We start from the raw sequence: 72,089 nt of genomic DNA on the forward strand, positions 1-72,089 counted from the left end.
CCACCTCTTACTCCATTACCTCTTCATCATGGAGACACTAAACAGACAGTGCATTGTTTTGTTTTTCTGAAATACGTACAATACCTCAGGCACACTACTTGCATTGTCCTCACACTATTTAAAATATTTGCCTTATGTGTGCATCACAAAAATGCATAATGTTGCAAAACTGTTGTGCACATTCTGCACATTAAAATTACTGTACTAAAAACGAATGCTTGTAATAAACAGGTATGCACACCATATAAAATCACTGGAGCAATGATTTCATTTTGCTGTCGTCTAGTGCTGCGCTGTATATTAAGGCAGGAAGGAGAAGGCACACAAATAGGACATACAATATTTATTTAGAAACACAAAAAAATGATAAGTTAATTATCAGGTAGTCCACAAATATTGTGGGAATGGTATCAATACAGTCATACAGGGAGAAAAAAACATACATGAAAAACCATTTAGGAACAGGCGATCCTAAGACATTTTGATTAGAAAATGGTGCAAAACTGAAAATATAAAGAAATGTAAAGATGGGCTACTGGTTTTACCTCTCAGTGTAAAGCGGTCCTTCTACTTGTCTTCAGAGGAAACATAAATTGACACTTAACACAAGTTTTTTTCAGTTTTTATTTTTTTAAATAACTGGATAGTAAAAAATGGGATGATGCCTACCCTGAATTTGCATATTTTCTTTAGCCTGTGTGTCCCTCGCGCCCTCTCCTTCACACAAAGTAATCAGGGAGCAAAGGGCCCAACTGCAGAGAATCAGAATGTTCCAGAAAACAAATAGGAATAAAATCCATGTAGATCTGCCCCAAAGCAATGTCTCTTCTTTAATGTACATTTGCTACAAAAAGATGGTATACATTTGAACATATCATGCAAAGTGGCAAGTCTGCTTACAAACATGTCTAACAGTAGTCTCGTTTTGTGTAGCTCATCAGCGACTTTGATCTGCCCTCCCCCTCAAACACAAAAAAACACCTAAACACCCCCAAATAATACAAAATAATATACCATGATTTAAAAATACCTAAGTCTGCACATCTTTGCAGAATAGTTTTTTTTTTTTTCAGTCCATGTTATTATCCTCACCCTTTCAATCCTTAAACAAATAAAGAAATCCTATTACATATTTAATCAACAGAGAAGACCAGAGGTGATGCATTTGTTGAAAACCTGGTTTGATATAAAGAGTCCTGCGTTATCAACTGTTGAAATTCCCTGATTGGCTGAAAAAAAGTCAGGTGACTGCTAAGTTAAGCAGTTTCCTATCATCCGATGTGGTGGAAAATGTCCGGGTTGGTTCTGTTGGCTTGAGTGTGTAAACGTGTGTCAGATATCTACACATTCACACTTGCGTTGTGATGAACATCTGAAATGAGAAAGGGCAATGACAGCTCGCCACTCTTCATGCAGTGCAAACACTGGTACCACGGGCCTCAGTTCAGCACAGACACCAGATCCAGAGGAGAAAGAAGTAAAGAATGGAAACAGATGCTGCCATACACGTCCATGTTTCAGACAAATGCTTGAGATAATCCTTGGGCATGACATCACAAAAGTCCTTTTTTTCTTTTTTTTTTCTTTTTTAAATGTCCAACGTTATGTCTATTTATTGAGGAAAAAGAAACCTAATAAACATGGCTGATGCTTTCTGATTTAGTTAAATGTGTGCGCTTTTTTTATTATTAACCGTATATTGGTTTCGCCCTCCTTAATTGTCCACATTGCTTGGTTTTCTTGGTTATGGAGCCAATTCCCCTCTTCAAGCCTCCGCTAGTGAAAGAGAGGACCATATATTCACCCCCCCTCCCCCGCCCCTGCCCCCCTCCCCGTTAGTATGGGCCCCTTCCTTCCGTCCGCCGGGCCCTCATCTCTCGGCCTCCATGGCTACACTGGCCTTCTGTTCGGCGGAGGCTTGCTGGGTGACTGCGGAGGGCCACCCGGGCGGGGGGGCCTGCGTGGGGGTGTGCCCCTGTGTCCACAGTCCCTGCTGGCTGGGGGCCGGAGGGGTCATGCCCCAGCTGACCTGCGGGGGCGGAGACGTGGCCATGGAGGCCATGGGGCTGCTGCTGTTGAAGCTCTCCGAGGCCTTCAGGCGGGAGAACATGGTGAGGGCGTCGGGGAAGTTCGGGGGCGTCGCGGGCGTGTTGGCTGGAGTGCACATCTGCGGCGGGGGAAACAGAGAGAGATGTGGGCAAAGTGTACACACAGGTAGTGTTGAAAACCACGTACTTAGCATGCTACTTGTACTAAATTTTCAAGGAAAATCAGCCAGAAATTTAGCCGTTTTCAAGACAACAATAGTCTTCTCACTGCTGCCAGAGGCTTCCATGATGACATCTGTTTGAGTATTGCTGGAGCTTCCCTGTCCAGACCTGGGTCAAGTATGGCATTGTTTTCTGTGCTCGATTGATCTCGCCTGGTCAAATGAGCCAACCAAACTAGTTTCAACTTTTTGAGAGTATTTCATAGGTTTCAGTACACCAGACAAACTCAGTAGAGCATAGGAATCGAATGAATCCAACAGTTACGTATCAAACCCAGGTCAGTCCATGTCCATACCGAGCACACAGCCGAAAGTGCTGCACACGCCTGACTGCACCTGGCCCATGGACACAGCTATGCGTGTGCTGTTCTCCTCCCTGAATCTGTCACCGGTTTGTGCAGATTCAGATGGCAGTTGGTGAACCCGCTGGCCCGCTCTTTCAGAGCATCTCTATAAAAGGAAACGGAGAGGCGCCATGATGGTCTCCCCTCCTCCCCTGTCCCCAAAGACCCTGCCGACATTCCTTCCCTTCCCCCAGAGTTCCTTCTGTTTATTTAGATTCATCCATTCAATGGCTCCACTTCCTGCGGCCCAGCCGTAGCCTGGCATCACACCCTCCCGCGCTGTCCCAGCACAACCCAACATGACCCCCATTGTCCTCCTGCTGAAAGCCCCTCGGCTAGGAGCACGGACAATAGCCCCCCTAAGGGCACCAGTAACTCTGGGCCTCCCCCTGTGCGGAGAAACGCAGCCAAAATCAACACAACTCCGGCAGGTCTGAGCACAGTTCCCCATACGCCCGCCGTCTCTCCATGTTCAGACAACACACAAGCATCTATGTTCTGTCCCAAAACCCCTTAGCTTGGGGGCTGGACTGTGATTAGAGTCAGAAGGCTGATCTATGGTAGGTCTTTGCAGGGCGGTTAATGTGTTCGTAAGCAAATTTTTGCCCAACCAGAATGATTACAAGTCTTCAGGCAAATTCCTACTTGTGTGAACCAGGATGGAGACGTCTACAAAATGCTAGGCATCCTGTACTACATATGGATGGAGTAATTGAATTATGAACATAATACCTGTACGGTTACTAGCTTTTACTTGAATGGCCATCTATTGCACAGAACAATGAACAGTTTCAGGAAAATTGTACATTTAAGTGTACGTATCAGTGTCTAATTCTACTCAAAAATTCTTAATATGGAGACTGTGACAACTGACCTTTTAATTTGAAAACCAAGTGGGTTCTCTGGAACAATGAGAACACTTGTGTAAAGGTTCATTAAAACCCATGCACATGCAGCTGAGTTGAGACTGGGAACAGGTTTAAATAAATGAGAACTCTTTGTGATTCTGACCTCTGGGGCTTGCGATCTGCAAAATGACTCTGGGGGACCAGCCACAACAATATCGGAGTCATATTTAATCAAACTCCAAGTAATAACAGTAATAACTGTCTGACTCTGCATTTGACTGGAGACAACTTTAGTGCAGTCTCGAGCACAAAGCCCTATACTGACTGCACATGAAAGGGATAGGTGTAATACGAATAAAATCACATAAAATGCAGGACTAGTATAGCTGCCATTTGAGGGAAAGAAAGTGCTTGCTCAGAGCTCTCACTTCCCCAGGTAATAAATGCCCCACTAAATGCCACCCTGGGCTGATCTGATTTCCCAGCCACTGAGGGCTCTCGCACACCCCCTGCCCAGGTATGTGGAACATTCTGCGATCATCTTACCGCCAAACCCGGACGCGGCACACCCGCTCCCGCCCCGCAGAACCGCCCGTCAGAACAACCTTGACAGCGGCTGCGGCTCGCATCGATCCTCAGTAAGAGTATCCCCGCCAATCCGGAACCAGCCCCAGTTTGTTCAAAATCAATGCTGAAGCCCATTCGCTGCCGCGTGCCCCCTTTAATCTACACGGCGCTTCGTTCAGGCTGAGGGAGGAGGAGAGGGGATGGGTGAACGGGATATGCAGACTGCAGTGAGCTGAGGCTGTGATAGGAGTCAGTGAGGGCTACACCAGAGGACAGGCTGTTCTGACAATGCTGTATGTTAAATCAGCAGCGCTGCTGTCCATGAACGAGCGTGCTGAGACTGTTGTGTGATGTCAAGGTTCAAAGCGAGGTATGGGTGAGCCGAAAGGACGCCTATCAAGAGCGTACAATTGCCTTCAGAGCCAAGGGCAATGTTCTGTATCTCCTATATCTAATAAAAATACTTTTTTTATTTTGTTATATCTTTAATCATTTCTATGCATTTAAAAAAAGAAAATTAATGGAAGATATTACAAATATATTTTGGATTCTTCTTTTCAAATTCTTGAAGCTTTACAGCTGGTAATTATTTTATGTTCACAGTCAAAATACATTATCACCTTCCATGAAGCAGCAGTGTATATATGGGGTCAGCAAAAAATCATTAATTCAGGGCAAAGATGGAATATCATAGATACAAGATATTTTGCATTCACTAGTATTATCATCATGGTAATTTTGGTGATTTCCAGTACTATGTTACATTTTGATAACAGAGCACTGATTTAATATTGCGTTAATTGCTGTTTCACTTATTCAATTATTCACAATACAAATATCTTTACATTGTTGCACAGAATATAATTTAGTATCATTAAGTTATTATTATTCCTGGAGTGTTTGCCACCAGTTCATATTTGCAGTGCCTTGCTCATTTTGATTAAATTACTACAACAACACACAAGTATTTATGAAACATGAGGCCACATGAGCAATAATTTCAGATTCACACTATATGCATAGTATAGTATGATACATTTCAGACTTTGTCAGCATTGCAATAAAAAATTCATAAAATGGTATTAATCTTTTATAATGTGCTAGAGTAGTATAATGACTATGATACTCTGTCTATAATGTTTTGATACTCTGAACAACAGCCTTGCCTCAGTCAGCAGTCTGTGTGAAGGAAGCACCATTTCAGCCTGCCTGCTCCTGAACCCTAAATGTCCGATATGATATATGCAGACCTATACACCTTTACAGGAACAATGGCTGTTTACTGTTGCTGTTTTGGCCAGTTTTATAACTGACATTTCCTTGGCATGGCTGCAGTAACAGGAAAGCACTGCATTCTTTTCATCAGTTTAAGAAGAGTTGCCATTTTAAAAAGCTGCTTGAGCAGTCATGAGTTCATCCTCTGCTCTAGCTCTTCAGAGGATGTGTGTGTGTGCGGGGGGGGGGGGGGGAAGGTCTCTCTTAGTGGTGGGCATTAGATTTAGGATCCGTCCCAGCTGCAACGCCCTGCACCTCAGATGAGTCAGTACAGTACACACAAACACACAGCAGACCTTGTACTCTGCTGCGCGGTTGCTATGGAAACACTTTGTTTGTGAGGAAGGATCTGGTAATGAGGAATGAAGTCAAGGGATGCTTATAAAAGGCAGCCCTTCTGCAGCTTGCTCTGTGTCTTGTTTACTTTTGTTTGCTTTATCGTATTCACAGGCAAGAGTCTGACCCTGTCCAGCGGTTCTAAACATCATGTGCGCCTTGCCACACACTGTGGTCAACTGCAGTCCTACCCTAAAGCACTCTCAGACTAGTGTATCCAACCAGAATTTTCCAATACAAGACAAATGGCCTATTATTTATTGTGTGGCCCACTGCATTCTCAGAGAATTCTCCTGTTTAGAGCTGAATTGGGATCTGAGAACATATGCTTTTGCAGTAACGTAAACAGGAGATTTATACGTCCACTGCAAATAAACTGAAGGCTTTTTTTTCGTTCAAATAATAACACTACACAATGATGCGAAAGTGCTGTTTTAACTTGGAAGATGTCATACTCAACCGCCGATTCTTCAAGTACTTCACACATTGTCAGACAAAGTGAAAGAGCATACACAGATCTTCCTGAAGAAAAGGTATCTATTAAATGCACTATTTCTGTCTCCTGTGTGATGTCGATTACATTATCATATTAAAGGCTACATTATATAAAAGCACATTATATAAAAAGTGTCATATTTTGTTCGACACAAAAGCAACATCTTTGGCTAGATCCCACCTCATCCCATCACCTGTCAGGGTGTGTTCTGAGTCAGACAGGGTGCGTCTGGGGAGAGGGTGCAGTCTGCCTCTACGCAGAAGGCGGAAGATAACATCCAGATAGCCAGAGGCCTTATTCTTCCTGACTAGGCTCATTAGAAAGGATACATATTACACCCTGATAGAGGCTCCATCTCACCAAGCAGCCTCCGTCTACTGACTCTTAAACCACCTCAGGTGGAACGAAGTCCTGAAAACAGGCCAGGATGAAGTCTAACATTACCGTTACAATGCGGCGTGCGGCCTGCAGGTGTCCCGGGGATATGGTCCCGCTGATTAGCCGGGTTCTCAGCCTCACACAAGCCTCCATTGTGCCCTCTCCTAATTCGCGGCTTCACTCTCCCCAGAGCCTGTAGTCATGTGAGGACACGGCATGGCTGGATGCACCGGTGCCACCGCGCTCTTCAAAGAGTGACCTTCCCCTGTCTCTCCCTCACACGCTCGCTCTCCTTCAGACCGGCTCTGAGCCACTGCAGGTGTTCAAGGTAAAAATAACGGATGAAGCAGCCAGCCCTAAGTCCGACTAATGAGTTGGTGTCGACAGTTTTGATTAGGATCAGTTTGAACACGTATCTAAGATGTGCTTACGCCCTCCTGGTAATTCTCTGTCTACCTCCCAAATGCCCGCATGCATGTTAGAATATACCAATCCCAACTGTCTCACATCCCAACATACATACACATTATATGAACAATATTTCCCTCCAGGCAGCCCTCCATTACATATCAGGACATGTCAGAACATGTCCCTGTAACATTGCATCTCTGTAGTTGTCTGTACAACATAACAATTTACTTTATCTTTCAATCATTATACTTATCATTTCAAGCAAAACAATAATAAAGTTATCGGTGAACACCATAAATCATAGCTGAAATAATTTCTTAGATGATACACCTCTCTGTAGGCAAATTTATTTAAGTGCTAATTTGATTCACCTTATAATTGCAGATGTCTTCCTGACCCCTCCCTGCCATACTGTTTCTGGTTTTGAACAAAGGAATATGCTTTTCAGACAGCTTGAAAATAAACTAGTGCTGCAAGAACAGTGGGAAACTAAGCTGCTCATGACAGACGTACGGGACCTCACTCAATATTTCATTTCATGTCACACTCCTCATTAACAAATACATTTTGTGAATTTATAATATTTTTATATGACTTATATGATGACTATTTTGATTGCTTGCGTGAGTGCTGTGCTATTTTTACTCTTGGAGAAGCACCTCATCCCAGGTTTGTTAAGCACCTTCATCTCCTACTCCAATAGTGTGAAATCAGAAAAGTTTAAAGGCATTCTCAGGATTTTCACCCTGAAAATATTATAAAACAAACATGCTCAGTCATTACTATGATACATTGTACAGGCAACCTGTGTCTGTGTTCACTTCTGCCCAATACCTTGCTTGTCTACCTGTATGTCTTATTCTAAAAACTGATCGGGATGTTTTAGGCGTGGCGAAAAGCATGTGTCCAATAGAAGCAGGAGCACAAGAGGAGACGTGCATGGACGGCATTGCACAACATTGCTGAACATTGGTGTGTTAGCTGGGTTTGGGAGATTTAGTTTTTGTGACTAACCGTTAAGCATGTCGCTGGCCAGGATTCAGTAACATTAGGTAGCTGCCATTATTCGCTAACTATATTCAGTTTTGTACGTATCCTTCGGTATCCTTGCAAGTGACTGCTTGACTGGTATGAATGAGCTATTGAGAAAGAGACGCAATTGCAGTCACTTAGCTACTTACTAAATACAAACACGAGTAACTTCAGCTGAATAGCTAGCTAAATGGCTTGTGTGGAAAGCGACTACTAAATTAAGTAAATGTTCTACAAATCATATTAGACTGCGTTTCCTTAGTTCATTGCTAGGTTATCGCAGTTATCACATGGTAGTCTGCAATATGGTGTTACAAAGCTACTGACAGCTAGCCACAAAATATCTAGCTAGTTGTTATATAGGTGGGTGAGCTTCCTCGTCTTTGGGGTTTAGGCAGGGTTGAAAATGTGGATGTAGGCAGGGTTGAAAATGGGGGTGTAGACGTTTTTACTTTTTGATTAAACACAAAACGGAAGCAAGGAAAGAAATCCTGCATATTACGCTTTTAATTTTTAACATACCTCAATTTAATGCCATCTGAGTTTTTGATAAAATAAAATTTAAAATAAAGAAACAATATGCACACTGCGCCACTTTGGTGGCCAAGTAACAGTGGAGTTTGAGAAGCCCTTTAGAATGAAGTGCCTGCCAAATACTCCATTACTTAACAAGTCTGAATCCACTTTCCTATCTTTTTACTCTGTTACAGGGAGCTGTTTTAATACTCTGTGACTTATATTACTGGATTGTTTTCCTGACTGACCAAGCAATATGTCGCTTAGATTCCAAATAATTGTTGATCTTCTTCTCTCAACCAATACAGTCAAAATAACTGTGATTGTTATTAAAATAAAAGGGACTTCATTGTACATATTTCTTTTTAACCACACAGGTTGCTACACATATAATTTGAAAACTTTGATGTAGCCTTGACATTCTGCAACTACTGTAGACAAATCACTTTGGTAAACTACACTGCGGTATTTTGGAATGAATTGCCATGTCAAATTTACTGTAGCCTAAATTAATTGTGATATTAGAATGGTGTGGGTGTGTGTGTGTGTGTGTGTGTGTGTTCAGGCGCGTTTGCGGGAGCAATATACACTCACTGAGCACTTTATTAGGAACACCTGTACACCTACTTATTCATATGATTATCTAATCAGCCAATCGTGTGGCAGCAGAAGGTCTAAAAAATAAGTGTAATAAATACACTCAGTGAGCACTTTATTAGGTATGTATTACACTTATTTGTTATACTTATTAATTCTTCTGTTGCTGTAGCTATATTAAATATTTGCATTAACAAGCTGGTGCACAGGTCTACCTAATAAAGTGCTCACTGAGTGTAATTTCAGAGCACTTTGTTTCGGCTTGGCTTGGGTGTGGTGTGTGTGTGTGTGTCCGTGCATTTGTGTGTGCATGTGTGTGTTTGTGTTGATGTAATGTCATTTTGAGCATTTGGTTTTGGCTTGGGTCTGTGGCAGTTTACACAGAGGATCTTGGCAGAGTGCTCACCGGCATTCTCTCACTATATTTAGGCTCACTTAGCCTTTCACATCTCCATCTTTTTTCATCATACTCTCTCAATTTCCAAATCAGTGTCTTCCTCTTGTCATTTTTAAATAGCATCCCATGTCAGCACTCACAGACTGAGACATCAAATTAGACGTCTCGGTCTCCTTAATGTACCTCATAAACCCAAAACATTTTTGTAGGTTTTTCTTTCTATGCTATTTACATAGCCGACAAAGTAACATAAAAGTCCCGCTGGATTTTACAAACAATTTCTGGAAGTATTTATGGGTTTTTGCAAAAGCTTTTAACCTCCTGAGACCCTGTGTCCTCAAACAAGGACATTAATGTTTGGCCTTGCTAATATACTTGCTCTATACAGTATTTATTTTAACATAAGGGACATTAAATTAATATTAAATAAAATACATATTTTAAAATATTGTCACTGCAACATGTTTTTGCCATCCAAGACATTTGTAATATGTCAAAAAGAATTCTATTACTTTTTTTTAAAGCTTTTTTTCTCCAGAGTCTAGAGAGGCTAAGGAAGCTTTTCCCCCATCGTTATGGCGGAATACATGATAGATAACAGTTTGTTTTCAAATGCAACCTGTCAATGACCGATCTGGACCTTCACTGTCTCTGTTTCATGTTTCAATGAAAAGTCAGCCAAAATGAATGTCGGTATACATATTCATGGGTAGTCCTACTGCAGAATTCCACAGGGACTCTATAATTAATACAATAACGTGGTTTGTAATAGTATAATTAATGGTCTCCTGCAGCAAAGTACTTACTGTACTTCTTCCATAATAAAGCAGGATGGCCAGAAAAATCACATGATCCACTGGCTAAGTCTGGAGCCCCATAACAGACAGGCAGTGAAGGAGTGGGGGAGGTGGAGAGAGAGGAGAGATAGATGAGGTGAAAGAGGGAAAGAGGGAGGTGGAACAAAGGAACGAAGAAAAAGATGTAAAGTAACAGGACGGTGCTGAGAGCACATGGATAAATTCAGGAAAGACTTCAAAGACTATGAGAAGGCCAGCATTACGAAGACTTCTAGAGGGCACCATAAGGATGTGCAAACAGGAGAAAGCAGAGACAGGCCACAGCATAGCACTCGCCTTTTCCTGTAAACTCTGCACTTGTCATTACATAAAGAGATAAATGCACATTCAATACCTACAGGCTGCAGGTAAATGATCACCCAGTTAACAGTTTGATCATTAACCTGTCTTAGTCTGGCTGTTGACACACTGCAGGGATGTTTTCCAGTGAATATGGATGGCGGTAATTGTCCAGACTGTCAGCCCGCTTGTTTTTCAGGAAAACAAATGGAACAAATGTGCTCATGTGGAAGAAAAACAATGAGAAAAGAATAACGTTCAGTTATAGGGAGGGCGCCAGGACTGGACCGGGATGGCAGCTGATAACTTCAATAGACAAAGCGTGTAAATTCTTCAGAGCAGCTTCGCGCAAAATAAGAATCTGCCAGGGTTTTCACGGGTATAGTCCCCTGAAGGGAAAGAGTCTCACAGAGAACGGACAGCCCATGTCCTGGTTAACAGAGAGGGGCCCCCTTGGTGGCTTAATCAGCTGACCCTGTAATCTGTGGTACCCCGTGGAAGTCATGTTCCAGCTCAGCGAGGTGTCACCCCATACAGAAGCCGGGCTCTGGGTGGCGCTGCGGCAGCCTCCGCTGAGGCTCGTAAACGCGGCCGCTCTCCGCACTCCACCGCCGCTCGCTCTCTCCGTCCCCTCTGCCAGACCGCCCCAGCCGCCAGACGCTCGGCCTTCTGGGAAGCCTTGTTCCTAGAAACCAGTCGGGCCGAGGCCAAGCCACTCGAGCTGTGGAGGACCGCCTGGCCTGGCAGCGCTGCGTAAAAAAAGAGCCCTGCTGAAAAAAAACAACTCAAGCTAGGTTTTGAAACAGCTGGAAGCTAGCTGGTCGACCGGTTCAGACCGGCTCCGGACGCAACATGCTTTGACCGGCTCAAGCTATGTTTTGAAACAGCTCGAAGTTGGATTTTACTCCGGGGAGCACAGGCCAGGGTGCTGCGGTATGCAGAAACACACACGTTACATTTGTATGGAGCGCATACAGGCGCTTGTGCCACTGCGTCTGTGACACACTCCACACGTCTAACGCTAAAGGACTGCACTGTGGCCGCCCGCAGTCACCAGAGACCCGCTCGCAAGGCCACTCTGCCGCTGATGAAAGGGAATATTTATGAACCGTTTCACATCTCAGCAGGTTAAGAAAAACATTTTGAACAGCGTAACAGCAAATCTAGCTGTTCATCTGCCGTGGGAAAACTGTTCATCTGCTGTGGGAAATTCACTGGATGAATAAAACAAGAGAGAATGCTGCAGGAGCAAAATAAATAGACTTAACAAACGCTGTTTATGCTATAAATGGTGGGTCTTGGGATGCATACTTAAATGGGACAAAACAGATAGATCATTCATAAGGGCTGGTGCATTTTTGTGTTATAGATGATCCTGGCATGGTGCCAAATTAGCATGTTAGTCCAACATCCCCCCAAATGGAATGGATTATAAAACACAATTTCCTCTAGTCATCCATCAGAAGAATTCTACAGCCTTGACAAAGTAACAAAGCCTCCCCTAGCACAACACCCCTCCCTCAGCCACCCAGATTAAATATAAAGAAGACCTCTCTCCACTTCAATGAAAAACGTCCGTGGGACAGACAGGGAGAAATACAATCCATTGCTGCTTGTTAGACACACAACCGTTTTTTTAAATGTACCTACATTCAAGGACTTCATTCAAAGCAAGCTACAGGGCAGTTACAGAAACCTGACCCGGGTTTTGAAGTGTTTTTTTTGCAGCAAACAGTCAACTCATGCTTGTGTGGCTGAGACTCAAAACACAAACGACCCTTGACCCTGCGTGTCAGTACTTGAAGATGCCACGCCCATAAACAAACCTCATAACTTGGATTTTCCAGAAACAAAAACCCCACTCATTCGCGCTGCTGGGAAAGAAGCTTTTCAGCGGCTTTGATCTGGGATTCAGGGGAAGGAGGGGGAAACATTATTTTTATTCCTTTCACTGACTGGAAACCAATCACGATTGGCACCAGTGTTCAGTTGTACACCTCCTTTCCTTGTATTATTCCAATTCCCTTCAATTGTGTTGCATGTGGCAGTCTAACAACACTTTTTTATTGAGCCTAATGTTCACTAACTTCAGAACAGACCGACTCTTGCCAGCACAGACAGTGGTCATGTCTTATTTCGAGCTGAACTGGAGTGGAGAAAGGAGAGGATTAGCAGCCTCAAATCAGGCCACATGTTTATAGATTTCATGCGGCCACATATGAAAGCCGCGTAGCTCCGTTAGCATTACGGCAGCAGCAGAGAGGGGGATGGACAGAGCTCTCACTTCTCCTTTTTTTCGCTGATGGACTGGGCCTGGCGGTGTCACTTCACGAACGCTGCGGTGGAGGTGAAAGAACATCCGTTCTCCCTTTCCGGTCGCGAGGCCCGGGAGCCTCCTCTCTGCTCCAGAGACGGGGCCTCTCAGCACAAAGCCGCCAGCGCACAACGCAGCCCACAGAACTGACGTCTTCTGTTCCCCGCTGCTGGAACAGGCCCCGCTCGCACTGCGTGCCCCCAGTGAACCCGCGGTTACTGTGGTATACGTTTCATAGTCACGCCCTCCAGAGCAACATTCTTCCACCGAATGTAAAATGGATACTCCACAGACCCAGCCCAAAAGCCCTTCTGTTTAGGTTGCGGCAACACCAACACTCAAATAAGCCATGGGACTGTACACTACCAGCAGTAAAATAATCAGTACACTACCGTTACTGATTGAAGTCAAATAAACTAAAAAAAAAAAAGCACTTCTTCCCCCATCGTATTATAAGATGAAATCGTGCTTCTGTACAGCTGCACACTGATTAATCCACCTACGCCACTTTTCATGGTCCTTGTACAATGTTGTTTCACATTGTTAGCACATTGTCCCGTTTCCAACACACAGCATGGATACTTGATAAACAGATGAGAATATAAACAGCTACAGAAAGCCAATACTGCCTGAGGTTAGTCATGTTTTGGTCCTGAAGGAACACGCTCTATTTTCCACGCAGGTTCCCAACAAATGATGACCCGTGCCTTTGTCTTTCACAGAGAGAAATCCCAAACAGAACGGCCTGAGGGGAGTTTGACATGGCACTCTCCCTCAGAAACAGCCAGAGGTCTGGGAGGGTGGAAGGTGAGCCCTCAGCCTGAACACACTCAGGCCCTTTGTCAGACACCCAGCTCCACTCCCAAACGGCCCTGCCCAGCCCTGCGCCACAGAAAGGAACCATTTTAGCGAGTATGAGCCGCATTTCCTGTTGGACTGCGTAGCAGTGCTTATGTTTATGTGGGCCTACACGTGAGCGTACATGTCCAGAAGTGGGGTGGAGGCACCAAGGGGGAGAGTGTGGTGGGTGGGTGGGGGTGCATGCAATACAGCATGAGATCAGAATCATAGCTCCAACATTAGTGAGCCAGGGGTCAGTCCTTTCTGCAGTCAGCCAATGGGGCTAAACTCCCTGCAAGTGTGTTTCGTAAGACAGTATTACAAAGTGGTGCTATACGACAATACTGTCACTTTCAACAGAGATGTTCAATTGCACAATCAACCATGCAATCAGACATGGCACAGGCCTTAACAGAGGAAACTCCATAAGAGCAATAGTCTCTGAAGTCATGTGTCAAGGCCTGTGTGTTTCTGAGGATTCACTGTTAAAGTACACTTTTGCAGGTTCTCTGTTGTTGGAGAGTGTATCTTCGAGTAGACTTAGCTTGACCATGTGAATTGGGTGGTGTGCTTTCACGGTAAACTGCTAATGTGACCACTAAAAAATAGCCCCACCTTGTTATTGGTTAAGCCTCTTATGCAAGTGTGCTGGAGGAGTCTGCTCTGTATTCCTGCAGTCCCTCAATGACCCTATTTCCTCATTTCCATAAGAATCCAGTTGTGATGATCCAGGGATCTGGGGACTCAAATAAAGCCATAGCAGGCATTCAGCAAGCTTGCTTATGCTCTATAATGAGTCACCCTCTGGAGAAGCAGACTACATGTTGTGAAACAATCTCGCCTGCTACATAGTCATGTCTGTTTAAGAGCACGGAAGGTTCTACGCTCTTCTGGCCTTGAAGCTCCTTCGGGGGAAAATGAAGCAATTTGAAGTGTAAGCGAACTCCCCCATTTTACAACACAATCCAAAGCTGCAGGAGCTAATCCACAGGGACAGGCTATGAGATGTAGGTGACGGGAGCAGCTGGCCAGACTGGAGGGGAGTTTGGGTTTGTGTGCACGTGCGCTTGTGTGTCCGTTTATTGAAAAGCGCAAGAACTGCTGAATCCCTGCTGCAAAACTAACAAAAACAACACTGTACTCTATTTGAAGGAGAACATCACTGACGTCCTTTTTTATCACCTAACTGGGGAAAATGGCCTAACTAATGTAAATTGTAATGTGCACAAAGACAAGCAAGCTACAAGCTAGTATGGACCATACTTTGAGCTGGGGTGATCAGCAGCAGAAGTGCCGTCCAGACTAGGACACAATGTCCTATTTGAAATGCTCAAAGGATAACTATGTGCACCTTTAACCATTCACTAGTCCATATCACAAAAGGAGTATTTGGCAGCCAAACCCTGCATTACTTCAAAAGCATCTGTAGCCCCATGGCTGTCAATCATAATTATTGTATCAGCTGGGGCAAAGTGGATTACGCCTCACAAGCCAAGCAACTGAAATTAGCTGGAGAGCAACTATGCAGAAACAGGAATTGGGCTCCAGTATAAAGGGGTACATTCAGCAATACTAAGCAAACTGCCCCAAATTCAAAACTTAAATGGTGGATCAGGATGAGCCCAGGGAGATATCCTAAGCACCAGAAGCATATTTGAAAGCAGTCTGCGATACTGCTGACCCCAGAGAAACCTACAGAATTTAAGGGGGTTCATGAATACTATGGTTTGGAAACCTGACACACTGGATTTTCAGTGTCTTTAGCATTGTAAATACCAAGACAAAGTTCAATAAATCCATATCTATGTGACATATCCAGTGCATGAGAGTATTGTTGTTCCTACACTGCATTAAATAGGTCAAATGATCACTTAAAACACTGTTCAATTGTTCATCACTTAAGAACAGTATATTCCAACAGCAAGTTACATACAATTTATAAAAACGTGAAAAAGTCATTATTTTGCACAGTAAATGTGTAGGTTAATGCAATAAAATGAAGCTGAACTACTGTTACCTGCTTCTCTCATTGAAAAACTTCTCTAGCATTAGTTTGCTAGCAAGCATGCATTTGACCTATTTGCACTAATACAGTGGATAAAGATAACTGATCTACATATAATATAATCTACAATTGCAATCTCCATGCGTACTGTGTTTTGAAGATAAAGCTACTCCCAGCAAAAGTTTCAAATGGAGAGGTGCAGCACATTTTCTACAAACTGACTAAATAACTACTCCAACCTGTCTCTCAAAATAATAAATGCTGCCCAACCCTTAAACTCACCTAGAGTGCTTCACTACTTAGTTCCTCCTGTATGTACACTCAGTATGTACCACTTTATTAGGTATTTATTTGACTTAATTTTTTAGACTTATTGGTCTTCTGCTGCTGTAGTCTCTGTAGGCTCTAGAGACTGTTGTGTGAGAAAATCCCAGTAGAGCAGTTTCTGAGATACTCAAGCCACCTGTCTGGCACCAACAATAATTCCATGGTCAAGTCACTTAGATCACATTTTTCCCTATTCTGAAGCAACTGAACCTCTTGACCATATCTGCATGTCTTTATGTTGCTGCACATGATTGATTGATTCATTGATTATTTAGAAACATTTGCATTAACAAGCTGGCGCACAGGTCTAGCTAATAAAGTGGCCACAGAGTGTATGTTCCTCAGTCAGTGACTGTCCATCTGGCTCTCCTCAAAACTGTCCCATTCCCTAATAGTTTTCATTTGATTACAGAGAAACAGAACTGAAAATGCATTAACCCACTCATTAACTTCTTCAAATAGAAAATGTTAGCTATTACTAACAACAAGTTACAATGACGTCCGTTGGACAATGGCTGTATTGTGGTCATACACCTTCACAATGACATTTAGAAAAATGAAACAAATTCTGCAGATTACACACACGTGGTAGGCCAAGGACTCACACAACCCAAATATCTGAATAACCAGGCAAGGGCTGTCTAAACGTATAACAGGACACAGTCGATAAATTATTATGCACAGTGGGCCACAGAATTATTGGCACCCTTAATAAAAATTTAGATTTTAGATAATAATCTGTGTGAAAACAATATACTTTTATTTCAATACATTTACTATCTTGTTTCAATATTTTTTTTATTAAGTATTCTCATTTTGCCATAACCAAAATTATTGGCACCCCTAACAATTATTGTAAATACAATCAAAGTGAAATTGCCAATACAGTTTTACTTAATGTAGTTAATATCAGACTAATAAAGGAACTATATTGTGTCATTCCATCACTTTCTGTTTCACTAGAGTATAAACATGAGGTAACAAGCATGCAAAATCCCTTTGCCATCCATCAGCATGGGAAAATCCAAATAACTGTCAATTCAGAAGAGACAGATGGTAACGGACTGTCTGTAAATGGGTACAAAAAACCCCACAAACGGTTAAACATACCACTTAGCACTGTCAGGGCAAATAATAAATAAAAAAATTTAAACATATGGAATGGTTGCAAACATGCCAGAAAGAGGATGCAAGTGCACGTTGTCACCACGGATGGTGAGGAAGATGTTGAGGGAGGCCATAAAGAACCCAAGGATCACAGTTGAATTGCAGAGATTGGTTGGCAGGGGCACTATTTAAGATCAATGGCACAATGAATTCAACAAACAATACCAGGCAATTTTTGCAGAACATCTGGTTGTTTCTGTTAGGAACCTGAGACTAGGTCATAGGTAGATTGTCCAGCATTACAGTTACTCCAAACATCAAAATCCAGACATAATTAGTCAAGTGAAAACAACATTCAAGTTCTGCAATGGCCATCTCAGTCTCCAGACTTAAATTCCATCAAAAACATGTGATTGGAACTGAAGAGGGGGACCCTAAGGCAAACCCAAGGATTTCAACAATTCTGAAAGGTTCTGTATGGAGGAATGGTCAAAAATCCCCCCAAATATGTTCTATAAATTATAGGAAAATCTGTGTTTGCACTAAGTACCAAACCAAGGGTGCCAATAATTGTAAAAACCAGTTTTTTATTTTAAAAATGTAAGACTCATTCATAGAATCATTAATAAAGTGCACTACTTTCCATATGTTGGAAAAGAAAGCTTATGTCAATAACTATTATTTTTTAGTTTACAGAATTTTGTGCATATGTATCAAGGGTGTCAATCATCCTGGAGCCTATTGTCTATATATTCGAATTTGACACACAAAAATTAAATTAAATACGTCAGTTATGATACGGCGATTTTTATTCAACCTCTTATCTAAATCTACGATGAGCATATACAAATACATAATAACAAATCATTATGGCGACAAAATGCAGGCGCTGGAGTTTAACATGAGCGTCTGCCCGTGCGGCGGTTACAAACCACGGTGTCCAAGGGTCGGATATACAAAAGCAAAACTGCTGTTAATTATGCTCACTGTTTTCCAGGAAACACCCTCCCCCACATTTGTGAGACACATTTTCAATGCCGCAATTTTAAAAAAAAAAGTTTTCTGCAGCACACCGACATGCTTTCATTTCAGATTCGACCGCACGAAATGCTACATTTTACGATGTTAACGGGAAGAACACCACCAGCTATAAACGTGGCTGCCTGTGTTTATTTTTGTCAGCCTCGCGTCTTCCCAACATGGCGGACATGTGGATAATAATAATAATAATAATAATAATAATAATATGTAATTATTAGTATTATTAGAACTATTGGTAATAATAATAATGCTAATAATAATGATGATAATAATAATAAATAATAATAAAACAACAACAACAACAATACGAACATTCTACGTTCATGTAAAATGTATACTCACCATTTGATGGTGGTGACTGTATGGAATATTGGTTTCTTGAAAAAAGGCACTGAGCGCAGTCTACAACAAAAAGCAAAAGAGTGGCTTAGCCGTAGTGGTTACAAGCAATACGCCAACGTGGTTTTAAATTGTAGAAAGCAAACATTGAACTACACTGAATACAATTACTGATCATATTATTAACCATGTGGCTAACAATAACTTAACTATGCTGTTCTGTTTTCATACAAAAGCTATTTCGATCAATAAATAATTGATAACTAGTTCAATGTAATGCAATATTTAGTCAAGTATAACATTGGCAAGCTACATGAATGCAACCATTGAGCGGTCATCTTTATTGCATAATAGCATTAACCTATAGTAGCAAGCTACTGCTGTAAGAGTCAAGAAAAGGGATTAGTATATAGTATTTAGTTAACGTAGCTTGCTTAGAAGCTACAGTATCACATTGGACGTAGCGATTCAATCGTAGCCAGATATAACAAATGTACAGACTGTAAATCCAATAAATTGCAACGCAACAAAGGTAGGCTACATACAGATACATACATTGTATTGTATCGGAAATAGGCAAAAAAATATATATATATGGGCGTCTGTCTTAGCTAAGCTAGTAGCACAATATTACACATAAACACTAACGTTAGCTATTTAGCCCAAGTCCCTGAATGTTACCTCGAATTGCCAATGTGCCGCTTGCAAAAGCTGTTTCGCCTGATCCGCCGCACATCCAGCTGTCAGGACAAACTGGTTTATCATCACTTGGTGCTTAAGTTCATCCATATTCGCCGGAGCTTATTGTCTAAGTGTGTATCTTAGTGTTCAGCCAGGAATTCAGTCCTTGTGGATATTTCTTGTCTCTTTCTCTTTCAGTCATCCACCATTACAGCCGGCTGAGCAAACACAAATATTTACTGTATGAGCAGTGCCAGTGTACCGAGCGCCTCCTGATTGACAAGTAATGGCAGCCAATGGGAGGGACTGAGGGAAAGTGGGACTTGTATGCTGTGAAATCCTCCTGTACATCGGGTGAAACCTGATTGAGCACTTTGTTCTACGCAAGAGACCATAAACAAAATGTAAATGGAAAATATATGGAAAATACAATTTTGAATATTACTTTTGACCATTTTAAATTATGATATATGTAGCTATAGAGCGAATAATATGTGAGGGTTATAGGCTAATTCGACTTTACGCCACATCCTTTTGGTTATTTTATGAACTACAAGTACCGACAGCACGCACTTTGTTTGTATAATTCTTGAAGGGTTAAATTTGTGAATGACGGCCGCTCCTGTCCAATTCCCACGCGTTCTGTGTCACTATCTTACCAAATAAGGTAAACAAATCTTCCAGCACCAATAAAATCATTCGGAACCAGTTATAAAATAGTCTTCATCGTGTATATATGAAAAGATAATGCAACTAATAATTTCCATACGAATGTTTTACACGTTTCTGAGTAAATTGTTTCTTAAGAAGGCATTTCTAAAAAAGAAAAACTGAGACCACTGTACAGAGTCTTACGGAAAGCACCACGCCATACTTGTGATAAGTACATACATACATAAGCACCGGTATAATAACAGTTTACAGGCTCTAATACAGAACATATTACATAGCTTAATTTAATGTTCCTTTCTTTTTATCATTGAGGGACGTGTATGCATGGTATGACATTGCCTGTTCATTATAATTTATTATAATTATACATTTTCATCCATTGCCTTGTTTTTTTATTTGTTTTTTATTACAATTTTAAAACTGTGATTATCCGAATTGCTGAGGCCTAATTAGCCTTAGTGCCCATCTTTTATGCACAATCTTTATTTTTATGACAGAAATATGATGTGAAAGATCAACATTGTTGGGTGGTGGTGGGCTGAATTCCTAGCTACGTCCCTGATACCATGAATAAATAATGAATAAACAGTCTTCTCGTACAATTACGATCGCGTTACAACTTTGAGCATGTTAGCTTCTTAAAATAAGCTATTTTTTATTTTTTCATCTTACCACAACAGCAACATCTTTTGGGTCCAGCAAATTTGATCTGTTTGCAGAAACAAAAGATTTGTTTACATTTCTACAGTTAGTTGTTAATTGGCGTTGTGGTTTACAAAGTTGCAAACTAAAATTAGAAGATAAAATACACTCCCTGTTTGGTGTAGACTGGTTTACAACATTTTTTGTGCACATAGTTTGCGTCTCGAGGCACTTGTAAAAGACTATATTTGCTGGAACTACACATCCCATAGTCCCCTTTTCGTTAGATTCGGGGCTGGCAAATCACGTATGTCGCGCGACACCCTGTTGCTGTTGCTGCCGGGGCAGAAAAAAAACAACAGTCTTCTGTTTGTTTTTTTATTTGTTTGTTTGTCATCTATGTTTTATGATTGTACATTTCTTGTAATTACGTAGGACATCAAAGGTCACAGCGTGGCAACAGAAAAACGCTGCTTTTGGAAGTCAGAAATAAAATAAAGAAAACAGACCTAAGAAAAAGGTACAGCTAGTTAGCCAGCTAACGTTAGCTAGCTGGCTAGCTAGAGATTGATTCCAAATATTTAAAACGACGTCGTCGTTAAAACAATCGTTTTCAGTAACTAGATAGATAGCTTGCAGTCTAGTCAGATTTGTATTGATCCTACGGATTATGTGTTTCTTTTGAAATAGGTTAAAGTTTTGTAACGGTGTTTTTATTATTTAATTTAACGTTATATTTAAAGGGTTTGCGCTTAAAAAAATGGGCTCAATACTCAGCCGGAGAATTGCTGGGGTTGAGGATATTGATATCCAAGCCAATTCAGCGTACAGATACCCTCCTAAATCCGGTAAGTTCTTTATTTAACTGTTCATTATCAGAATGTAGTTTGTGTGCAATTTAGCTAACGGTTAGCTATTATTCCCAAGTGCGCACTGTACGTTCGCTACGTAGCTAGATCAATGTAGCTAGCCCTAGCTAGCTTTCGAATGTTTGTTAACTGACCAGGCTACTAGCTAGTTAAAATAATAAAACAGTCAGCCAACTTCAGACGTTATTCTATTTAGCAATACGTGCTTAACGTTTGCTTCATGGTTAACTAGATAACGTTAGCTAACTTGGCGAATTAAGTTAGCTAAAGACGGTAGCTAGCCACCAAGCTAGCAACTAGAAAAAACAACAACATCAACGTGCGAAGTGGGCAAGCTAAACGATAGCTACACTTCATAACTCATTTATATCAAGTCTTCTACCATATTTTGGTGATGTTTGGGGTTGTACTTTCTATTATTTCTATCTTTCTATTGTTGTTGGCTAATAGAGACCGTGGTTACCTTTGTTACGCCTTACAATAGTAGGTAGTCGTCTTCACATTTCAATCGCAATTTGTAAGACTGGAAGGACATTAAATTGACTGGGTAGAAACATTTTGCCCATGGTGTGCTATTTACTAATGGAATGGTGGTAGCAAGGTTAGCTGCATCAGACGTATCTTGATACCTCCCCGACAATATAATTTGGATTAAAGTCGAGTTCGAACCAATGGTATCATTCTAAGTTAGATGTTTTGTGCAGAGTGATGCCTCATAATATTTCAGTTGCTGCACATCGCAACACCGCGTGTGCTTTGTGAACTGGGCATGACCGTGGAATTCAGTGACTGTGGCAAGAGCACAGCGACAGGGGTGGTTTCTGTCCGGTAACTGGTGATGGATTTCTCACCTGGGGGTAATTGCTGAGCAATGGTGGGACTGAATGGAAAAATACCAGTTTTGTACTAGTCTTGACCGGTAAGGCTGAGCTCCAAGTTGAATTATGCAAGTCTTGTAAAGGGCTCAATACAGGAGACTGACTTTCTTTTATTTTCTTTCTTTCTTTCAAATGGGTAGACTCTGTAGATTTGACTGAAGCAGAGTGAGGTGCACAGCCCTTCAGGGGTATGGTTGTGTGCAGCTTTTTCCTTAGTGGTCGGAAAATACATTTTTGTCATTTGGCAAAATAGAGACATTATAAAACACTTTCCAAGTTAGGACATAGATTTCGACCTCAGTTATGACGTCTTGGCCAGTGGAAGATTTAAGAATGTGAATTCCCATGCCGTGGAGATAGATTTGGTCCACGTCTTGAGATAATCATTGTTTCCAGACAAGCCACTGAAAAATCCCAGCAACTTGTCATTACTCAGGTTTTCATGGTTCAGCGGGTTGCATGATTAGGGGCACATTTTCTGCACAGTTCACTTCTAACAAAATAACGATCCCGGTCGATGTTCCACATGGTTTTGCCTCTCCTCGTGTTGAAAACCTGTTCTTCTTACATATCAAATTCATCATGCAAGTGGCTTATGGTACAAAATATTTACAGGTGGTCAGTATACTATAAATCTGCAAACAGAGGTTCATGGGAACTTGGTGATTTGAAATTACTGCCATTGTGATGACTTTTTGGAATGAGCCTCTGTTCCACGCTCTACAGATAATAAAAATGACTAATAATATTAGAATATCTTCTGTAGGGAGTGGGTTTCCATAATTAAATGTTCAGGTACGATACATATTTCATACCTGAAGATTCCATAATTACCAGGGATGCACTGTATGGAAACACTTTGCCCAATGTCAACAACATATTTGACTGACCATGACCATGCTGGCTGATGTCTAGCTGTTTTACTGCGCAGCAACAGTTTTCACATTCATGGAGGAAGTAGATGGCCACAGATGTCAACATATGAAAGAAACATTTTATTTGTATAGCAAAATATTTCCGCTTGCTTACTTTTTATTAAACAGTATTCAAGTATTAGCCTACTGAGTCTCTGTAGAGCTTGGTAAAAATGTCAATATAAAAAACATTATAAGCGGTTCAGATGACTATGATTAGACTACTCTTTTTGCTTCATTTACAGCATCAACACTTCATGGAATGTGTTGCTTCTGGCACTTGTGGGTACATGTAGCACTTGGGCTCCAGTAGAATTTGATTACTCTTATAGTTATTCTGTAATGAGTTGAATTGACACGTCTTTGCCCATTATTAGCGAATATTTGATGTAGTTATTTCCTACAGCTTGTTGAGCTTGAATGTAGCTATATGTTGAAAAGATTCATAACATATTAAACATTAGAGAGAAAAGGATATGTTCTGTCGATTGAGGATTGTACTGAATGGATGCATGTACTGTGAAGAGAGAGCGTGAGGAATGTGACTCCAGTCCAATTGGACTATATCTTGGATCTGGTGACTTATCATCTTTTATGTATAGATTGCTCACTGTGATTGTAACTAGAAAAAGGAATACATGGAGTTGGAAACCATTGCTTTAGTGTTTTTTAACAGGACTGATTTTCACATTGTCCCACTAACCACTCAAATGTAAGTTCAAGAAGATATATAAATACACTTAAAGCACAAATGAATGTAAACATCAACTGCAAATAAACAGAGTTGTAGTTTATTTCCTTGATTGTCACACAGAGTAGGTTCTTTTGATAATTCGGCCCTAGCTACGAGTTGTCACATTCCTGCACATTGCTCTAATTCCCAGAAATGTCTTTATCGACCGACACTGCAGCATTTCAACAGGGAAGGGCCCTTTTCTTTGTGTTTGTATGCAAAGTCTTGTGGATTTGTGCACCGTTTTGTCTTTGATCTTTGGCTATGAAACATCTGTCTGCACAGTGTTGTCACGGTGATGTTGCAGATGAAAGAAAGCAAAAGTTAGCTCCAGCGGCTTTGTTCTGCGTGATGTGTGACTAATGTACAAGAGCTTTGATATCACTACTTTAATAACTTAACAGATGTCCGATATGAGATGAAGCTTCTTTGAAGCAGGAAAAATGGCCTCAACATTACCTAAAAGTGGCATAATATATTAAAGATACTGGGGATATCAACAACAAAAAAAAAAAAAATCCCCAAAACAAAATACTAAGGTACGCCGTCTGCAAGTAGAACAAATTGTACAAAGCCTTTATTAAAGTGGTCACATAATTAAAACAACAATGACCAACATTTATCAGAGTACTTGTATATGTCGGCTGTGCTTTGCGTGCTCGTTGTAACTGTGACCCTGACGTTCTTGCTTGCTACGCGTTTGTCGTTGATTTTTTTTATTATGTTGCCACTAATGAATGCATTTTGCTGTTTTTCTATATGCAGACAGAGTGCGTCGGTTCTTTGTTTTTTTGGATCCATGCCTGTATTCCCTTACATGTTTTTACATTTCTGGCAATAGATATCCAGTATGTTTTAGTATTGTTGTACCCGCCTACCAAAGAACACCTGTTCCTCTGCCCACCACTAGTTCAGATCCAAGTAGGGCTTCATTCCATTTCTCTTTTCAAAGTGCCATAATATACTCTGGTGTATTTTGGAAAATAAGCTTTGATACAGTTACAGTAACACAATGAATAATGAACAGTCTACAATGGTTCTATCATTTATTATTTCTTTATTTTACATATTGCAGTAAAACTAAGACTCGTTTTCGGCTTCATCTGTGTGTTGTAAGATGGCCTCAGTTCAGGCCTGAGATCAATAAACAATCTCCATTCTTTCCATCTGGATCTTGATAAGAGCTGGACAGTGCATTGACTGATGACATAATATAATTTGTTTTTACGCATGTCAAGAATAAGAGTCCCTGGAGGTCAGTCAGAACCTTCACGGTCTAGTATTGCTTTTCAGCCCGGCAGCCGTGAACACGTTATTCAACCGTTAGAGCAGCCATAGTCCCAATTGTGCTTTTTTAAGTCTCACCAGATTAATGACCAAAGTAACTAGGGTACCGAAATTGAAAAGCATTCTAGGTGTATTTAGTCCAAACCTATTAGTATCAGTAAAAGCTGTCATTACTGAAATGTCAAATCTGAAATTTTAGATTCTAAAATGGATGTGAGCCTAACCAAGGCAGTGAGGAGCTGTTTGGTGTGTTTTTAGTCTGGTGTATGATGTCTGCCCGTTCGATGCGTCACCAGACACAGTCTGCTACTCGATCACAGCACTGCTGGCTCCGTCCCTGAACAACTCTCCGATTCTAACCAGGCCACCTCTCCTTTTTCTTCAAGGAAACTATTTTGCCAGTCACTTTTTCATGGGAGGGGAAAAGTTTGACACTCCACACCCCGAGGGATACTTGTTTGGAGAAAACATGGATCTGAACTTCCTTGGGAACAGGCCTGTGCAGGTAAGACAAGGAAGTGCAACCAGGATTATCTACCAGTGAAGAGGAAATGGCTGATATGGCTCAACATACACACACACTTTGCTGGCTGAGAAAAAATAAAGGTCATAATTGTGTCTTGTGAAGTTCACAGCCCTTCTGTGTAGCGTGTGGTGCTGGCTGGTGTGTGGCTGCGAACTCCAGGCCCCTGCAAACTGATACAGGCTTCAGCTGTCTGGGGCTCTGTTTGAAATGCAGTTTCCGGTACACATTCCTTTCGAGGTCAAAGATTGCAAATGTTTTCATCGGCCGTTTTCTTAGAAGGGTGGTGTTAGAAACGCTGCGCTCTGATTCGCAGTGCCCCTCTAAAGCTGCCATTTATTCTTAAAGATATATTCACATGAAAGCACAACCCAAATCTCCATTGAGCATTCCATAAAGTCCTTTTCTTTTGTTCCTCTCAAAGCAGGTCAGCATGCTTTTTATTCCCATTGACCAATGAATTGTGATGAAACCTATACAAAGGCGTGAGGTCACCAATGACACGGATAAAGTGAGCCCTGTCTTTGAAAGCCGCATGTCCTAGCTGCAGGCAGATAGCTTGTTTCTTTGTTGAAGAGCCTGACTGCAGTGTGTGTTCCACCGTACCCCTTCAGTTCCCTTACGTGACGCCCGCTCCACACGAGGCCGTGAAGACCCTGAGGAGTCTGGTCAACATCAGGAAGGACTCCCTGCGCCTCGTCAGGTACCGCCGCAAGGCCTCGCACACTCAACACACATCTCGCCCGGAGGTCCTCTAATAGTGTATATATTCCGTCTGCCATCCACTGCCGTCTGTGAGCCTCATTGCCACACTCCTGAATAAGCCCATCCACAGTAGTCACTTCTTTCTGTCTGAATGTCACGGTTCTTTAGAAAGCAGGAAAAGGCGCTCTCACGGCCTTAGACCGAACAACCTTGCAGAGGACACAGAGTGAAATGGCTGTATTATGCCGTGTTTGAGGAATGAATGCTGGTTGTGTGCTTGGGTGCTTTCTCACAGATATAAGGATGATGCTGACAGCCCTACAGAGGAAGGAGGGAAGCCCAGAGTGCTGTACAGTGTGGAGTTCACCTTCGATGCCGACGCCCGTGTGGCCATCACCATATACTGCCAAGCCTTTGAGGAATTCACCAATGGAATGGCACTGTAAGACTTCTGAGACATCTATAATGATAATAATAATAATTTACTTGCATTTATATAGCACTTCTCATACTTGAGCACTTTACAGTGATGAGGGGGAAACTTGTCTCAACCACCACCAGTGTGTTGCACCCACCTGGGTGATGCAGCGGCAGCCATTTTGCGCCAGAATGCTCACCACATATCAGCTGAGGTGGAGAGGAAGAGAGCACTTATGTAGCCAATTAAATCAGGGGATGATTAGGTGGCAAGTTGAGAGAGCCAGGTTTGGAATATATAGCCAGGACACCAGGGAACCCCCTACTCTTTGCAAAGTGTCATGGGATGTTTAATGACCGCAGTGAGTCAGGACCTCGGTTTAACGTCTCATCTGTAATGCATCTGCGTGGAGCTCTACGGTCTAGGGGGGCTGAAAGGATCCTGACACAAATGAATTTAGTAGTATGTGCCACCACACAATGTTTGTCTGTGGTTATTTATGCCTACGCACATAGATTGATGGAGAGGTGTACACATAAATGCATAAAATTTTGCAGGTCATCAGCCTGGTTGGCATATTCATAAAACTGCATCACAATGAAAGTAACAAAATTAAATAATGCCATATTTTGCGGTAAAAATGAATTAAATAAAATGAGAAGGAAAAGGCGAATCGCACGGCTCTTCCTGGTGGCATTATTTGAAGCCGGAGGCGCCTCACTCAGACACTCCGCCCAGCAGGGCCCTTAGCAACTGTTAATCTCCATGGATACCCTCTGTGGAGGAGCCGCGCATAAGCAGTTGTGTGATTTGGGCAGAGAGAGGCAGGTACTTGTGCGAGAGCTTTGTTCCATTTTACTGTTTTTTTTTGCCGGCATAATTCAGAAAGGTGTTTGTCATGAGGAACTTTGGCAGTAAGTATGTACATTTAGTCATCAAACATGCTGTACACATAAGGATTGGAGCCTTTTCCTGTTGGTTGTCTTTGACCCATGTACCAGAGGTCAACCTCTCTGAAATGTGTTGCTTTTGTTGCCCTTCATTACGTTTCAATTCCATTACATTAGTCATGCCTGACCATTTTCAAATATGGCAACAACTCCCAGTGGACATTCCCGTTGGTCATTCTGCAGTGCCCTCCTGACTGTTAGTGGCTGTGATTTGATGTCCTCCACATTCTGCTCTTTTCTGGGTATTGTGTGAAAGTGATTTTCCTCTCTCGAAGGTACAACCCCAAGAATCCCACGATGGTATCAGAGACGGTGCACTACAAGAGAGGAGTGAGCCAGCAGTTCTCTCTCCCGTCCTTCAAAATCGATTTCTCCGAGTGGAAGGAGGAGGAGGTGAGCACTCCTGTGAGGTTTTTAGGCCAGCAGACAAGATGGCTGCTACCTCAAAAGCACATTCTCTTTCTTTCTGTGTGATGTTTATCTGCATCCCTCTCGGTCTCTCTCTGAATGTCTGTCGTAGAAACCTGTAGTGTAGAAGGGGGCACGCTGGGGCACATTTCCTCCCAGAAAGCTGTGTGAGATGTCAGGGTAGAGCACACACGCAGCTGGCCTGGAGTTCTCAAACCCAGAGTGGGAAATGCCAGACTCCTTTGTGGTCTCAGTGTTGTGTAACATTGAGGGGGGAAATGAATTTGCCGTGTCTCCTTTTTCCTTGCCTTTCCCTATGAATGGAATATGATCCCACAAGACCCTTCACTGGATTAGATGCAAGGCAGAGCACAGCAGTATTGATTTTAAGATGGAGATGATTGCTTTCAAAGTGTGTGGTTAATACACAACATTTTATTGCTTTTTAAATATTACACCTGCTTTAGCCTGTCTTTTATATGGAATGTATAAATATGCCATGGTCCCTGGGTATCAAGCTACAAGCTACACGCTATGAATGGTGTTCAGGGAAGGAGCTTGTGATTGTATTCTCTGGTCACTTCCCCATCATTAAGTACCTGTTGCATGGTAACTCATCCAAATTGACCACCATGAAGCCACATAACTGAAGCATGCAATTGACAGAAATCATGAGAATTTAGGTAATAAGCTACATTTACTGAAGGGGTCCAAAGTGGCCTGAACACTGCTTACTTAGGGGGCGACAGATGTGTACCGCATTCTAGAATATTTCATTTGAATCAAGTACTATCTAAAAGCATATATGTAAACACATGAACTGTTTCCCCCCCTCTGCAGCTGAACTTTGATCTCGACAGAGGAGTCTTCCCCATGGTGATCCAGGCTGTGGTGGATGAAGGGGATGGTAGGTCTCTCAGAACATCTGAGATTTGTACTCGCCCTGTAATTACTGTAGCTGTCTGAATTAATCCAGAACGTTCAGATTTGCTCTGCACCATGGGCAGACACATTTCTCCTGTCTTCTTATACAACACAAGCAGTGACCCACTTCATTGTACAATTAGCCTTCTTCATTAACAAAACTGCCTCCTTTTACAGAAGTCACGGGGCATGCTCATGTACTACTGGCGGCCTTTGAAAGAGTGAGTATGGCCTTCCGTGCCGCATATAACCCAGGACATAAATTCAGCTCTGTTGGTCTAAAATGGCTGCAAGACCAGCAACCGCATATACAAATATTTTATGCCCTCATCCATTATTACCACTTGCCTTATGTTGACTTGTATTTTAATGTTTGTTTGTAAATGTATTATTAAATATAAATGAAGTTTACACTTGCTTTACTGGACTATGAAGTAGCTAGCTTATTGTCAGAGTAAATTGGAGAGAAAATGTAGAATTGGTGCTATTGCTGACCATCTGTGGAGCCCAGTGATGTTATTTTGTGGACTCTTCAGGGCTGTTCAGTCCTGAGATTATTGAGAGTTTCCTCCCATCGTGAAAGCCATTAGGTCCTGTGGAAAAGGCGTTGCCTTTAATCAGCTCGGAGGAACCCTCAATAACCATCATCTCTTTTCTGTTATTTGACAAAATATAAGGGATGTACAGGCCTGGTTTAGTGGCTCTTTGGCCACAGGGAAACAGAATGTGAGACAGAGATGTAATTTGTAATTGTGGGAAACTAAACGTTGTCCTCCTCCTTATATTTGCAGCATGTGGATGGCAGTTTCTCTGTGAAGCCTTTAAAGCAGAAGCAGATAGTAAGTAAATACATGTCTGTCTGTATACTTCAATTAAAGTGCCGTTTAAAAAAAACCCAGCTCACTTGCATGTAATGCGGCCATTGTGCTCATACTGAAACAGCCAAGTTTTCCATTAAGTGTTTGTCCTGCTGCCTCCAGCTCTGCGTATAACCTCAGTTAAACATCAACCCCGATTTGCTGTGGTTTATGCCCTAAAGATAGGAAAGAAATGGTTGAGTGGAAAGACTCGCCATGGGGTCTTGCCAAAAAGACAAAGTAATGTAAGTAGATACTGACTCAGAAGACATTCCATGTGATGTGATGTCATTCTCACAATGACTCCATTATCCTTACGCCGAGAATGTGCCGTCTTTTCTCTCTCGCCGATCAGTTAAAATGTCTTGGTCATAGTGCCAGTCTGAAAATGGAAGCCTTTCGTCAGTGCACCGAGTTTGTTTTCACTCATTATCATACCAAACTTAGAGGTGGTCTGTAAAAAAAACAGCTGTCGCTCATGGATAATTATAGGCTCTGGAAATGCACAAAAACACAGGCTCGGCTCACATCGGCTCAGAGACTGGAGGCAGAGTGACTCAGAAAGCAAACTCATGAGTGGAAGCATCAGCTAGGAAATGTTCAATCTCCACGGTCATGGTGTGATTGCTGGCTCATTACTACTGTGAGTCCGACACAGCCAGCTGCCATTTCCCTCATTTTAGCGCGCGCGGCTAGTCTGAGCGTCGCCTCCAAAATGCTGTGAACGCCAGTGGATCATTTCTGACCCATTTTGAAAAGGAATAGCTGATGTTTTATTCAAAGAATAACTGTGCTGCAAATGATAAAACACAAGTGCCGTAGTATATTGTTTGTAATGTAATATACAGGATATCTATTAGGACAGCTGGTCTGTTCCTTTAGCTCTGTATTTCAGCACATTGGATTTGAAATGAAATGATGAAATTGAGGTTAAAGTGCAGACCGTCACCTTTAATTTGAGGGTATTTACTTCCATGTCGGCTGATGCATGTAGGACTCGCATCCCTTTTCATACATAGCACCCCCCTTTTATGTGTCCAAAAGTAATTGGACGATTGGCTTCTCTGCTGCTTTTGAATTGTCAGGTGTATTCAATCGCTTCCTTTGTGCAGACATACGAAAGCTTTCAGTGTCTAGTCTTGATTCTAGGCTTTTGATTGCCTTTGGAGTCTGGTATTGTCATTTGTAATCATGAGGATCAGGGTTGTGCCTATGACAGTCAAGGAAGCCAGTATGAGGCTGAGAAAAAGCTGCACTGATTGTATGAAACGAAACATTAAATATATTTTCCGGACATATGGCATGAAATTGATCAGTGTTGCATTATACAGTGTTATATTAGCATCAAAGTGCAGCCTTCAGCCGTCTGTTTCATGTCAACACCTGAGCTGGCATAGCATCCCTTTTGATGCCTGATCTCACAGGCGAGCGTCTCTGTGTGTCCTGCAGCTCCCGTTAGCCTGGCGCTAAGCTAAAGCGCTGCTGATTTACGTGGGTTTTCTTCTAATCGGCCCTCTGTGTGAAACCGGGGTCCAGTGGCGTCTACAATTAGCGAGGTGCTGCCTGGTGCCAGCATTTCTTTGGACGAGAACGCAATTGTATTTTTCTCAGGGTAGTCAAGAAAAACAAAGGCATATTTTTGGCACCATCCTCCCAAACAAAGTGGCAGCTGTTGCTTTCTAAGGTTTCAGTGGAAAGAATGTCCAGTCTTGGGTTATAAATGTGAACCAGATGGCTGTGAAGCATTTGTCATCGGCTGAGACGGGTTTCTCACCTAAGTGACCTGCCTATGAACGAGCCCTCTGTTGCCGTGCAGTCTCCTGCTTCACCTCCATTGATTTTTCGCTCAGGTGGACCGTGTGAGCTACCTGCTCCAGGAGATCTACGGGATTGAAAACAAGAACAACCAAGAAACAAAGGTAGAGCTTTGCATAATAATAGGCTACAACTGTTTAATCGTCTTTTTAAAAACGTTTTATTTTCCCTTTAGTTTAATTGCCCCACGCAACAGCATGAAGTGGATAACAGTATCTGTGGGATCAATTGTCTGTCTATGGAATTCTCTCAGTGGTCTGCAACCCAGGGTCTGCTGGCTTTTGTTTAAGATTAGCACTCAGTTCTAACCCAGACTCCGATAACCAGGTGAGGTCGCTTAACTGTGTAATCAACTGCTCTAATTGATTAAAACCAGCAGACCCTGTGACCCTGTGGGCCCTCCAGGACCAGAGTTGGAGACCCCAGGTCTAAATCATGCTTTTAAGATAGATTATATGTGCACCGTTTGAGGTATGTCGAGTTAAACACGCTGCGCTCGTTTGATTCGCAGCCGTCGGACGATGAGAACAGCGACAACAGCAACGAGTGCGTGGTGTGCCTCTCCGACCTGCGAGACACCCTCATTCTGCCATGCCGGCACCTGTGCCTGTGCAACTCCTGCGCAGACACACTGCGCTACCAGGCCAACAACTGCCCCATCTGCAGACTGCGTGAGTACCGGCCTGAACTGCCGGGGAGAATGTTCCGGAGAAGTGCTGCGGAGAATGTTCCAGAGAATTCTGTGCGGGTGCCTGAAACTTTCACTCTCCACCTGCCTTTATGCTTCAAACTTCCTTATGCTGAGACCTGGGGGTTTATCAGAATATGTATCTATGATTATTATTATTTTTTTAAAACTGGTCCAGTTATTTCAGTGCAAAAGGCGCTTGCCACAAGCTTTGTATGCTTGCCACAATGACCATAAGTTGAACAGGGCCTGTGGTGATGAGCCAGTTGGCTTTGTCCAGTTTGAGCAGTGTGCGGTTCATTTGCCAAGGGTTCCTCCGATTACCTCTGGAGAAGCCCCCTCTAGCTACTGGCCATATAAAATATTTATACAAAAAATATTAAATATTCATTTGATTGTTTGGCTGTAATGTCTTGAGGTCCTCCAAGTGTTTTAGGACCCAAGTATTATTGATGTATTTGGCTTCAATTATTTAATTATTATTTAATTATTCAACTGTAATAAATGGGCCGAGGAATGGTATGGCTTGACTTCGCTGTTAGGAGAAATGTGTTACCGTTTGAACTGTGCGAAATGGAGACCCCTGGTGGTAAGCCTGTGCCTTGGTAACCATAGCAGCACTGAGACCATGGCTGTGCTTTGCTCCTGTTCTGATCTCTAATGCGGACCTGCAGCGCCTGCATTACGTCTGTATTATTCCCTATCAGTTTGGAGTAAGAGATTGTTTACCTTTCTTAAAGGTTCATGCATTGTGATATTTTCCTTGATTGATTGGAATTTCCCCAGAGGAAATCTGATTGAGAACTAAAAATAAACACAAATTGTCAGCTATTTTAAAAGGCCATTGTCTATAAAATACCATGCCGGCAGGCTTCACCGGTGATACGGTGTAACTCCGCATTGCGGTCGTGGCAGCTGCACAAATATTTGTGCGACTGCCCCTTTGTCAAGGTAAAAATGAAATCAAGCAATGAGAAGGAACAAAATGGAGGTAGAGTGAATGGCGTTTGATGAGATATGACACTGTTAGCGGTGCGCTCAGCCTCCCTCCCCCCTCTCCCCAGCTTTCCGAGCCCTGCTCCAGATCCGCGCCGTGAGGAAGAAGCCCGGGGCTCTCTCCCCCGTGTCCTTCAGCCCCGTCCTGGCTCAGACCATGGAGCACGACGACCACTCGGTACGCTTTCTGCACCCCTCTGCTCCCCGCCTGCACCCATCTGTACACATCTGTACCCCTCTGCACCCCACCTGCACCCCTCCTGCACCCCTCCTGCACCCCTCCTGCACCCCGCCTGCACCCCGCCTGCACCCCTCCTGCACCCCGCCTGCACCCTTCTGTACACATCTGTACCCTTCGGTATTCTTCTGTACCCTTCTGTATCCTTCTGTACCCTTCTATATCCTTCTATATCCTTCTGTAGCCTTCTGTACCATTCTGTACCCCTCTGTACCCTTCTGCCAGGCGCGGTCTGCTGGTTTACTTCCACAGCCAATCATGTATCATAAGGGAGATCAATTATAAAGTCAACAAATAAAACAAAAAATGTACGCTCCTGAAAATCATTAATATTTTTGAAAAACCGAACTGATCATATCTGCAAATGATTTAATGTAATGCGTAGTCATAGAATTGGAGCCTAGCATTTCCATAAAATATAATACAAATAAAGAGTTTCAGTTATATTAATTTCATGGTACATTCATATTTATAAAAAAACTAATTGACAACCATGATTATTTTCCAATTCTGAATCGAAATTGAACCAAACTCAAAAACACTAATCGCTCCTCAGCACTACTTAATGAGCAATATAGTTGCATCACCCAGCTGTGAAATATTTATCATGCATGCTAAATACCAGTGTTTAACGGTGATCAATCAATATCATCAACACATTCTCCAAAAATATGTTATGAAAACATCAAACAGAACGGGGACATAATCAGCAGACATATGGGCCGCCGCTAATCAATTTCCCCCAGCCTGCTGCTGTCAGCAGAGGCAGAGAGGGGACAGGTTAGTGCACCTCACACACCACCCTGCAGTCAAGCACAGGAGTGCTGAGTGCACTTATTCTGTCTCTCTGAAGCAGCCCTGTCCCTTTGGCGCTGAAATAATGGTATTTGGTAAACAGAGAAGCCTTGGGGATTTCCAGGCCTGCACTGGGACAGTAAATGGTGTTGTTTGGGAGCATTTCAGCCAAGGAAAGTAGCAGGCTGTCTTAAAAAGACAGCCTACCAATCTTTCTCTGATCTTTACTACATGGCTTGTGTTTGTTTCTGGAGTGGGGCAGAGAGGTTGTATCATCGTTATGTGACAATGTCTCTCACTCCTTTGTGTGAGTTTGTGAGCAGTCTCGGTCTCTCACTCCAGACCTCTGGACGTTATTGTGCGAGTTTGTGAGCAGTCTCTCTGTCTCTCACTCCAGACCTCGGGATGTTATTGTGCGAGTCTGTGAGCAGTCTGTCTCTCACTCCAGACCTCGGGATGTTATTGTGTGTGAGTCTGTGAGCAGTCTCTGTCTCTCACTCCAGACCTTGGGATGTTATTGTGTGTGAGTCTGTGAGCAGTCTCTGTCTCTCACTCCAGACCTTGGGATGTTATTGTGTGTGAGTCTGTGAGCAGTCTCTCTATCTCTCGCTCCAGACCTCGGACAACATCCCCCCGGGCTTTGAGCCCATCTCCCTGCTGGAGGCCCTGAACGGCCTGCGCTCGGTGTCCCCTGCCATCCCCTCCGCTCCCCTTTATGATGAGATCAACTTCTCGGGGGGCATCGGGGACCCCCTGCCCCTGTCCGGCCGGCCGCTGGGCTCAGCCGAGCGCTCTGGGGACGCCGGGCTGCAGAAGGGGAAGGTCAGCAAGTCGCCCGACAGGTAAGCTCATCTGTTACACGGCATGGTCGCAGTGCTGCCACGACGTCTGTGGACTGTACACGGTTCTGTGATGTCAGTTAGTTTGGTTGGGTTCCTAGGTAGGCTCTGAATCGGTCTCAAATGCAGCGGCTTGTAGCCTAGTGGTTAAGGTAAACGACTGGGACCCGCAAGGTAGACGATTCGATCCCCGGTGTAGCCGCAATAAGATCCGCACGGCCGTCGTGCCATTGAGCAAAGGCCCTTAACCCTGCATTGCTCCAGGGGAGGATTGTCATCTGCTTAGTCTAATCCACTGTAGGTCGGATCTGCCAAATGCCATTAATGTAATGTAATGTATGGTAGCTAGCCAGCTAGCTAGGCTTTCTTTGCAGGCAGTAGTGATGGTCTATTCAGATAGATGTCAATTTTAGTCATTGATTTTTAAACACACTGAAATCAATAGCATTAAGAGATGTCAATATCGAGTGTGGATCACAGTATTATGTTGAGTTAAAGTTCTCTGAGCATCTCTCACGTGACCTCAGGTTACCTACTTGGCTAACTTTAGTATACATTATTTAGCTTGCAACATTACATACTACAGGACTTGAGTTTAAAATATATGAATAAAAAAGGTATACAGGAAGTAAACATTTAAATATGTACTCTACCGGTCTAGGCTTGGAAAGTAAACTGGCAACAAAAAATATGTTTATGAAAATAAGGCCCAGACTGTTCCATTAGTATTGGAGGCACTTGAGCTGATTGATAAGACCACCCAACACAGGAGGGCAGATGCGCTGAGCGAGAGTTATAACTGAAAGCACGAATGATTCTGAAGGTTATCACGCTCGCAGGGTTCAGTGTATTTATTTCTGCCGTGGCTCTCAGTTGTCTCCTGACGGCCATATGGTGCAATAGCTCTGCTGGGCCCCACCTGTCATTAGCCCTTAGCCCAGGGAGAGGGCGAGGAGCTCCATGTTTGTGTCAAGCTGTGAGTCCCTCACAGAAACCACGGTGTCCGTGTCCAGCGCTGTACGAGGGCGACATGTCAAGCTGTCCTTGGCAATGGATCCGACTGGCGTTGCTGACTCACAGCAGCCTGCGGAGAGCCGATTTGGGACGACGTTGTGCGAAGTCTGTCTTGTGACCATAGTGTTGTGTTTTGCACGAAATGTGAGAATGTAGCAGTTAGAGTTCAGCGTTTTGAAGTATAAAAAGGTTTACCACCGGCACTGAAAAAGTCAGCCGTGGAATTATGAAACGCTAAAACTTTTTGTAATTGTATTTCTCTGACAGGCCAGTGCTTCATCTCAGAGAAATAAGTAATGTCCGCTTCCTGTCCGTGTAGTATTGCGCATACAGCTGCTCAGTGGTAGAGCATGTTTGGGTATGTTGAAAGCTGTTGGGAAACAGGCTGACAGTGTGTTTGCCTCCTGCAGCACCCTGAGGTCCCCGTCGTCCCCCATCCAAGAGGAGGATGAGGAGAAGCTGTCGGAGGTCTCTGATGCACAGCCTCACGCCCTGCTGTCCAGCAGCCTCGCTTCAACTGAGGTCAGTCCCTCGCACTCCTATCAGCACAGTCTCGCCACTATAGTCTGTCAACACACACTCACCATTATAGTCTGTCAACACACACTCACCACTGTCGTCTCCTATCAGCACACACTCACCACTATAGTCTCCTGCCAGAACACACTCACCACTATAGTCTCCTAGCAGCACACACTCACCACTATAGTCTCCTATCAGCACACACTCACCACTATAGTCTCCTATCAGCACACACTCACCACTATAGTCTCCTATCAGCACACACTCACCACTATAGTCTCCTATCAGCACACACTCACCACTATAGTCTCCTATCAGCACACACTCACCACTATAGTCTCCTATCAGCACACACTCACCACTAGTCTCCTATCAGCACACACTCACCACTAGTCTCCTATCAGCACACACTCACCACTATAGTCTCCTATCAGCACACACTCACCACTATAGTCTCCTATCAGCACACACTCACCACTATAGTCTCCTATCAGCACACACTCACCACTAGTCTCCTATCAGCACACACTCACCACTAGTCTCCTATCAGCACACACTCACCACTATAGTCTCCTATCAGCACACACTCACCACTATAGTCTCCTAGCAGCACACACTCACCCCTATAGTCTCCTGCCAGAACACACTCACCACTATAGTCTCCTGCCAGAACACACTCACCACTATAGTCTCCTGCCAGAACACACTCACCACTATAGTCTCCTAGCAGCACACACTCACCACTATAGTCTCCTATCAGCACACACTCACCACTATAGTCTCCTATCAGCACACACTCACCACTATAGTCTCCTATCAGCACACACTCACCACTATAGTCTCCTATCAGCACACACTCACCACTATAGTCTCCTATCAGCACACACTCACCACTATAGTCTCCTATCAGCACACACTCACCACTAGTCTCCTATCAGCACACACTCACCACTAGTCTCCTATCAGCACACACTCACCACTATAGTCTCCTATCAGCACACACTCACCACTATAGTCTCCTAGCAGCACACACTCACCCCTATAGTCTCCTGCCAGAACACACTCACCACTATAGTCTCCTGCCAGAACACACTCACCACTATAGTCTCCTAGCAGCACACACTCGCCACTAGTCTCCTACCAGCAAACACCATAGTCTCCTAACAGCACACCAGTGTCCAATAGCACTCCACTCAACCCACAATGCTCTGCTCACTTCAGACAGTCACAGCTACCTTCTCTCTGCAGGCTACAGCAGCTGAAGAAGCACCAGAGTCGGTCACTCCTGATGAAGGTGAGGCTATGGGATCTGGGGTGGATTTCTATACTAAATACTACTATGTGTATTACATAGTGAATGCAGGCTCACGTTGCATAGTTGGGAATTCTTTTCTAAACGCCTGAAGTCATTCATTCTACCTGTGGTTAGAGGGTGAGGTCACCCATGACTTAATCTGACTAATAAATAAGAGTGAAGCCCGTGGCATTCTCAGTCAGTCATCGGGCGTGATGGCGTCAGCTCTTTGTGGATACGGTTGCCGGTGTCTTTTCCGCGTGCTCATGAATATTTGACTGTCGCCACCCCTGTGCTGCAGAGGACCGGCCGCGCTCGGTGACGGAGATCCTGCAGGACTGCAGCAGTGAGCACAGCTGCCTGACCAAGAGCGACAGCGACCCCCCCGTGGAGCTGTCTCTGCCAGGTGAGCCGTCCTCCACAGCTCTGTCCTTTCCGCAACTCGCGTGTGACCGTGTCCTGTTCCCCCCAGAGAGCTCTGTCTGTTAATGTCCAGCGGTATCTTTGGGTATGACATTACATTACAGTTACTTTACTGTTATTTTGCTGATGCATTTAACCAAAGTGACAGGGACCAATCCCCCCTGGAGCAATGTGGGGGTTAAGGGCCCAACCTTAAGCTGAATTTATCATATTGCGGTATTTTAACACATTCAGCTAGCTTGGTGGAGTTAGGCTTGGGTAATAGCAGTGCAGGTTGTAGTGCCTGATGGGAATGTTATGATGGGTTGTGGTTGTATGCCCAGTTTAAAGTTAGCAGGCTCTGGGCTGTGATGGTATGAGCAGTTTAAAGTTAGCAGGCTGTGTGCTGTGGTGGTATGAGCAGTTTAATGTTAACACACAGCCTGCTCTCAGCCCTGGGCTGTTGTGGTATGAGCAGTTTAAGGTTAACACACAGCCTGCTCTCAGCCGTGGGCTGTTGTGGTATGAGCAGTTTAAGGTTAACACACAGCCTGCGCTCAGCCCTGGGCTGTGGTGAGGGAGAGCCACAGCAGGTCGTTCAGCTGCTGTGAGTGCTGGTGAACCGCCTGGGGCTGTGCTAGGAGTTCCATAAGCACCAGCTGTCAGCAAAATGGCCGACTACACACCTCGGTTTGGCCAGATACCTTTAGACAAATATTTAAGGATTTTTTATTTTTATTTTTTGAAAGCAAAAATTTTGTCAATGTAATAAATAGGCTCCCCACTGCTGGCTACCCTTCTCACCTGGCTGAGTACTGTAACGTGATTGTGTAGGATCTTTCAACATAGGATTCATTTAAAGGGAGCAGCAAACTATGATCCGTCTGTAACCTGAATGACTGATAGACTAATATTTGCCACATCCTGCCTTCTTGTCTGTAATGTTTTATTGACCCATTAACAAGTGAAAACAAAATTGACTGCTGTTGGCTAATCATTAGGGGATTGTTTTCATAATTATTATTATTTTTTTTATTATAATTGCAATTTGGACTATTTTATGACTTCAGGGGTAGACTGGAGGGTATTTCCGGTATCTATGTCTAAAAACAGTATCACTGGACCCGAGGATTCATTCTTCCCTCCTTCTTACCTCCCTTGTTATCTGTACTTGCAGTGTTTGTGCTTCAGCTGCAATTAAAACTTTGACTGCCTCACAATTGCTGTGGTGTACTAAACGCATGTGATGGATGTGAACTAATACACAAGCTGACCAGGCACCACTGCAGGTGCTTTTCCCCTGTGTTTCTAACTCTGAATCTGTCTCTCAGATCCTGACTCTTACCGTTTGAGCTGTTTCCGTTTCTGCTCTTGTCCTCTCTAACTCGCACGCCCTCCCTGCCCTGCCCTGCCTCTCCCTCTCCCTCTGGCTCTGGCAGCCCTGGGCCCTGACTCCTGCTCTATCGGTATTGAGGAGTAACTCCGGTAGGTGTGCACCTCTGTCTCCCCTCTCCCCTCTCGCGTCTCGCGTCTCTGTGTTACCCGACCCTTACAGCTGCTGCTGGGGGGAACCTTCAGTTCTTTCAGTTGCCATAGTTCTTTCATTTTTTTTTTTTGTGTTTTAATAGAAATTACTGCATGTTTATACAAATTTAATGGGTTTCATGTAACAGAATTAAAAACTAAAAACGAATTAAAAAAACATCACAAAATTCTAAGATGTGAATTGCAATAGAATTCACATCTTTGAATTTTTTGATGTTTTTTTAGTTTTCTTTTCATTTTCTACATCAGAATAAAGTTATGTGCATGAGTTTTGTAGCAGCCTGTTCAGCCTCAGTCTCTTTCCATTTGCGTAAAGGATCTGTACTCGGTGTGATCAAGTCATGCAATGGGTATGTTTAACTTGTCCTTGTGATCGGTGTAGGCATCGAATATGGCTGCTCCAGACCCCCTGGTACCCCTCTCACTCTCTCTCACTCTCTCTCTCTCACTCTCTCTCTCTCACTCTCTCTCTCACTCTCTCTCTCTCTCTCTCTCTCTCTCTCTCTCTCTCTCTCTCTCTCTCTCTCTCTGTCTGCAGGGTCTTCAGAGTCCACAGAGAGTCTGAAGAGCCAGAGCACCAACAGCTCCAGCCAGCCCCTCCTGTGTCCCCCCAGCAGCCTGCACATCGAGGACGGGCAGCTCACCCCATAGACCGCTCATTTCTGCCCCCACCCGTCCCACAGCCCCCTCCAGCACCCCGGCCTCGCACGGAGCAGCGCGGGACACGGCAGCACCGCTCCTTCCTCACCGCAGGGGACCGGGCGGCCATCTTAGACCCCCTGCGTTCTGGTCCCAGCGGCTCAAACGAAAGGCAGACTTGTCTGCTTCCCCCTTTGGAAGCAGGGGTTAGTCTCCCATGATGCCCAGCTCCTTTTAGGCTTTAACTGCTTCTAAAGTAGCGGTGGTTTCCCCGTCTCTGTCCTACCATTGGCCATTGTCTTTGAGGTAGTCCGCACGTTTGGGTCCAATCTGCGCCCTGAAGTTGTCCTAACTCTAAAGTGAGAACCAGCACAAACCACATGATCGACATGTTTGACTACACCGCTATATGAAAGCACAACGCGTGCACATATTGTCAGTTCTAAGCGAGCAGGATTAACTAGCCGCTGGATAACAATGCTAACCATGCTCACTCATTTTGTTATTGTTGTTAAACTGTCGTTTGGATATTATATAATGTGCTTGCGAAACCCTGGATGAAGTTGTCTTTGTGATATTTTAATCTGGGTGGTGACCCCATTACAAACTCCTGTACTATAGTTCTTTGAAGTAATTATGCAAATATAATATTGCTTGAATTTAACTATGAACTGACTTCATTTAAACTCAGTCAAGGCTGTTATTCCTCATTGTCTGAGGTGACTGGAGAATTGCTGACCCACACCATTGATTTTCATTTTTTTGATTGAAAGAAACATTTTTAAATAACACTAGGTTACTGAAAATGCCAGTCTCTCTGGTGTAATGTGCCAGTAAGTTTAGTCGGTCTGTCTTTTTTCCTCTTGTGATTATGAATTAAGTAGCAGTCACTACATAACTTTAAAATGTTTCCGACCAATTAGTAGCTTTTGGTCACGGCAACATCTTGGTTGCAGAGAGGAGACGGTCTGGTTTTATGTCACAGAATGACTTTTATTTTCAAAGAAGCGACTTCGCTCTATGCATTGCTCAAACTCACTTGCTGGTTGAACTGTAATTTTCGATTAATTGGGTGGACATTAAGTCATGACCTTTTTTCCTGTCACACAGCTCTACTTGAACCATAAACAGCTCAGTATGTAATACCTATACATGCAGTGACGGTGGGTCCAGCACTGCTCCAGCTGCTAATTACAGACTCTGAAGATTACAGTGCTTACAGTACGGTGTACTACACGTAAATATAACCGATGACTAGTATGTGTTGTAAAAAGCTGTGATCCACCCAGTTAACCAGTTTTACAGTTTGTGGTGACCAAGGCATTGTTTCAGAAGTTGGGACACGCTACCACATTTAGAATGAATCAAAGCGAAGATGAACACTAATGAACTCTGATGAGTTTTGTCAGAATGGGATGGGTGTGTTTCAAATTTGCATTTGCTCCCAGTTAAAGACTGAAAAGTGTTTAAAAGCATATGCAGGTGGTTGGGGAACCAGGGGGTTTGCCTTGCCCCGCCCGCTGCTTAAAACTGGCCGCGGGTCATTCTCTGCCCTGTGGTGATGTGTAATATGAAACACTCGCTCTGCCGCCCTCGCCCCTGTCCGCCACGCACGCCTCGACTGTTGCAGTGTCAGCCGTCCTCGCTCCCGTTACCGTGGCATTGTGTCAATAGCTGTATCCGTGCCTTTAAATTTAAGCTAAATTGGCTGATGGTTGTTTTGTGCTTCTCCGCTTTCGTTGAAAAGTAAGACGACATGTTCAAAAGATGTAAAGCTGCCTGAACCCTAGCCTTTTGCGAAAGGCCTCTTGTCCAAGGTTTATTCTTTTTTTTTGCCTAGTCCAGTAATATCTACCGATGCGTTATGCTGATTTATATTGAGGCTGCCTTCTGTTAAACTTCTGTGTAAAATATCTACGAATACATTGTATCAGAGAACTATATAGTCCAACATAAATAATGGTCGCAAAAAATGTGTTCTGTTCGTGGATGTTCCTGGATAGTCCATAGCCGTGATAGTTACTCGGATTGAGCGGAACAGTAGTCAGTAGTCCTGAGTCCTCTTCTTTCTGTCTGCCTTTTGCTAGCACTTCTGGACCATTCATATCGGAAAAAAAAAGGAAATCTTAAAATGTTGTAAATAGATATGTGAACTTTTTTTAACCAAAAAAAGGGGGCACAAGCAAAGCATAACTTCTATGTAGAAGGTGGAGATGGTTAATGAAGGAGCTCTCCCAAACGAATGGACCTCACACCTCCACTTTTACACAAGCTTGTCATTTGTAAGCGAACGAAAGAACCAGTGATCTGTGCATATTTTACTATCTCCAATAATCTTTATTTCTGCTTCCACGGTAATCTATTTGAGAGCTATCAGCTATCTATCACTCTGCATGTGAACTTTAGGAGGTGCATATTCATCATTTCAATGTAGTAGCGTAGTAGTGCCTTTTTATGTTAAACAGTACAATGCAGTGTTGGATCATTCATGGTTCGTGTGTGCAACACGTGGAAAAGTACATGAAATATACATGTTTTTTAATGAAGACATATTCAATTCAGTATTTTTTTATTGAAAGTTGGCTGAAGTAACAGGAACAGTCCTGCTTATTTGCAGACTAAGCACTTGTTACAGTTCTTTTCACTGATGGCCACATATATTTAAAGTTCGACTACACAGGAGGTGTTGTGTCGGTGTAAAAGCAAAAATCTTTTGGTTCCCCTGCAGTCATTTTTAATGGGTTTAGTGGTTTTACTCGGTGGGAGTTTGTGGAGGAGTGGTTCAAATTACCCGTATTTGTTACTTGGAAGAAGAAAAAAGAATTGAGGATATTTCCTTTGTCATTTGTAATATTGTACATATATGCAGTATGATTCAACCAGAAAACTGATTTTTGAAAAATTAGAGGAGGAAAAAACCTTTAAGTACATTACTGTATGTGCACATTGTGATTTGGACTTCTTATGTTGTGCATTCATCTATTATGCTTTCTTTGTTAAAAAAAAAACCTGATGTCCTTATAATACTTATTGATTTGCTCGTACGGTTTCTTAATTGTTCATGAAAATGACCCTCTCTGGAGTTTCAGATTTTTAGGCATAATGTTTGATTATCCTTTCCTTGATGAGTCCACCTTGCATTGCAGTAGCTTGGAAAACCAAAAAGAGGAACTATGTGATTCTAGTGTGAACTGTGAAACACACAAATAGAGATTCAAATTTATTTCACACAGTGTTTGAGTATGCATCACATTCAGAATGTAAAATAAATATTCTGAAATAATGGAAAATATGGATAATCAATATGGTTACCTTAAATCTGTTCAGCTCCAAACCATAACTGTTTTCTAAACAATTTGTTTTGTTCAGTTTCTAAAATTATAATAAAGAAATATACACTAATTATCTGAGTGTTTCTTCCTTTGAATTGTCGTTTGGGTGAAACCGTTGGAACAAAGTGGGGATAAAAAGTATTGAATGCATTCATAATCTGAATTGTACTCTACCCAGCAGCCTCAAACAATGAAATATAACTGGATCCACTGCTTTTGCAAAATATAGCCACTAGAGGGCAGTATATTCTTTTTGGTGGCTTTAGCCACAGCTTCAGAATTTAGGATGGTAACAAACATGAAAATACTGCTCAGTTATTTTGCAGTTACTCCAAATGAGTTTGTATTAGTGAATACGCAATTTCATTTTCCATACTGTATACTGCTCTACATGTGTTGAAGTACATTTAACTTGGACGCTCAGGAAATTGCTTCTGTACATTTATCTGAGGAGATGATGACCTAGTCTATTGAAGTAAGCCTACCTGTGAGTGCAGCAACCAGCTCTTGGGTTTATTACATAAGAATATTCATTCTCCTATGAGGAGAAGGCTATGACAATCATCCTTTTCTGTCTCCAAGAATTACACTCTTCTTGGATTTGGTTTCATCAGCGTGTACTGTCTAAAATAGCCATCAAAATATAAGTGACCACATTTTTTGTATCAATATTTCAATGTACATTGTTCAATGTTCAAGAATCCAAAAATGAGGAAACGGTAGCATTTTAGGTAGATGGGCTGAGCTAACACATGAGGAAGGAGGTTCTCTGAGTCAATGAAAATATCTATCAGCTTTTAAATGTTTGTGTGGATGTTCCAGATAGTATTTATCACTTTTATTAGTAGGCTACTAACACTTCTTTGGGTCAGTTGTGATTTCAGATCATTGCTATGTAGGCTACACCATCGAAGAGACCGTTGGATTTGATCTGTTCATCTCATGTAGAAGAGGCCCGTAAATCAGAAACCATTACTCAATACTGCAGAAGAATATCTTCGTACTTACTAAGAGTTCTTGTACTTAATGTACATTGTATTGCGTGGTCTACAGCTGTTTTACTTCGTTTATACGCGTAATGTTTTATGGTCTATATAGCCTACATACTGAGGTAGTTTTAACAGAACTTAACGTACCAAATTAGTTATCGTTTGTTGTTGTTTTTTAATCTTAATCTCATGAAGCACAAACTATTAAGTAAAAAGAAAGCAAAGAGAATAGCGTTGGCTACGTGCTGCCTATCGGTTACCCAATTCATTTGATTGAATGCTGACAACTCTTTATTAGCTACTCGGTGGTGTCTCCTACAGAGTTCACAATGGCTATGGAATGTTGAGGACAAAGTGCACCACAAGCGGGGTTTGTGGCGCCAGTTTTTTAGCGCTGTTGCACCCTGAGTTGCCGGCTACAGATTTGGCACTATTATTACGGCCACATCACTCACCTTTCAGTCTTGACACTAGGAATCATGCCTTCACGTGAAGCCTTGTGTCTGCTTTTATCTTCACCGATCAGTGTCAAAAGAGGAAAGCCCACGCGCCATACAGCCTTATGCACACGTACGTGTTTCCCTCCTCCTTTAATTAGGGTTTTATTCTTAGAACAAAGTAGCCTGCAATACTAGCCTGAAGCAGTTTACAATGCGAGGACAAAAGGAACTGCAAGCCGTCTCAAAAATGTTCAATGAAGCTTATAGTACATTTGAATTTGAATTTGAATTGTATTTATTTATTTATTTATTTATTTATTTATTTATTTATTTATTTATTTATTTATTTATTTATTTATTTATTTACGGATAGCAGTATTCTTAAACGATGTTGCAATTTCAATTTGCAAATAAAATCACATTGTCTGATGTTTCGTTTATATATTTATTGATGAAAAATAACTTCAGAATGTAATAAATACCATATGTTCTGGACCTGTACCCACCATATAGCCACAGAAGTCATTGACACACTGAGCAAAAACAAATTTGTTTGAGGAAGTTAGACGAAACACTGATTTCCGTTCACAATATGTCAAATTATGCTTAATCTGTTTGGCCTTTTAACATTTGGTGTTGATGTTTCATTTAAATTAGAAATTAAGTCATGTTTCAACTTTGCTGTTATTTTGAGTGTGAATAAACTAAAATAAATATAACCTGCCTTATATCTAATATAAATTCATAATATATATTTGTTGAAACCACCAAATGAAAACATATTTGCGGCATATGACTTTAATAAGCAATTGCATTAATGACACTTATTATAAGCACATAATACATGTAATAAAGCCGACGGACATTAACATTTTGTAGGCTATTACAGGCCAACGGAATATTTTAGTATAACACCGACTTGAAAGTAAAAAGCCATTGTTGCTTTCTCAGCAATGAGCTACATTTATTGGCCAAATTTAACCTCTAAGCTAGTTGATTATAACACAATTGATGCGTAATAGTATATAATCAATGTCTTTTTGAAGCAGGTGTATTTGGATAAACATACTGTAGGCTATTGGCTACGTGTCTTCGTTCCTGGCTTAAACACTTCATTGTCGACACTCCCTGGAGGTTGGAGGGCATCTTCCATTCAAGTAGTAGAGATAAAGAAAGGTGAAACTTAGATACCAAGGAACCAATCACCGGCCTGCAATTTGTTTAAAGGGCCATTAAAACCAGTAGCAGTGATAAAGAGAGGCAGCGAGGCACAGCGTTCGCATTTAAGTCCTTTACTACAAGCCCATTTGCAATGGATTTGTTTTAGACTACACAGAAGTGGACACTATTTATTTTTATTTTCGGGGGAAATCGGACCTGAATCAATCTCATGTTGCATCGCACTGTTTCCTGACGTTTGAACGTACTTTTTTGAGACCTCCCCCATACACTTGTTGCTGTTGAGGACCGCATCTCCGGCGCAGCTCTGAAACAAGGGAACGTCCAGGGACTCCGCTGCTGCAACAGGTTGGGAAACAAGTGCATTCGGTGCCGATTTCAGTAGACCGATGTGAATGATAACGACTAAGTTTATGCGCTTAATGTAGAGAAAAATGAATGCATCCAGGCTTATTTATTTTAAAGTGTGTTGATGCTTTTAGAACGCATGACTATGTTGGTGTTAGACTACCCTATATTTATTATTATGGCTGTTAATTCCTGATAATTCGTCAAACGATTGTGCTATTTCTAATAGGCTATGTATTATTTAAAGGATATTTTCGTTAATAGCATAATAGTAGGCTACTGAGGCTAAACTACGTTGTTCAGTTAATAGCCTACTGTTTGCTTTGCAACTTTTGGGACAAAAACACATTCACATGTATTGTATCAGTGACAAATCTAATATATTTTTCGGCTTTTGTATGTGATTGGTGTGTTGATATTTCTCTGATAGCCTATGGTTGTTCCAGTTATCTAAAACGACTCTGTCTTTTTCAGGTAGTAGCCTAGCCTACAAGAGACGTTATCGAACATTATTAGCGATTTGCCAATAATGCCCGTACTAACGTGTCCTGAGATCGCCACCAAGTTTAAGGAGAAGTGGATGATGCTCCATCCTGAAGACCAGGACAACATCAACGGCTCAATGAATCTGGATGATAGCCTAACCAGCCTCCAGTGGCTTCAGGACTTTTCCATCCTTAGCGCTAACCTCGAAAGACCTCCCAGCTCCGGTTACCTCCCGCAGCACTTTTATCACAAACATTTGCACCCACGAGGCACCGACTCGCCTGCTAGCCCGCCCGCAGGGGACACGGCGGCTACAGGTATGCCACAGTGCCTCGGAAACCCCATTACTTCCAGTAGCACCTCTGTCAACGCAGGTGGTACCAGCTACCTGCACCCGCAAGCGGTAAACTACGTGCACCACCGGCAGATCGCAGTGCCTAGTCATCCGCCTGAGGAGATTGACTATAAAACGAACCATCATGTGAAACCGCCGTATTCTTACGCAACGCTTATCTGTATGGCCATGCAAGCCAGCAAGCAAACCAAGATCACCCTCTCCGCCATCTATAACTGGATCACAGAGAACTTCTGTTACTACAGGCACGCAGAGCCCAGTTGGCAGGTACGTGACTCAGCTTGCTTCATTATTGATGATGGATAAGAAAGAGATAGGGTGAAGTAGGCTAGTCTAAGCTGCACACGACCCCCTATCTCCGCTGAAGTCTCCATTGACTGGACACTATGCTGATTTGAAATGTTTTTCAGATGTCTGTGCAATACTAGAAAAATGAGTTTATTTCCATTCTGCGTAGGTGTGCATATATTTCAAAGGTTCTGTGGGTTCGATAGCTAAAGCTGAATAGAAGCAATCTTTATTAAAAATGTATGAGCTGATCCTCCTAGCCATGGTGCGCGTATAACAGATGTACGCCAAATTACACAACAGCCACTTCGACTGGTACCCAGGGGAGAGCACCTTCTTAAAGGTACACAGTCTCTCACAACTCGCGCTAAAACCAGTTCAGAGTTTCTGTTGAACACACGCAAAATAAACGAAGTAGTTCGCTGTATCGTGGGTATGTAGGCTACTGATACTGCGGTATATAAATACGATTTGGTAAATTAGTTTCAATCTAGTCCATTTGTTGTTCGATATAAGTAGCGTACTCTAAGTGTTGCATTAAAGTAAAGCATTATTATACATATGCCAAAAACTATGTGGAATAAGTGTATAGCAACACAAAAATATATTTTTTAAGCTTGCTCAAAAGTATATCATTCATAAGATTGGGCATTTTGTTTGCATCTAAGGAGGAGGCAAATCTGTGAAAGTATGCATGTATATGTATGTAAGCAAAGCAAGCCATTTCACTATCCAACATTTCTATTGTGAAAGCTATCCAATTCATTATACTATGTGAAGTCTTAGAAAACTATCTTGGAAAATTCAGAGACTTTTAGCTTTTTAACTCTTTGCTTTGGCTGTTATTATGACACCTTCATGATTCTCTGGTAGAAACATGAACAATAAGAATATGGAATACAAAGAACAGGGATGAAAAGCTCAGCCTACATCTGTACTCTTACAGGTCCCTCTCACAAAGGGTCCATTTGTGTCAGAACCTGTGTGGGTCTGTGCTCTACTGCTCTTCCAGTGGGAGACTGTTAATGAGAGCCCCTTCAGGGACTTCCTTGTCAGCAAAGCAGAATGGATAACATTTGAAATTCACCAAGCACCATTTCTAGAAAGCCTAATTAGGAGTGTTTTCTTTGGAGTTATTTCACACATACAGGATATGCCCTCTTGCTGTGCTACATGTTTTTTGTTGCACATGTTAAAACCGTCTCATGACACTGCTGGATGTGACAGAAAGAGCTCGGAGTGATTTGGAATGCTCTGTCCAGTTTATTTTGTGAAGCCTATATGTGTGGAATTCAAGCATAATTAGAATAAAACAATCTGTTCCTGATTAGAAAATGTCCTCTGTTATGCGGATTTCTCTCTGCAAAACCCAGCAGGTAGCTGTGTGCCTTGGACCAGTGCTATGAGGAGCACATCAGAGGGCATGTGCTAGTGAAGGGATAATCTGGGTGTCAGTGATAGAACACGCTCACATTGATGGATTTGCACAATAAGTAGGGCCATTAAGGCTCACAGACACCCCTGCAGATATGGCACTGTGCTGTTTACATACAGCTATCAGAGAAAAATATCACGTCTTTCTGGCACTGTCAGCTTCTTATCATTTATTTATGCTGAACACACAAAAGTGATGTGTGTTTTTTGGGAGGGGATTAAAGTCCTAACTGCTCATAATGCAAGAGGGGCTGTGGAGCGTGGGGGAGCATTATAACATTACCTTACATTACATGTAATTTAGGAGATGCTTTTATCCAAAGTGACATACAAAAAAGTGCATATGAAGGTCATACAGCAAACAACTGAACACGCCAGATAAGGTACAATTCATATAGAACATACACTCAGTGAGCACTTTATTAGGAATTTATTCAACTTGTTTTTTAGACTTATTGGTCTTCTGCTGCTGTAGCCTATCCTCTTAGAGGTTTGACACGTTGTGTTCAGAGATGTTCTTCTGCTTACCACTGTTGTAATGCATGGTTATTTGTGCTACTGTCACCTTCTTCTCAGCTTTGACCAGCTCTGGCCCTTCTTTGTTGACCTCTCTCATCAATAAGGTGTATGTGTCTGCTCACTGGAGGGTTTCTGTTTTTCACACATTCTGAGTAAGACTGTTGTGCGTGAAAATCCCAGGAGATCAGCAGTTACAGAAAAACTCTAACCAGCCTTTCTGGCACCAACAATCATGCCATGGTCGAAATCACTGAGATAAAATTTTTTCTGATTCTGATGGTTCATGAGGGCATTAAGTGAAGCTCCTGATCCATTGCATTGCACTGCTGCCACATGATTGGCTGATTAGATAATCACGTAATTAAGTAGGTGTATGTCCAGTACACGAGGATTAATAAGCAGTTTTAAGGTCTCAGCTGAGTTTGCAAACGTGGAAGATTCATCTTATCGTGTTCTTCTGTATTCTTCATACCCTTGTATAAATTGTTATATGTGCTATAGACTTTCTATTGGGATAAACCTTCATTGCTTATTTTAAAAATAAAATGTCAGTAAATCACTTGCTGAGTTTTCCGCTTTCCCTATGTCCACAGAACTCGATCCGCCACAACCTGTCTCTCAACAAGTGCTTCATGAAGGTTCCCAGGCAGAAGGATGAACCAGGCAAAGGAGGCTTCTGGCAGATCGATCCCCAGTATGCTGACATGTTTGTCAACGGCGTCTTCAAGCGCAGGCGAATGCCAGCTACTCACTTCAATACCCAGAGGCAGAGCAAGATGTCCCCCATCCCTGAATCATCCCACAGTTCTACTGCCCAGGGGTACCAAAATGGCCTCCAGCAGGGAACAGGGCACTTCCAGACTCCCATGGGGCCTCACCAGAGGGCAGGGCTGAGCAACAAGCGCAAGCAGCCCACGCCCAAGCGCAGCGCTAAGTTAGCGAGGGGCTCTAAGTCGCCGCTGTTAGCCGCTGAGGTGAAGACCGAGACCGAGGCGCTGAAGGGAGATTTCGACTGGGCGTCGGTGTTCGACGATGTTTTCAACGGCAGCGGCAGCAACTTTGAGGACCTGGACATCAACGCGGCGCTGAGCTCGCTGGGCTGCGAGCTGGACATGTCCCTGCAGGGCCGCCACCCGGGGGTGGGGAAGTGGTGCAGCGGTGGGGCTGAGCAGGCCTGCAGCTACATGGAGATGGGCGCTTCCATGGGAGACCCCCAGCTGCAGCAGCCGCTGGCACACCCGCAGCACTTTGAGGAGCTGGCCATGTTCTCCGAGCAGCAGCGGCACCCCTGGGAGGAGCTGAAGGAGGAGGCCCAGGCCATCCCTATCACCATGGACCACGGCTTCAGCTTCTGTGAAGGCTTCTTCGCTGAGATGCAGCCTTGGGAGAGGGTAGAGTCTTACCTGTGACCCCCCTCCCCGCTCTCTCTCTCTACCCTGCCCCTTCCCTGCTGCAGAACCCTGAAAACATGCACTCCCTCTGCTGGTTGGAAGACCCTCAGACTTCTGTTTTGCTACATTAGCATCATAAATTTTTACGACAAATGGAACATTTTGTTTCTTCTTTTTTTTGGTTTGTTGCATTTACACAGAATCCATTTTTATATGTTGTTGATTGTCCTTTGTTTTGGGCTAAAGGTATGAATGTAATTGAAAAAATTATTCTTTTTAATTATTGTGTATGGAACAATTGTGAATGGTTAGATGTAGAGTAGTGTATTGGTATATATACTGTACATTCACATATATATAAAAAGATGTATACATTGGAGTCATTTATAAATTAGTGGATAGATGCCACATATCAGTAGCCCAAATTATATTGCAAAGTAGAAAAATCATTAGAGGATTAAGGGAAACAAACAACATGCCTTGCAGGTACTTAGTCTGTTTTTAAAATGGAATTCCCACGCACATGCACTTTGAAAGACTACGGTTGTGTTTGTGGAGGGGGGGTGGGGGAGATTCTCACCACCCTACAGCTTGCATAGAAATAGGGCCAAGTGAATGGAAAACATAGCATCTTTTAGTGTATTTACTTTGAGTTATTCTCCTGTTATTTGAAGATGCAACAAAGTGGGATCACTGAAGATACCTGCAATGCAATATACTGCAGATACTGACTGTTATAAAGCTCTCTTTCTTCATGATGAACAATTCCAAATGCTACTTTAACATACTTGAACTTAAACACCATCCATCTCTACATGTGAATGAATGAATATTGTTGAAGCATCTTTAAATGTTCTGGGCAGGGTCCGATTCAGCATCTGCCAAACGTGGTGGAGAGAGACCTATCATTGTGAGAGCCATTTGAACATGATGCAAAGCTGTTTGCCCATGAAACAGAACCACTTTTCCGTGTGCATCTGCATTTGTGCATCTTTATGGCATCCTGGATGATGTATAGTCTTTGTCATTATAATGGTCGAAACTATGTGGTAATTGGTCCATAGTCCTCTTATCTTGGATGGGTAAACAATGGAAGCTTCATCTGCTACCCTCAGTCATTCAGAAAGTACTTCATGTTTTAACTCACCAATCAGCCAAACCATAAACTGTGAAGACTAGCAAATTATCAGGCACCATTCACTAGATACTTTGGGAAAGTTATGGAAGAATTGTATGGGATTTTTTAATGCATCAAGATTTTATTGTGTAGGAATGCATTTAATTGATGCAGAGCCAACCATCTTTATCTGTATACTGCTATTGTTTCACCACAAAATGAAAATGTGGACATGCTTCTGGGGTTCACTAACCATCCCCGGGTGCCACAGGGTGATTCCGTCTGGTTTGCCATTGCAATGCTTCCATTTACAAAATGATTCAATGAAAACTGAAAAGGTGTTGAGGACCACTGGAATTCTATTACTGGAAAACAGACTTTTCCCTGGAATGTTGACCTTTGGATCTCATCAATAAGACTTTCAACCATCTCTCAGAATAATGGAATTTAAAAAAAGAAAAAAGAGGACATCTCATTTTCATTTAATGTGGCGACAAAAGAAAACTGTATGAATGGAGAAAGTGAAAAATAAATCCAATAAGTGTATTACTCTGAGAATAAGTTTCATTGAGTCACTGTGAAGTATGAATTGAGTAAGTTTGGTGGCAGCCTGTGCAATCGGTTTTTTATGCACGTTCACAAGCTGTATGAGATGCCTCAATGCAATAAATATTGTGGATTTTAAAATGAATCTGCCTTTTCATTAATTTATCAATGTTCAATTTTGAAAGGTATCCATAGATTTATTGTAAAGTGAGAGACAATTTCAACATGATTTATTTCAAGCCCATGCTTGTTTCTAAAGACCACATATATACAATATACATAAGAAATAATTATATTATTTAAATTGCAAAAAGATTTCAGGAAAAATAATACATGTAACACACAGGTGAGCTTGCCTAGGTCAACGGGTAATGTCCTATGCTCTCTCTGTCCATCATGGTGATGAGTGCTTCCTCACTGCTTCTTCACTGCTTCCTCACTGCTTCCCGCTACGCCGCACAGGACTTTCCAGTGGCGAGTTTGGTAGACAAAGCCAAGGTCAGCGATACGGCCTGAGAAACTTTCCCACTGTTAGCTCCCCAACACCAATATGCAGAGCTGCTTTTATTAGCCATCTATTATTATTTTATTAGCTATCTTTAACATTAGTTAAATCCTACAGTATCCCCACCCGGTTTGTAGATGTTTGTAGAAGTCCAAATTGGCCACCAAAATAAAAGGATCTTATTTGTTGCTAACTGTCCTGAGAGGTATCATTGTATTAATAAAAATAGCACTAATTTGAAAGAAATTGGACTATTCATTTTCCATTGCCCCTTCTTAGAATGTCACATCAAAGAGTTCTGAGGTCATTGAGATTAGTCACTTTCGAAAATACATTCTGAATGTAGAATAATTATAGACCTTGTGGAAATATTCCCATGGTCCAATTCATAATACTTCCTGGATATAGTCCATTAATCATTATAATACATTCTCATAATGAGATGTTTCACTATTACTTTATGCTCAAGCAGGTATTTCTTTAAATCTTTCTTTCGCACCCTCTGCAATTGTCAGGATGAAAGTTCGCTATTTAACAAAGGAAAGACAAATACGCCCGGTCAAGTCTGAACTTGTCTGCCTTCACGAAATTACACCCATTGGTTAAACAACTGTACTACAGTCTGGTTTCTCTCCAACCTGCTGTTCTTGTAATCTTCACCCTGCAATTGAAGAGGGCAAGGGAAGGTGTTCAACAGAGTGTCAGGTGGAGGCGATGGGGCAGGTCCGGGCACGCCAGGGGGCATTGTCCTTTTCGCCAACCCGCTACGTCAGTGGGAAGGAGTCAGACAAACTTTAGGCCGGTTTGCCACGAGAGTGGAAATGAGAGGAGGCCTCAATGCCAAGCAGAAACCTGAGCACCTGAAGCACGTATATCAGCCGGGGTACAATTACCCAGCATTCTATTCTCGGCAGTACCAAAGGAGCCGGGACGAGGAATGTACATTTGCAATGCATGATTTAATGTGTATACACTATGATGTCACTAATGTGCAATTATGCTCATTGGCTAATTTATATCAGAAATAAGAGGAGATTAACTGTATACATATTTCTTTCCAAAATATAACCCTAATGTCCAGGGTTATCCCTCCAGGGCTGTGAAAAATGGGCTCTAGCATTTCTACTTTTGCAAAAGAAGCAACTTTCTCTCTTTTGGTTTGAAAAGAGATGGTTTCATACATAAAAATCCCTTTTTAATTAAAAAAGAAAAGTATCAAAGAAGAAGAAAGAGGATTATCCAATCATATTGCCTCCATTTTCCTTTGACAGGAGGTCAGAGGTAAAGATCCTGAGGAATTCTGGGAATAATTCAGATTCTAAAAAACAGCAGGGTGCAAGCAAGGATGTGTTGTGTTTCACGTCCACATTCAGGTGAACTGGAAAACTTGGTTTGTAGAGGGGGTCAATTTTTAAACAAAACATGTAGATTAAGAACGAGAATGTTCCAGAAAGAAAAGAACTCTGAAGATGCTTTGAAGTGAAAGAGTTGGAGCAGGTTTTTGGTGGCGGCAGAAGGCCTGATGTGATGTGTCAATAGATGGATGCGTGTGATGATTAGATGAGGGTGGGAGCACGGCGTTATGGAGGACTCTTTGGAGAGGAGGCATTAGTGCTGCAGGGCTGCAGAGATAATGTTATCTCCCTGGAAGCAGGGCCGCACGTTCCATTCACACCAGCCCTGTCGCCACTCCGCCCTGACATGCAGACCTGTCAGTAGGAACAAGGCCGGCTGTCAGGGCTGTCTGACCCCATACTGGTTTATGTCCTCCTGGCACTACTGGGGAGGTGCTGATTACGGAGACGGAGTGGGCACACTGGGAGGGATCCAAAGGAGACGGACGAGGGGAGATGCCCAAAATGAAGACTCACAGATGAAAAAGTAATGCACATCATCATAGATTCCTATCTTATATACACTGTATATTTATATATTTAAACAGTTTTTTAATAATATTTTATAAACTTGTATTATATCCTGCAATATGCTTGATTCATATATATATTATATATTTAGGATATAATAAACGACAGCAATTTTTGCCGTTAAAGAGGTCCCAAAATGCCAAGTCTGCTCTTAGAATCAGCAAGAAGTAGATATTAAATATTGCGTGAGCTGACCTCTACTAATGAGTTTTTCAGTCATCAATACAATCTTGTATTCAAAGATTGAAGTGCAATGATTGCGGAGGGTCCGTACTGAGAATGGAGATAAAATGTTTATTGGCTCTGTAAATCTTCTTACAGCCTCTGGTATTACAAGTGGGATTAAAAGAGGGAAGAATTTGTGGTGCCACAAATTATGAATGTTATTATTTAAAACAATGAATAACATTTTGCATCTGGAGAAATTGAGAGAGAATGCTATGGAACATAAGAAAGGCATGAACAAGGCTGATAAAAGTTTTAGCCCCGAGACACAACATTGCATGTCCCCCCAGCCCCCAGAAAGAGTGTTTCAGTCTGTGAACTGGGCATGGGAAGTCTGTTTTTTTAAGCTGCCAATCTTGGTCTCCCTTCTCTTGAAACAGGACCCAAATCATTTCTGCTGCCAAAGCTTACATGGAGGGGGCCCAGTAAACCCATCTGAAGTGCCTTTTCAGGGGCAGAAACAGCAGGTCTGACCCCAGCACCCCCAGCCTATGAGCATAGCCTTCATTATTACCCAAGAAAGCATTTTCTCTCCTGCTTTCTCCCTCCCGCTTTCTCTTTGTTGTCCTTCTAGCTGCAGTTTAATCCCAAATATAAAAAGAAAAATGCTTCAGTTAAAAGCTCCCACAAATCTTTCAAATAACTGCTAGCTTTAAAGACGAATCGATACAAAGACAATTACTTTTTTCTTTCTGGTTATTAAGCCTATTTAGGCCCAATAAATACCATTGACCAAGAGGAAAATGGTCTAAACGGTCTAAATGTCTAAACTAATAGTACCCTGTCTAAATGTTAAAACTAATAGGTTTTTATTTGCAAATATTGTAATCCTCCACAGTGGAAATGTAATGTAATGTAATTGATGTGTGTTACTGAGGTATAGACCACAGTGTCAATACATGAAGATATTCATTATGAAAAAGTTATCTTCGGATAAAAACAATTCTCATGCTAGCACAAGCTGCTTGTTCTCTCAATGATAGCTGGAATCAAAATGGCAAATGTTCACCATGGTAATGCTATATGGGGTGACTGTTGGTCACAAGCAGGGCAGGGTCAAAGGGTCTCTTTTTAGGGACTCGTAGACAATTGGGGAGAGAGGAGGGGGTAATTTATCTGTTATTAAAATGACCAGGTGCCCGTAGATGTGTTCCTATTTAGCCACATAGTTTATGGTGTTTCATTAAGCGCTGGCATGTCTCGTAATACTGCTGATCTCGCACAATGTCTAGTCTGGTATTAAATGCTCATGGTAAACTGCTCGATGTATAATCAACTTAACATTAGTTGAGAACGAATCAGTCACACAATTGAATGGGCAGGAGTGAGGTCCTCAGCTGGCCCTGCTCGCACTTTCAGAAACGTTGACCTGGTGTCAAATTTAAAAGGTTAAGAATAAGAATAGGAATACTGATCTAGTATCGCTATGGGATTTAATCTCATAATGGGTAAGGTGATGATATTTACAGGGGAAATCTAATCCTGGATCAGCACTCTGACTGTGAGATGCTAAAGACCTTTTAGGGTGCCAAGCAAAGTCCATTGTCTATGCTGAGCCATAGCTGACCTGTGGTTGCTGTAGGGAAACTTACATTATGTTTCCCCTGAATTTATGACCATATGAACATTCCCAATATGTTGTCAGCTTATTCCCAAAATTGAATGTTGTGGGGAAAATGAAAGAAATGACACCACAACAAATTCTGCAACATTCATCCAAGTACAATAAAATAGGTACATGGTATCTGCAATTGTGCTTTCAAGTAACTATAAAACACCCTAAGTTTCATTCAAAAATGCACAAAAATGTTTTAATCAGTCAAATGCCTTTCCTTGTCTTTTTCAGAACACTGCATTGTTGCATGTGTGTATCCCAATGTCAACAATTCCAATTTTCAAGAACAGCTTCTCGTTCCTCATCACAGACCAAAGCTGTTCGTGGACACTGGCTACTGCCCAGGATACCATCAGAGCCTTCTTTGACAGTCCATGGCTGATTCCTGACCATATTCTTTCTGACATTTTCTACAAATCCAAACCAGAATTTTATTTTTTTTGAGATTATATCCTGCCAAACCCAAAGCCCAACCCTAACTGACATCCTAACAGAAGCAGGGCCCTCAGCCCTGAAAAACTTGGCCGGCACCATGTCTGAAGTAAGGTTGAATTTAGTCATGCCAGAAAGACAGCATGAAGCCCCTTGCACCAGTGCTGACCCAACAAGCCTCTTGCACCAGTGCTGACCCAATAAGCCTCTTTCACCAGTACTGACCCAATAAGCCTCTTTCACCAGTACTGACCCAATAAGCCTCTTTCACCAGTACTGACCCAATAAGCCTCTTTCACCAGTACTGACCCAATAAGCCTCTTTCACCAGTGCTGACTCTATTCCTCTTTCACCAGTACTGACCCAATAAGCCTCTTTCACCAGTGCTGACTCTATTCCTCTTTCCCCAGTACTGACCCAATAAGCCTCTTTCACCAGTGCTGACCCAATAAGCCTCTTTCACCAGTGCTGACCCAATAAGCCTCTTTCACCAGTGCTGACCCAATATTCATCTTTCACCAGTACTGACCCAATAAGCCTCTTTCCCCAGTACTGACCCAATAAGCCTCTTTCACCAGTACTGACCCAATAAGCCTCTTTCACCAGTGCTGACCCAATATTCCTCTTTCACCAGTACTGACTCTATGTCCCATGGTCTCTCTATGTCTCATGGTCTCTCTCTATGTCCCATGGTCTCTCTCTATGTCCCATGGTCTCTCTCTCTGTCCCATGGTCTCTCTCTATGTCCCATGGTCTCTCTCTATGTCCCATGGTCCTGTAGAGAAACAATTATTTCTGAAGAGTGACAGATAATTCAATTTCCTCCCAGTCTGAGCAAACCAGAGGAAATCAATATTATTGAAAGAAACCACAAGAATCAGCATAACTACATTACATTAAATATTTCTTTAAAAAAAAGGAAAACAGTGTACCTGTCACTACCACCATTTATCTGTAAGTGAATTAATTCACATGCCCATGTGTCCCATGCTGGATATCTTACAAGGGTGAAATGAGACTTCAGTAAAGTGAGAATTTTAGTGAACAAAATTATAGAGGCACTTGAGAAGCTTATGAGAGTGAAAGTGTGTGTGATGCTCTCATAGTGGATTATGAAATGAAGGTATATGCTTAATCATGGTTATCTTACTGTATGTCTCTGATGTTTAAACACATCCATTAATAAAATTAGTAATTTAAGGAAGAAAAATTGTATTTGGAAATGCAGAACATTTGCTTTGGTACTGGAATATTTTTTGTCTGTACCTGCCCTTTCCCAGAAACAGTTGGAAATAAGTCTGACATTATGAATCATAAAGGGTAACTATTCCCAATAAATCAATTTTGAATAACTTCCAGGAAGCTGGAGATAAATCTTGTGTTATTTACATTAATGTATTTGAAGAAGCATATATTACTCTCCTCAAAACATTGTAAAATGACATTTCAAGAAATACATTATTTTAATTTAACGTACTGTACTTTACTTAAATTCTGTCCATTAACTAATAAATTAGTCTAGTGACAGTTATAGGTGCATGTTACACTTATGTTAAATTAAAAACATGTCCTTTTAATTCAAGACTTTCTATAGTGTAGAATTAATATTTTGCCCCTTTTATGTTTTAGCAATTTTCATGATAATCAAACTAATTATGACTAAGGATTTCTTTACATTTCCAGAGACAGTAGTAACACGAGGGGGCAGTTGGTCTGTAGATATGTTTTGAATAAGAATATGCTTCCAAACATAGCATTGTTAACCCCATAGTCTTAAGGTGCACTTCTCAGTCACGAGATTCTGCTTTATTAATGTCTAGAGAACGAAATGGAAAATATAAGCAACCCACAGGGATAGGGGAAGGGGATGCTGAGGTGTCCCTGAATACCAGATCTGGGCACTTCTTTTTAATTGTGCATGGGAAGCAGGCATTCTGGGGAAGAGGGGATGCTGCAAAGTGCATAGCTATTACTGTCAGAAAACAAGCCCCACATCCCTTCAATCCTGAAAACAATTCATATTGTCGGAGTGAATATCATGTCCCTCCCTCTCTGCTCTAATCTGCGTGTCCATGGAGAAATGCCCATTGACCCCAGACAAAGAGAAGGAAGCACATTTACATCAGAAAGCATCGTAAAGCTTGTTAGAGAAAAGTCTGTCCAATTTTGTGTATTTGTCGAGTGCAAATGGCTTTGTTAAGCAGAAATGTGTTTTCACAGAACACACTTTGATTTTATTTAAATATTTAGCAGCATCAACCAAATACAAAATTGGATCCTTTATTTCATGAAAGGCTGGGTCCGAATAAGCCTTCTTAACGTTGGTCTGTTCACGCAGCAAGGGCAGTAACAAAACATTAACATCCAGAATGTGGTTCTTTATATTCTGATAAGATGTAATATATCCTGTTACATTTCTAATTTTGATTGTATTAATGCATTGAAAACATTTCAAATCATATGTATAGTATTTTTAACTTTAGTATTTACAGTAAAGTAGTTATATTGTTGTGAAAAGTAATTGGAGAGCAATAATGTATTAATATAGCAATAGTTATTATATTGAAAAGCAAATGGACATTTAATGTTTTACACTGAACAAGCAAACACTGTATTAATGTCATCCGAGAGAGAGTACACTCACTGGGCACTTCATTAGGTATTTATTAGACTTTTTTTTCTTCTGCTGCTGCAGCCTATGCACATAGAGGTTTGGCAAGTTGTGTGTTCAGCGATGCTCTTCTGCATACCACTGTTGTAATATGAGGTTATTTGAGTTCCTGTCACCTTCCTGCCAGCTTCGACCAGTCTGGCCCTTCTCCTCTGACATCTCTTATTAACAACCGCAGAACTGCTGCCCACTGGATGTTTTTTTGTTTTTTGCACCATTCTGAATAAACTCAAGAGACTGTTGTGCGTGAAAATCCCAGGAGATCAGCAGTTACAGAAATACTCAAACCAGCCTGTCTGGTACCAACAATCATGCCACAGTTGATCATATTTTTCCCCATTCTGATGGTTAACTGAAGCTCCAGATTTGTGTCTGCATGATTTTATTCATTGCACTGCTGCCACACATGACACTATTTATGCTGATTAGATAATCTCATAAATAAGTAGGTGTACAGGTGTTCCTAATAAAGTGCTCAGTGTGTGTATGTGCATGTGTGTACATATGTGTATGTATGTACGAGTGTGCATGCAAGCTGGTGTGCATGCATGCATGAGTTTGTGTGTGTGCGCGCTCGTGAGGCAGAGAAAGGGACTGATAGAGAGGAGAAAAAAGAGAGGAGAGGGTGAGAGAGAGAAAGAGAATGTATTGGGGTGTGTGTGCGCCTCTGGCTGTGAATTTTGGATCCGAACACTGAAAGAATGTGCTATGAATAGAGCAAGGCTGTGAGATTGTTAAGCAAAGGCCAGATCCTTTTTTCTGTAAATCAACCATTCTGTGTGCATTGCAATGATTAACGACTACTGGCCTTTATAAGATCCCACCCTTACCTTGCTGCAACCACTCCATCTTCCAATCTTACACGCCATTTTAGAATGGCCTCTATTCTTTTAGCATTTTTTTTGTTTTTGATGTGCTAATTTCATTTATTCTAATTAAAACACATACAAACCCACACAAACTGACATACATTACACACAGCGTTGTTTATGCCTCATTTGGACGGGATCCTTTCTGAAGTGTGAAAATAAATGGAGACGCAATTAGGGAAATCTATAGAGGGTAAAGAGGCTCCATTGAGACTCTTCTAAGGAGATGGAGATGGAGTCTTTTTCTCAGATGGTGAAACGTACTTATTGGAAAAAAAGCTGACCATCGTTTTTAATTCAATAGAGTGCTGGAATAACTATAGAATGCATTTATTGTTGATTGTAGTAGTTTTCCTCACTTGCCCTATCCCTGCAACTATACTGCCGTGCTTTAGAAACGTATGACAAATCATCATGCAGCAACACATGGAAGTAAGAGAACTGTTTGATGCAGCGTAAATTATGCATCTTACATGAAGATCAGACAGACGACAACGGATTAGTGTTTCCTGTGACGCATTCATTTTCAGATTCAAAGGCCGCCTCTTTGTCTTATATTACATCGTGGCTTCAATCCAGTTTAAATCATAATATAATGCCAATTACTGTACATCTGACTGTTCAGAGGCAAAAGTGATATGAATGGGACTAACCTGATACCGGAGTATTGAAGTTATGATACTGTGTATTGTAATGGCACAGTAAATCACAGTTTGAGTCCAATTAGTATAACATATATCATAAGGTATTCAATGATGAGCACAGTTTTACATGTAAATGGACTGAAATGCAATGTGAATCAATAGACTCTAGGGTTAGGCTACTTGCCTTTCATGGTTCTCCACATAACAAACCAGAATGGGTAACGCTGTAACATTCCGTTTCAACAATAAGTGGCACTGGTCTGAAGGTCACTCATTTACATATCTATGGTGCACACCCTTGAATAACCTCTCCCCAATTTCAGCGAATTGTTTTACCTTCTTTCTGACTGCCACCATTTTCTATTGGCTGCCTGTGAGTTATTCAGGTTGGTTCCTGTATAATAACCTTCCTCTTTCCAGAAGTGATTAGCGACACTGCCTAACTCTGCCATTAGTGCATTAGCATACTTCCAGAATATTTCCACTCAGGCTACTTTTCAACACATTAAATATAAAATGTAAGCATATAATTTAAAAATGTGTGTATTTTGTATAATGTGGGGTTTTTTATAATGAAGCAATGACTGTCAAGTGCAATATTTCTTTTCTACCTATTCCCTCATGAGGCCAAAGCTTTCACTGGGTTCAAAGCCACCTAGATCACCAATGTGACTAGATGAGCCACATGTCAACATCTAAGCTGAGCTTTTGTAAAGCTACATGTCATTGATTTGTCTCACTGCATAAATATTACTTTACATCAAATGTTGTTGTTAGTTGGCTGATCCTTTTATCCAAAGTGATTTACAATTGATTCGACTAAGGAGACAGTCCCCCCAGGAGCAATGTGGGGTTAACCATCTTGCTCAAGGGCCCAACAGATCTTATGGTGGCAACACTGGGGATTGAACCATTGACCTGTCAGGTCCCAGTCATGTACCATAACCACTACACTACAGGCTGCCCCCAATAGTGCAACAATGATGCAAAGCCTTTCATGACTATACTTAAAAATCAGCCTAATCCACACGAGTGCATGCACTTCACCTTTACATTGACGTGCCCATTAAGAAGCACTGCTGGAAGTCAGGACTGTCAGACGGGTTCAGAGTGGGTCTTTTTATTGTGTGTTGTGCCTTTTTATATTGTGGCACATCTCTGTAAGATTCCTTGAAACTTTGGCGGTGTGTACCGCATACCCAGTGTAGCAAAAAGTCTGGGCTTTGTAAGGGTCTGTGTCCAAGCCAAGGCGGATGCCATAGCTGATGCTCAGCTCCTCAGAGTCGGAGGAGAGAGAGGGCAGGGTGTCAAAACGGTGTAAACCCCAGACACAGTCTGGGACCTGCGCCACAAAGGCTTTCCAACACAAAAGAGCAAGCAACCGAAATAAAGAGTCACACCTCCCACCCCACCCCTCACCCAAACACTTTTTATGTCCTCCATATTCTCCCCCGCGTTGTCCCTCAAAGCCTATCACAGAGAGTACAGCTATCGAGGGGGTTTCAAAGGGTGGGGTTGTTTTCCATCCAGATCTTTCTGGTGCTCAGATATACACACATTATTATGTTTGAAATGTCTGCTTGTGTCTTGAACTTGCCAGAATTGACAGAGTAGAGCAGGTTTTGAGAATTCACACAATGGTCCCAAGGCCCTTTTCCCATGCAGAATGGAAATTAAACACACATTCTTCCATTGTGTGTTCATATTTCTCAGTATTGAGCATTGAGCATAATGCAAAAAAATTAGAACTGTCTCTGAATTATATTATATTTTTATATGCTTTTAAAAATCCTCTCACTGCAAATTAGAAGTAGAAATAGTAGCCCACTTTCTACCCCCATTATTTATCAGACTGCAAAGTAATGGTTTAGATCTGTAGATGGGACTCAGGCTCCCGGTTAGATATCCACCTACCACTCTCCTGACGCAGCCACCTTTCCTGGCTGTTGCTAAACTAGGCCTGTCCCAGGCTGTCATCAATAATACAGCAGAACAGTACCCTGACGGTAGAGCAGAGGCACAGTGCCTGGGGCCTTAATTATTCAGCTGCTTTACGAGAAGGACAGTCATGCTTTTCCTCATTTTCAGGGCCAAGTTTTAGGGAAGTTTTAATATCATAATGCCATAATACCAGAATTCCATTAACTTCTATGAAAATGGCTGAACAGAAGGCAAGTAACACAACATTTCTTTGGATAGCTGTTCAGTAAATTTTTCTCAATCAAGTTTTTATTTTATTTTATCCTCCTAATTCCTCATTGCATATTCAACTAACAGGTAACAGATTCCCCATAAAGGTCTCCATGCAGGCAGAAAGTTCCAAAATATTTCCATTTGCATTAAAAATCATTAATTCTATTTTAGAATTCTATTTTAGCATACACTCAGTGACTACATTATTACATATCTCTGTACCCAGCTCTGTACTAATGTGATTATCTAATCAATCAGTCATTTAGCAGCAACACAATGCATAAAAGTATGCAGGTGTGGTCAAGAGACATTTTTCAGACCAAATGTCAGAATGGGGAAGAAATGTGATCTAAGTGACTTTGCCAATGGAGAGATTGTTAGTGCCAGACAGGGCGGTTTGAGTATCTCAGAAACTACTGATCTCCTGGGATTTTCACACACAACAGTCTCTTGAGTTTGCAGAGAATGGCACAAAAACACAAAAATCCAGCGAGCAGTAGCTCTGTGGGCAACAATGCCTTGCTGATGAGAGAGGTTAGAGGAGAAGGGCCAGATAGGTTCAAGATAACAGGAAGGCGACAACAAAAAATATTTAAATATGCGATACAACAGTGGTATGCAGAAGAGCATCTCTGACACACAACACCTTGAAGTGGATGAGCTACAGCAGCATAAGACCAAAAAATGTATTCATGCGGGAAGTGTTCCAGTCCACATAGAAAAATCTGTTCTAGATGTACTTAAAACTGCTAAAACTATTTCACAGCCAGCTACTGTACACCCAAACAGACACACACGCATGCACACAATTTTGTCACAAACATAATGTACAGTACATGTTGTTTTCACACAATGACTCATTCAGTGTCTCAGGGAAAGTTGCATATTAAATTATATTGTTGTTTTATAGGCCCTGGGATGACCTGATACTTTTCGTGGCAGGGGATGTGGCTGAGGACCATGTCAATAACATGCCTTCATGAAGCGGGATGGGATGTCACTGCAGAGATGGGATGTCCATTGTTTCCCAGACATCAATCATGCTCACCTCATCCCAATGACTTACTTGCACCAGAGCATCCACGAACAACCCCACCCATTCCTGCTTAAAATAACGCAACACAGGCTGCATAGGTGTGACCTCACCCGGAGAAATGTGATCTGTGGCCTTTGTGGCTTTAATGCGGCTCATCACTCCTCCCATTTATAATGGATGACGAGCTCCTGTAGTGTGTATGGGGGGCTGTTCCTGGACTTCAGTGGAGATGAACTTGAGACCACCATTAAAGAACTTTCAAAGCACTGACGTGCAGTTATTTCCATCATTATGTGTGTTCTTCTCCCTGAATGTGTCAGTGTATGTTTTTGTTGTTATTTTATATTTTATATTGGATACATAAAGGTAATTGAATAAGCCCCTGTCTTGTTTACAACCAAGCTATAACCTACAGTATAATAAAGATTTTATTTTGTCATCACACCACTTGGGTTTGATCTTCTCCTAACTCTCTATTGTGCTTTGATATGATAAGTATTAAAGTGTTTAAAAAGGTCAATGAAAACAAATACATGTTTTTGCCTGAAACAGCGTGTACAATAATTATCCAACACAGACAAATTGTACAGATGTTTAATTTCAGTTCCTGTTGCCAGCACAGCAAGATTATATTGATGTTATAATGTGACATGAGGGGTGGAAGTACTACTTTCCATAACTGACTGTAAACATAGTTTGCTGACGAAACAGCTAGTAAATAGTTAGTAGATAACTGAGAGAATCATCTAGAAAATAAACCATGGACAGGTGGCTCAATCCGAATTCCTGGCTCTGCTGCATTCTGCAGGCAGATGCTGACTACAGCACAGAGCAAGGAGCTCTCCCGAGTATGATACTAGAGGAGCAAAGATACTGTAACAACAAGGTTGACTATTAATACATTTAAGTAAAGCAGGGGCCTCATTCATAAAATGGTCTTATAAACAAATTCTATCTTACATAGTAGCGTATTAAATGCTTTGATAATAACATTTAATTGGTAATCAATTGAAATGAAGAAATGATGAGAATGGTTAATATTGGCTGCATTCACAAGAAGGGGGAATGGGTCAACATTTCATTTCTATATTACTATATTACACTTTATTCCTGATATTTATGTGATTTAAATATCACAGGTGTGTGCACCATATGAAATTAATGTAAGCAACTTTTTTGTGTCTCAGTTATTGTTATAAATGGAGCATAGGCACAGCATTGGAAAAGATTTTAAGATTATGTTTTATTTTAATCCAAGAATATTTTGTTAGAAAAGAGGCCCCAGTGGTCTCCAACTACTGGCCTGGGCCAAAACAATGTCATATAGTCCCCACATGTTTATGATTTATTGTTAAATCCAGCCTTAATTTTTTATGTGTTGTGTCTTCTCCAGACTTTTCCTTTAAAGTAATAATGTAATTTTCCTATAGGCTTACAAATTATGAGCATAAAAATTGTCTATTTATTTCACACATATGTCTAATGATTTAAGAGGCCTATAACTATTCATCTAGCCTACATAAACAGTTTTACCACAACAAACAACACTTGGCACATCTTACCAAATAAATGACGTTATTGCAGATGCAAAAGCTTGGGAGAGCTGGTGCGTGCCAATTTTTACAATAAGCATAAATCTAGCTGTACTTCAGCGAGGCCTATCCATGCACCAAGATCTCCTCCAGTGCGCAAAGCGGGAATGTGATGCAGCAGCTTAGGGTAGATATGTGGTGAGTGAGCTGATAGTGAGAGTGGGGAGGCTGTTAACTGAGAGACAGCCTATTCCGGATTGCATTCTGCAGGTTGCCAATGCCCTATACTCAGAGGTGGATTTATTCAAAAACACATGGATATGGTGGCAGTGAGAAGCAAAGATCAGTGAGAGGCAAATTTGATCAGCTACACAAGAAAGCCAAAGATTTTGGTGCCTATTCTGGGGTGCATGATGAAAGCGTTGCTATAACTGACAATGCTCAGTGTGCTCTATTTATCAGCTGGTTAACCAGCTACCAGCTGCTTTGAAACATAGCTTGAGCTGATGAAACCATGTAAAGCTGGGAGTTTGTCTGAACTGGTCAAGCAACTAAACCATGTTGAGCTGGGGGGCTGGCATGAACTGGTCAACCAACTACCAGTTGTTTCAAAACCTAGCTTGAGTTGTTTTTTCAGCAGGGTTGTTTTTCAGCCAGATTTCTGTGGTGTTCATGATGGTGCATGCCTTCTAACTGCAAATAGAATGCTAATACCAGGACTAGATGCTTCCCAGACAGCAAACGACTCTTGGCTGGAGCTTCCCTGATTCTGGCCCGAAGTCAGCAGGTACAGATCCGGTCCAGAGTCACTTGCTATGTGGTTTTATGTGTGGACAGTCTATGTGGGCACAAAAAAACTGTTTCTGTAAAGAGCATATATGCATGTCACTACCATTATAGCTGTACTGGTTGCTGACTTTTGTGTCATATTCATCTTTGTATCTCAAATCCAAATGGCTTTAGTGTATAGCAAATATAATTTCACTCTAGCATTACCAGACTTTTGGAGAGCACTGTATTTCAGCAGCCTTGTGATACAATTGAGTGTGCTGGTCTGCTATGGGAAATGGATTGGACTAACCATGGATAAGCCCAGTCAATGATGGGGAAAAATGGATGAGATACAGGTTCAGAGGAAGCTGGAGGAAGGGAAAGTAGACCCCCCTATTGCACTACAGTGAATTATGCATGGGAATTGAACAGTTATGTAAGTTCTGATGAAATGCATTAATTACATCAGATTGAAGGGCTCGCAGCTCCATCGGTTCTGTGCCTTTTTGGAGGAAACTGAAGCAGCATACAGTGATGTCCTGCACTTCACCGAGGCAAGCTGGCACCTCCTGAAGTGCTTCTTTGAGTTGAGAGAGGAAGGCAGCACATTCATGAGGGAGGGCAAAATGCAGGTATATCAGCTTGATGATCCTATGTGGGTGAGGGACCTATTCTTTCCTGAAGCTGCAGGACCCAAACCGACTTATCACCATGGCTTTGTGCATCTTCCATTAAACTGATATCGTGGAAACCCCCCAGCATACAAGAGTCTTATGGAAGTGGTGAAGAGTATGTGGCTGCCAATGAGAAACTACAGCAGATATTTGACCAGAGATTTGCTGACTTTAAGACTCACAGGATCACCTTCCTGGTGTTTGTAGACCTGTTCTCCTTTGATGTGGACAGTGCTACAAACGAAGTTCATAGACATGTAATGCAGCAATAAAAACAGAGATGATTGGAGAATTTGTGAGAGAGCTACAGTACCATTAGCTTTACTTAGTGGTGGCTGTATTTCTACCATATAGTTCATATCCCAAAATAAAGGTGAAACATTGGGCTATACTACATCTGGAAACATGTGCAGGTGGCAAAATATCCAATGTAATTTATCGTAAGTATGCTCCTAACTCCTAATTTAATTTATATATATTATTCAAAAACCATGCCTGGGGGCACCTGCTGTTAATAGTAAACTGTGGATTTTAAAATAACAATTGACTAAGTCTGCTCCTCACATTAAATAACCCTTCTCTTGAAATTATCAGCAAGGTAAAATGAGCTATAAATGGAATAGTTGTTACTTGAGGCTGGGTGTGAATCAGATGGGCAAGATGAGGCGCGTGATCAGAAACATCTCGTAGCACGTATGGGCAAATGAGCGCAAACAGCGGCTTTTTTCTTGTAGAGTCGACACATCCACAAGGGGTTCATTAAAAGCGATTGGGTCTGCTGGGACTACACCTGCTCCTGGTAGAGTGCTTACCCAGCACACATCTGCTGGCCTAACGTGGGGGGTAGGGGAGAGGCTGTGCTAGGAGCAGGAACGTCTCTGCTGCAGAGCTCTCCTCTCGTCTAGCAGCCTCCACGGCAGGAGCACGCTGATCACTCTGCTCTTCAACACCTCTTTATATGCTGTATAACACTACTGCCCAATCTCTCTAACCAATTCTGACTTGAGTATTTTCTTACAGTAGGTTAAATAAGCGGCGATAGATTAGGAATCCTGGTGGTTTCAAAGACAAAGACACTATCAAACGTGGACATACACATACGAATACCCATCTCTTGTATTTCCTTGTGATCCCAGTCCTTCGCGCTTGACATAATGACACGTGCGTGACAACACTAGCAGTGCTGAGTCCACATGAGAGGAGCGCACCCTGAGAGATGCCTTACTCCACCTGCAGCACTGTGTTCCCACTGACTAATGATCAATGGATGCTCCCTGAAGCCCTGAAAAGCCCAATGCAGCGGGCTAAGGCTCTTCCGTGCTCATCAACAGCAGGCGATACCACATTCCCGGCTAACACAAAATGTTCCCACAATGTTTTCTCAACGTTATAACATGTTGCCGTTATATGATAACGACATTGTGAGAACATGGAGGCGCAGATTTCAGTGTCCGCGTCCTAAAGCCACAGGGATAGTACTGTCAGCCGGGCAGACGACTTTAAAATCAGCACAACTTAGAGGATGTGATCAGTCGTCCTTATTACACTGCTGCTGGGTGCAAGGGTTAGAGGCCGTGACTGAGAATGAGTGGTGACAGGGTATGGAGACAGCAGAGGAAAGTGCACCTTTTGCTGTCGTGCCAGTTTGCAATAGCTCTAATTGGACACTGGAGTACAGGAGGATGCAAAGGTTCTCCATTGGGGTTTGTGGTAGAACATTATGATGTGTGTGTGTGTGTGTGTGTGTGTGTGTGTGTGGATCACACTGGATCTTGGTACAGTGTTTCCCAACATCCACATGTATTGCAACGCAGTCAAACTTTATTGGTGGTTCTTTGCTTTTGGCTACAAGTTCAGTAGTTAAAGGAGGATTTATTCATTTCCTGATCTTAAAGGTACAATAGGTAAGATTAATGTGTTAAAACACTGTACAAGACCATTGTAAATCCCTTCCTATTATTGAAAAAGGCTCACTGACATGTTGACTCACCCTCTGCCTGGGTTTATAGTCCTTAACTTTGGGTTTCAAAGTGTTTTGGCGGGCTGTCACTCTGTATCAAAACATTGTACAGCTGTACAACAATTCAAGCTCATTTGTTGAAATTTGGTTCTAACTGCCACAGCCAATGGTGCCCAAATGGCTCTCCAGACAAGCGAACACTGAAACTGTATACTATTGCTTATTATCCAAGCAAAGACTACATATCTAGTTATAAAACAATACCAGTTCGCTATCTGTAGCAACAAGCAAATTAGCTATAGTTAGCTTGACAAATTTACAAATATCCACTTACGATAAAATATAGGCAATATGAACATAGTAGCGACATATATTGCTCAAGTGTTGTGCCTCAGGTGGATATTTGTAAATTCGGGGAGCTAACTAGTAATAGCTAATTTGCTCGTTGTTACTGATAGTGAACTGGTATTGTTTTCTAACTAGAGCAATAGTATACAAAGCAATAGTATACAAAGTTTCAGTGATCACATGTCTGGAGTGCAAGTTGGGCAGCTACAAGTTCCTTTTATCTATTTACGTGTTCAATAATCCGTGTTTAGCTTAACCTTTATTTCTCTCAAACTGTTTTTATTACAGTTCCGTCGTTTGTGGTAGACTATCATATCTTAGTTCTATAGCCAGCTAGTTTCATATTGAATAAAAGCAAAGATATTAATCCTGTTTCCAGGTGAACTGGTCTAATGATTGCTGATTTCAGCTTCTCTGTCCTGGTAACTAAAACAAGAATTTGTATTAAACACCTGATGTGAAAGTTACACAAGTTTACGCTCTTGATGAAAGAAGCATGTTGTTAAAGTTATGTTTATTCTAAACATGCAAAAGGAGTCTTTTTAAATAAAAAAGTGTCGCCTTCCTTGCGTGATTTTCTGTAAATAGTGAATATGTCATGTGGAATGTTCTGTTCTTTCTTGCTGCTTCATCTATGACATGAATTTGATGTTTGGGTGGATTCATGTCAAGCAGACTCAAAATAAGCTGATTGAATGTTTTTTTTGTTTTTTTCACACAATTCTCTGCTAAGTCTGGAGACTGGAAATTCTAGGAGATGAGCCGTTTCTGAGAACCACGCTGTCTGGCACTAATAATCATTCCATGATCAAAGTCGCTTAGATTTCTTCCCCATTCAGACATTGGGCCTGAAAAACAGCTGAACCTCATGACCATGTCTGCATGCCTTTATGCATTTAGTTGCTGCTATGTGATTGGCTGATTATATATTTCCATTAACAAGCTGGTGTACAGGTCTACCTAATAAAGTGCTTACTGGGTATATATTCAGAGCCTGATAGCCCCATTAATCGTAGATGTTTTGACACTGTTATCTAATTTATTCTGGATTTTGAAAAATATAGACACAGTTATATGGCTCTTAATGACTGTAAAATAAACACCATTAAAATCTGAGACACTGACTGTAGCCTCCACTTATCCCCTTCCCTCATACTGGCTCCCTCACATTGAGTATTGAAGTGTTTGTTTCTTGGGGGGTCTTCATAAATATGATGCTTATCTGAGATACTACAGCTTGTCAGTTCATTTAAAGCTGAAAATAAATATTTAAAAAAAATAAAAAATAAAAATAAAAATAAATATATAAAACATAACAATAAATAACCTGACTGCAGCATTAATTGAATAATCCAAGCCCTGTGTTGGAAGAAAGGTCTGTTGTACTGTTGTTCTGTAAGCAGATGTATGATAATGACTCACCATCTGGATCATATTGTTGC

General features: G+C 42.0%; 3 protein-coding genes across 4 annotated transcripts; 2 read left to right on the plus strand and 1 right to left on the minus strand.

Moving 5' to 3' along the window:
- Nucleotides 1-1,817: 1,817 nt before the first annotated feature.
- Nucleotides 1,818-19,516, minus strand: ubald1a (UBA-like domain containing 1a). The gene is made up of 3 exons (XM_061221456.1): nucleotides 19,257-19,516; nucleotides 18,579-18,638; nucleotides 1,818-2,167 (listed from the first exon to the last, which is right to left on the minus strand). Exons 1-3 carry the CDS (start codon nucleotides 19,362-19,364, stop codon nucleotides 1,871-1,873), a joined length of 465 nt encoding a protein of 154 aa, XP_061077440.1. The 5' UTR covers nucleotides 19,365-19,516; the 3' UTR covers nucleotides 1,818-1,870.
- A 1,360-nt stretch (nucleotides 19,517-20,876) lies between these two features.
- mgrn1a (mahogunin, ring finger 1a) lies at nucleotides 20,877-44,225 on the plus strand. 2 transcript variants are annotated; one of them, XM_061231313.1, is made up of 17 exons: nucleotides 20,877-21,418; nucleotides 25,638-25,756; nucleotides 26,389-26,477; nucleotides 26,775-26,921; nucleotides 28,123-28,240; nucleotides 29,096-29,162; nucleotides 29,357-29,400; nucleotides 29,971-30,018; nucleotides 31,887-31,955; nucleotides 32,363-32,522; nucleotides 33,604-33,713; nucleotides 35,184-35,410; nucleotides 36,832-36,943; nucleotides 38,192-38,237; nucleotides 38,539-38,643; nucleotides 40,079-40,124; nucleotides 40,723-44,225. In XM_061231313.1, the coding sequence occupies exons 1-16, from the start codon at nucleotides 21,331-21,333 to the stop codon at nucleotides 40,117-40,119; spliced, it is 1,590 nt and encodes a 529-aa protein (XP_061087297.1). In that variant the 5' UTR covers nucleotides 20,877-21,330; the 3' UTR covers nucleotides 40,120-40,124; nucleotides 40,723-44,225. The 2 variants fall into 2 exon arrangements, with proteins under 2 accessions (XP_061087297.1, XP_061087296.1); XM_061231312.1 differs by lacking the exon at nucleotides 40,079-40,124.
- A 2,633-nt stretch (nucleotides 44,226-46,858) lies between these two features.
- foxj1b (forkhead box J1b) lies at nucleotides 46,859-53,369 on the plus strand. The gene is made up of 3 exons (XM_061232446.1): nucleotides 46,859-47,111; nucleotides 47,586-48,219; nucleotides 50,787-53,369. The coding sequence occupies exons 2-3, from the start codon at nucleotides 47,641-47,643 to the stop codon at nucleotides 51,600-51,602; spliced, it is 1,395 nt and encodes a 464-aa protein (XP_061088430.1). The 5' UTR covers nucleotides 46,859-47,111; nucleotides 47,586-47,640; the 3' UTR covers nucleotides 51,603-53,369.
- Nucleotides 53,370-72,089: the final 18,720 nt, after the last annotated feature.

This window comes from Conger conger, chromosome 2 (assembly GCF_963514075.1).
Source record: "Conger conger chromosome 2, fConCon1.1, whole genome shotgun sequence".
NCBI lineage: Eukaryota > Metazoa > Chordata > Actinopteri > Anguilliformes > Congridae > Conger > Conger conger.

What these genes read in the sequence shown, in the direction of transcription:
- foxj1b (XM_061232446.1), top strand. Translation starts at nt 47,641, where the DNA reads ATGCCCGTACTAACGTGTCCTGAGATCGCCACCAAGTTTAAGGAGAAG. An exon ending in ACGCAGAGCCCAGTTGGCAG is followed by an intron (nt 48,220 to 50,786) that starts GTACGTGACTCA and finishes CTATGTCCACAG; the next exon opens with AACTCGATCCGCCACAACCT.
- ubald1a (XM_061221456.1), bottom strand. Translation starts at nt 19,364, where the DNA reads ATGGATGAACTTAAGCACCAAGTGATGATAAACCAGTTTGTCCTGACA. An exon ending in CGGCACATTGGCAATTCGAG is followed by an intron (nt 18,639 to 19,256) that starts GTAACATTCAGG and finishes TTTTTGTTGTAG; the next exon opens with ACTGCGCTCAGTGCCTTTTT. An exon ending in ACAGTCACCACCATCAAATG is followed by an intron (nt 2,168 to 18,578) that starts GTGAGTATACAT and finishes CCCCCGCCGCAG; the next exon opens with ATGTGCACTCCAGCCAACAC.
- mgrn1a (XM_061231312.1), top strand. Translation starts at nt 21,331, where the DNA reads ATGGGCTCAATACTCAGCCGGAGAATTGCTGGGGTTGAGGATATTGAT. An exon ending in GTCAGCAAGTCGCCCGACAG is followed by an intron (nt 35,411 to 36,831) that starts GTAAGCTCATCT and finishes TGCCTCCTGCAG; the next exon opens with CACCCTGAGGTCCCCGTCGT. An exon ending in CGTGGAGCTGTCTCTGCCAG is followed by an intron (nt 38,644 to 40,722) that starts GTGAGCCGTCCT and finishes CTCTGTCTGCAG; the next exon opens with GGTCTTCAGAGTCCACAGAG.